The following is a 72,089-nucleotide window of genomic DNA, read 5'->3' as shown; positions in this document are numbered from 1 at the left end:
ACGGATGTTTCTCATTTTTTACCACCATTTCTTAATATCCTTGCCAAAACTGCATAACCTGATTAAATGTGAAGAAACATCAGATAAGCTCAAACTGACAGTTTACAAAATAACCGGCCAGGGCTTTTCAACAGTGTCAAGGTCATGAATAACAAAGAAATACTAAAGAACCATCAAATCTAGAGGCAACAAAGGAGACATGATAACTAAATGCAGTGTGGCATCCTAGATTAAATTCTGGGCCAGAGAAATAACATTAGTGAGACAATTGCTGAAATTTGAGTAGGGTCTATAAATTTGTAAGTAATGTTGTTTCAATGTTAACTTCCAAGTTTTGATAATTGTATATAATATGTTATCTTGTGGGAAAGGTAGATGAAAGTATATGGGAACTCTTTGTTCTCTTTTTGCAACTTTTTTGTAAGTATAATATTATTTTAAAATCAAAAGGTTTTAAAAAATAAAAACAGCACAGGGGTGCTTGGGTGGCTCAGTTGGTTGAGCATCCGACTTTGGCTCAGGTCATGATCTCACGGTTTGTGGGTTTGAGTCCTGCATTGGGCTCTGTGCTGACAGTGCAGAGCCTGGAGCCTACTTTGAGCTCTGTGTCTCCATCTCTCTCTCTGCCCCTCCCCGGCTCATGCTCTGTCTCTCAAAAATGAATAAACATTAACAAAAAATAATTTTTTTAAAGTAAAAGCAGCACACAGTTGAATTTTACATTGCTATCCAGTCTGACAATCTCTGTCTTTTAATCAATTGTTCAGACCACTTATATTTAATGTACTTATCGATATAGTAATGTTCATCTCTACCATCTTGCTATTTGCTTTCTATTCATCTCATTTGTTCTATGTTTTTCCAAAACCCTTCTTCTCCTAGCTTCTTTTCAACTGAGCATACTTTAGTATTCCCTTTGTCTCCACTACTGACTCATTGACTATACCTTTTTGTTTTATTTATTTTTAGCTGCTCTAGGATTTATGGTATTTTAAAGTATCACTATTAGTCTTCTTAAAGAACCTGTTTTTGGCTTTGTTGATTTTCTATTGTATTTTTAGATTTTAGTTCATCAAGTCCTGCTCTTAATTATTGTATTCTTTTTAGGTTATTTGGGTTTATTCTACTTTATTTTTCTAATTCATTGCAAAGGATGTGGTCACAGAGTTCTTCACACAAATGCTTCCTTTTCATTCTGGGCCAACAGCTACTCTATATTTCCCAGCCTTCCTGTCAGATAAGTGTGATCACATGACTGGGTTCTAGCCAGTGAAATGTGGACAGAAGTTATATACCCATCCATGCTCACTGTTCTTTCCCATTAACTTAGATATAGATAATCCAAAGTTCAGTGGGGCTCAGAGTATAATCTCTGAACCAACAAAAGCAGCATGTTAGAAATGCAAATTCTTAGACTACAGACTTAGGTGAGACCTACAGAATAAAATTCCAGGGGGTAATACCAAGCAATCAGTGTTTTAACAAGCTCTCTAGGGGCGCCTGGGTGGCGCAGTCGGTTAAGTGTCCGACTTCAGCCAGGTCACGATCTCGCGGTCCGTGAGTTTGAGCCCCGCGTCAGGCTCTGGGCTGATGGCTCAGAGCCTGGAGCCTGTTTCCGATTCTGTGTCTCCCTCTCTCTCTGCCCCTCCCCCGTTCATGCTCTGTCTCTCTCTGTCCCAAAAATAAATAAACGTTGAAAAAAAAAATTAAAAAAAAAAAAAAAAAGCTCTCTAGAATTTCAAGCTGAAATGAAAGGGCACTAATCAGTAATATGAAAACATATGAAAATATGCAATACCTACAAGACTAAGTATAGAGTCAAATTTGGCCTATTTGGCATATCCTAATACTGTAATATGATAGTGTTAACCACTTAATTCTAGTATCAAGGTTAAAGGACAAGAATATAACAATAAAAAACATAATAGACTCTTAAATATAGAGAACCAACAGAGGGTTGCTGGAGGGGTTGTGGGAGAGGGGATGGTGGAAATGGGTAAGGGGCATTAAGGAATCTACTCCTGAAATCATTGTTGCACTATATGCTAACTAACTTGGATATAAATTTAAAAAAATAAATTAAATAAAAATAAAATAAATTTAAAAATGAACAATAACAATAGCTACAATAATTTGTTAATGAATACACACTATGAAAAGAGGTAAATTGTGACCTCAAAAACATAAAAGATGGGTGAGTAAAAGGGTTAAGTTTTTGTATGCAGTCAAATTTAATCATTAACAGTGTAAAGTAGACTCCTATCTATAAGATGTTTTATATAAGCCTCATGGTAACCACAAAGCAAAAATATACAGTAGATTCACAAAAGGTAAAGCAGGAAATCAAAGCAAGCCAGGAATGAAATCATCAATCCACAGAGGAAAGCAGAAAAAGAAAGAAAGAAGAGAGGGCACAACAAACAGCCAGAAAACAGTTAATTAGATGACATTAATAGTCCTTACCTATCAGTAATTACCCTAAACGTAAAAATTAAATATCTGAAAAAGAAGTAAACAATCCCATAGTACCATCAAAAACAATAGAATACTTAGGAATAAGCTTAACCAAGGAGGTGAAAGATCTGTATGCTGAAAATTATGAAAGAAAATGAAGATTACACAAATGGAAAAATATCCTGTGTTCATGGATCACAAGAATTAATACTGTTAGAATGTCCATAGTACCCATCCATAGATTCAATGCACTCTCTCCCAAAATTCCAATGCTACCTTTATAGAAATAAAAAAAAAATCTTAGAATTCACACAGAACCACAAAAAAACCCCAAATAACCAAAGCAATCCTGAGAAAGAGGAACAAAGCTGAAGAAACCACACTTTCTCATTTCAAACACTTGTATTTCAAAGCTGTAGTAATTAAAACAGTATGATGTTGGCATAAAAACAGACACATAGACCAGTGGAATAGAATCAAGATCCCAGAAATAAACTCATGTATACATGGTCAACTAATAATCGACAAGGAGGCCAAGAATACCTAATGGGGGAAAGATTGTCTTAAACAAATTTTTTTTAAATGTTTTATTTATTTTTGAGACAGAGAGAGACAGAACATGAACGGGGAGGGTCAGAGAGAGAGGGAGACACAGAATCCGAAGCAGGCTCCAGGCTCTGAGCCGTCAGCACAGATCCCGACACAGGGCTCGAACTCACAGACCGTGAGATCATGACCTGAGCTGAAGTCGGATGCTTAACCAACTGAGCCACCCAGGCACCCCAAGATTGTCTTTTTAATAAATGGTGTTGAGAAGACTGGATATTCACATGCAAAAGAATGAAATTGGACTCCTATTTTCCACTACTCACAAAAATTAAGTCAAAATGGATTGAAAACTTAAATTTAAGACATGAAACTGTAACACTTCTAGAAGAAAAGATAGGGAAAAAGCTCCTTCACATTGATATTGGCAATAATTTTTTGGACGTGACACCAAGAGCAAAAATTAATAGGTGGAGCTACATCAAACTAAAAACCTTCTGCACAGCAAAAGAAACAATAAAGCAAAATGGAAAAGTAATCTGTGGAATAGGAGAAAATATTTGCAAGCCTATCTGGTAACGGGGTAATACCCAAAATACATAAGGAACTCATACAACCCAACAACAACAACAACAAAAAAACCAAATAATCGGATTAAAATGGGCAAATAAACTCAGTAGACATTTTTCTAAAGATGACATACAAATAGCCAACAGGCATATGAAAAGATGCTCAGCATCACTAATCATCAGGGAAATGTGAATCAAGACCACAATGAGATATCACCTCAAACCAGTTAGAATGGCTAGTATCAAAGAGATAAGAGATAACAAGTGTTGGTGAGGATATAGAGACAAGGGAATCTTTGCGCAGTGTTGTTGGGAAAGTAAATTGGTGCAGCCACTATCAAAAGAGCATGGTGGTTCCCCAAAAAATTACAAGTAGACCCAGCATCTGAGCCAGCAATCCCACTGTGGGGTATATATAAAAGGAAAGGAAATCACTGTCTTAATGAGACATCTGCACCCTGAAGTTCACTGCAGCATTATTCACAATAGCCAAGACTGGAAACAATGAATGAACAGATAAAGAAATTTTGTGTCTATATACACAATGGAATATTATTCAGCCATAGACAAGAAAGAAATCCTGCCTTTTGTGACAACATGCTAAGTGAAATAAGTCACACAGAGAAAGACAAATACTGCATGATATCATTTATATGTGGAGTCTAAAAAAATGTGAACTCAGGGGAGCCTGGATGGCTCAGTCGGTTAAACATCTGACTCTTGAATTCTGCTCAGGTCATGATCTCACAGTTTGTGAGTTCCCTGAGTCAGGCTCTGTGCTGAGGGTGAGGAGCCTGCTTGGGATTCATTCTCTCTCCTTTTCTCTCTCTCTGTCTCTCCCCAGCTCTCTCTCTCTCTTTCTCAAAATAAGTAAACTTAAAAAAAATCAAAAATCAAAAAGCTGAGCTTACAGAAATAGAGAACAGAGTGATAGTTACCAGGGGATGCAGGGAGGCAGAGGCAGAGGAGAAATGTTAGTCAAAGGATGCAAACTTCCAGTTATAAGATGACCAAGTTCTGGGGATCTAAAGGACAGCATGGTGACTATAGTTAACAATACTGTACATTTTAAATGCTCTAACCACATACACACAAAAATGGTAATTATGTGAGGGGATGGAGGTGTTAACTTCTTGTGGTCATCATTTCGCAATGCGTACGTGTATCCAGTCATCAGGTCGTATACTTCAAACTTAGACAATATTATATCTCAATAAAGCTGAGGCGGGGCAGGTGGAAGAAAATACTTTGGTAATGGTATGGGAAAAATACACCTAGTAGTTCTATTCTCTGATTTTTTTTCCCAAAATGATGGCATTTTCCCTACCTTTTCCTTACAGCTTATCTAAGATAGGTAACATGTATTTTTTTGTTTTAAACAATACCAGAAAAACACAACAAGCCTTCCATGTGATTTGGATACAGGCTGAGGTCTAACAACCACGGCCCTAGGCCACCTTGGAAGGCAAATGTTGAGAATGGTAGAGCCTCCATCAGCTGAGTCCCTGAAGAACTGTTAGAGAGGAACCAACCTGCTCCTCTAAGATCGTAAAGTGAGCAAGCTGTAAAATGTCTATCAGTTTCAGCCACTGTGCATCTGAGTCTCTCTAACTATGGTGCCCTAGCTAACCCTAACTAATACAAATGCGTACTTCATTAATTTTCAGCCTTTTTGTCTTTCTAATATATGGGCAGAAAAATTTAGATTTTTCTCTAAGGACTGTTTGATTTGCATTCATCAGTTTTGACATTTAGAACTTTGATTATTGTTCAGCTCAAAATATTTTGTCCGTGTGGTTGAGCAGACCTACAGTTTATTTGGAAGCATGTGTCTAAATTTCCAAATTTATGAAGTTCTTCAATTATTTATTTGTTGATTTCTAGTTTGATTGCATTGTGGTCAGAGAACATCCTCTGTATGATTTCAACACTTTGAAATCTGATGAGGTTGCTTGGGTCAATTTCTATAAATAGCGTGCATATTCTGCAGATGTTAAGTGCAGTGCTGTATGCGTTTCCATTGGGCCAAGGTTGTTAACCGTACCCTTGAAGTGTATATACTTACTTTTTTTTTTTTTTTATCAATTTTTGAGAGAAGTTTGTTAAAGATTCCCACAATTGTGGATTTGTCTGCTTCTTCCTGTGGTTCTTTCAATTTTGGATCTATATGAGGAAATTTTATCAGGCATATGAATATTTTAAATCATTGTATATTTGGTGAAACAAAACTTTTATTACCACACGATGATGATGTCACAACCTTCCTGAATTCTGGTAATGCTTTCTTGCATTAAAATCTGTTTTCTCTGGTAGTAATTTGGTTACATCTGTTTCCTTTGGGTAGTATTTTCAAGTCTTATCTTTATTCATTCTTTTACTTCCAACCTTAACATGTCCTTATGGTTTAACCATGTCTCTCACAAGTAACTTTTTGTTGTTTTTAAAAATCAGTCTGACAATCTTTAAACTGGAGTATTTGGTCCATTTTCACTAATATTAACCCCTGGGTTATTTGGATTTAAAGCCTATTATTTCTGGGGTGTCTGGCTGGCTCAGAATGCAACTCTTGATCCCGGGATTGGGAGTTCGAACCCCACATTAGGCATAGAGTTAACCTAAAAAAAAAAAAACCTATATAATTTCATGTGGTTTATCTCTCATTTCTGGCACTCCTTTTATTTATTTTATTTTTTAATTTATTTTTGAGAGAGAAAGAGAGAGAGAGAGAGAGAGAGAGAGAGAGAGAGAATGCACACAAGTGGGGGAGGGGCAGAGAGAGGGAGACACAGAACCTGAAGCAGGCTCCGGGCTCTGGGCTCCAAGCTATCAGCACAGAGCCCATCATTGGGCTTGAGCCCATGAACTGTGAGATCATGATCCGAGCTGAAGTTGGATGCTTAACCGACTGAGCCGTCCAGGAACCCCTCTGGCACTCTTTTTAAACTGATTTTTGAAAAGAATAATTTCATATGTTCCACTTTGGTATGGAAGTGGTACTATTTCCATTCTTTCATTGGTTATCCTCCATTTTACACCAGACACTTAACATTTATTTTTATTTTTTTAATGTTTATTTTTGAGAGAGAGAGAGAGAGAGAGAGAGAGAGAGAGAGAGAGAGAGAACATGAGCAGGGGAGAGGAAGAGAGAGGGAGACACAGAATCCAAAGCAGGCTCCAGGCTCTGAGCTGTCAGCACAGAGCCCAATGTGAGGCTCGAACCCACGAACCACGAGATCATGACCTGAGCTGAAGTCAGACACTTAACTGACTGAGTCACCCAGGCACCCCCATACTTAACATTTAAAATGAATTAAAATCTTCATCTTCCACCTGGGTCATGGGAAGCTCATAGAATACTTTAACTCCATTTATCCCCTTCCCTTCTTTCATAAAATCGTAATGTGCTATATTTTGGTCAAATTTTTAAAAATCCCATTATTATTATTGCCCACCTAACTTACTTTTTCATGTAGCATTTTTCCCTTGCCTCGTAGGCCTTCCATCCGTACTTCTGCCTGAAGTGCATCTTTTAGGATTTCCTTTGATGACCCACTGATGGCGCACTCCCAGTTTAAATTTTTCTGGAATTTCTTTATTCCATTCTCACGCCTTAAGGATTTCCTGGGTATAAAATTCTAGTTTGGCAGCACACTGGAAGAAATTGTTCCACTCTCTTCTACTATGCATGTGAAGTGAGTGGTGAGACTGGCTGTCACTGCTTTGACGGATCTGTCAGGGGTAAAATTCTGGCTGTTTTTATCCCCAAACCTCTGCTTTTGGTTATCTAGTTTCACGATACTGTGTGTAGATACGGGTTCCTTTTTATGTATTCTGTTTGGGAATACTTAGGATTTTCAATCCACGGAGGCGAGTTCTTCATCGGTTGTAGACAATCCTCAGCCTCCATCACTTGAGCTGACCCCTTTGATCCACTCTCTCCGCTTCCCTGGGACAGCAGTCCACCTGCCCGGGGCTTCCTGTGTGTCCCGCCTGCATCTCACCGTCTCCTCTGTATCTTCTGGTGACTCTTCGCAGCATTCTGCTCCATCTTTCAGTTAAACAACTTTTGTCAGCTTTGTCCAACTGTGCTTTCTACTTTAGTTTTCACTTCTAGGAGTTATATTTGGTTTTCAAATCTGCTCGACCATTTTTTAGCGTCCCATTCTCCTATTTTCAAGCACGCCTTATATTTTTAAAAATGTGCTCATTTGCATTTTACAATCCATATTTGGTAACTCTAGAATCTTTCTTTTTGGGAGTAGGCTGTTTTCGCTTTTAAGGGTTGTCACCAATGGTGTGGCTTCCTCGTGTGCTTTTGATTGACTGGGTACTGCTCACAGTCCTTGAAATTATTGATAGGCTTTCAACATGACCAGGGATGAGTGCTTTTTCCAGAAAAGAATGGTCTTTGCTTTTACCATGCACTTGGGATCCTGTGTGTCTGGAACCACCTTAGTTCATGACCTTAGGGTCTCCTCCCCACTCTAGCAATGCAAAGTTGGACTTTAATTCTGCTCGGGGGTATTTGGTCTCAGGGATCGGCTTTTTTTTTTTTTTTTTTTTTTTTTTTTTTTTTTTTACTTCTGTGTTCTGCTTCGCACCAAGGAAACTTTGTCTAGTCCCTTGTAGATGGAAGAATCCAAATATACTACCGGGGCCCCAACTTAAATGGGGAGGGTTCTATCAGACTCCTCAACTTAAGTGGGGCCTGGCCACGTATGCCTGTCTTACTTCTAGATCTTCAGTGGCTTGGAGTGCTCTTAACTTTCCAGGTTCTTCGCATGTCCTGGATTTGGGCCTGCTCATTCTTCATTATTATGTTCACTCTCAGATGTTAAGATTTTTGTAATATATTTTTCCAGCCTTTTAATTGCACTCATTAGGTGCACTGGCCCTAAAACCTAGCCCACTGCAGGTAGCAGAAATAAAAACCTTCACTTTGCTTTGATGTTCTTCTTATCACTACATTTAGAGGCATGTTTTAATCCAAATTAGGATGCATTGGGATTCATGGAGCCATGGATTCATTTATCAACTCTCGGAAGGTTCCAATTATTTTTAAAGTATTGCCTCCTCTCTATTCTCATTTACTGAATATAATGACGTTATTTTAGACATTCTCATTCCATGCATTATCTCCTAACAGATCTTTCATAGCCCTCTTTATGTTTCTGGTCTTCTAGATAACTTAGATCTTCAAGTTTAAATCACTTCAGTTACCTCTATTTTTTACTTACCCATTGAGTTCTTGATTTCAGGGCCTATAGTTTTCATTTTTACGGTTAACTATTAAAGTCTGTTTATTCCTTATTTCATATTGTATGCTTGTCTCTGTAATTACAGCTACTACCTACTCTGCACCTTGCCTCTAAGTCCTTGATGGTGTGAATCTGTTGCTTCTGTAATCACTCCCAGTGGCAAGTCTTATGTGTTTGGTAATAATTAAGCAATGCTCTGGGAATCTGTATGCCTAGCTTTCCAAGATTCTGCTTCTACTGGTACCCAGGGGAGTACCCCCCCTTCCCATCCTGGAAGCACCACAGCCTGCTGACTCCTTTGGGCCTGGACCCCAGATATAATTGCTCCTGGAGATCAAAGCCCCAGTACCAGTCTCCACCCTGATGAATCCAAATTTAGTTCTAATTGTTTGGCTTGGGGCTTGGGATGGGGAAGGCAAAGGGAAAAGTCCTTGAGGAACCCTTCTATTTTTTGTGAGCAATGCCTCAAAAAGCATGTTGAGATCTAAGTGTCATGGAGGTACGTAGCTCAGAGGTCCTGCTTACTTGATACCAAAATCAGACACTTTTAAAACCTCCATTTTACTTCTTAAAACATTAAGCACCCTTATTTTATGAACTGTATTTTGGTAATTCCGTTACCTCAAGTCTTCATGGGTTTCATTCTGTAGCATTCAGTCAAATTAACTTTTCCTTAAGCATTTTACTTTGATTAAATTCTTTAAAAGCATGTTTAAAGTGAACAAATCTTAAATTTACAGCTAACATATCTTCACAGTACGTACAAACCTGTTTAACTCTACCCAGATGAACAGGTAGGATTTTTCCATTTCTCCAGTAAGTTCCACCAGGCCCCTTGTTAAGTCAACAGTTCTCTACTGCCATGTCCGCCAATTTGACTTCTATCATGCGGACTACTCTTGCCTGCTAACCTTCATATAAATGGAATACATTTATGTATGTATTCCATATACATATGTATGTCTGTGCCAGACTTCTTTCATCTAACATGTTTTTGATACACATTCATGTTACTGGATGTAGCAGTAATTCCTACTTTGGTTTTTGTTTCACAATTATTCCACTGCACGAATTTACAATTGACTTTCCCTTGATGTCCACATTGAGAAATAAAACAGCTATGAACACTTGTACAGATTTTCATTTCTCTTGGAAACTCCCTTCTCCCTTTCCCAACAGTAATAATTCTGGATTATAGAGTAGCAATAAAGTTTCTTAAAAACTGCATCTTTCCAGGGCTGCCTGGGTGGCTCAGTTAAGTGTCTGACTTCGGCTCAGGTCATGATTTCACGGTTTGAGCCTCACCATCAGTACAGAGCCTACTTTGGATCCTCTGTCCCCCCGTCACTTCCCTGCTCTCAAAAAAATAAACATTGAGAAAAAAACACTTTCATCTTTCCAAAGTAGCTATACCATTTTACATTCTTAACAGCAATGTAGCAGTTCGTTTCTCCATTTTTGGTGTTGTTTCTACTTGTTCCTGTACTGGGTATATTGTAGTGTTATCTCCTTTGTGGTTCTAATTTGTTTTACTAACCATGTTAAACATCTTTACATAGGTTTATTTTTTAAAAAAATGTTTAGGTTATATGTGTTTATGAGTATATCCTGTCTATTGTAAATATTTTCTTGTAGTCTGGGGCTGCATTTTTACCATTGTTGTTGTTTTTGTTTTAAACTTTGAGGGTTTAATGGTTAGTGCTTTTTGTGGACTCTAACTGCCCCCCCCCCCCCCGCCAAGGTTGCAAAGATACTTCATTTTTTTTCAAGGTTTGCAATGTTAATTTTTGCCTTTAGACCCACAGCCACCTTTTATGCATGGTGAGGTAATGGCTCTTTTCATACTAATATCCAGTTGGTCTAGCACACTTATGGGGGGTGGCGGTGAGAAACAACAAATATACGCATATAAAACAGGAAAATTTGGATCAAATAACCTAAGCCACGAAAACACCGTACAGTAAGTTCATACAATGGAGATCAATCTTACTGGATAACCTTGAAAGGGAAGATTCAGAAACAGCGACTGAAAGTGGGCCTTTATCCTTGATGGAAGACTCCAGGAATTGAGCTTTGGAAGTGTGGGGGACTGAGACACAGAAAACAGGTGTCTAGCACTAAATTTCACTGAGCTGGATGTGATAAGCTCCTCTGAATGAGACTAGGTTTAGAATCCTAGATCTACCACTAGTTTCAAAATCTCAAGACAGTTACTTTTTGTTATCAGTTCCCAAGAGGGAATCAGAAAGTGGGTTATTTCTCCTGATGGGCTACTAGAACACCTTGATCTTTGTTTCAACAAGAAATGCCCCTCCCCAAATCAGCCTGTCAAATTGCTATTGTTCCAACGTTTGGTTTCAATACTGTTTTCTCCAGGCAACCTTTCCAGATCTTTCTAAAAGAATTAATTGCCATAACACTTCCAGCGAACACAGGACATACCCTAACACCCAATGAACCTAGTGTCTGACTTGTTGTTGTTACACAAATGCTTTGGGGAAAAAAAAAATCCAATGGTTCTCAGTAGCCTCAGGATGTAATCTATGTAGATCAGCTTGAAGAACAGTAAACTGTAAATAGTAGCTCTATTTCTTATTATCCCCCAGTAGGTTTCATTCTGAGCCAATCCCCGTAGGTCTTTCCTCTAAATGAAGGGTTTTTGTTTTGCTAATCACCTCTGTGTCGTCCCAAATGCTACTGAAGACTCTAGTGTAGTAAATAAACATAGAACTAAAACTCAGAACACCACCAAGTAAAAAAAAAAACCCATTGTGACTGATTTCCCCCTAATTATCACTTGGGTATTCACCCAATCTCTAGGCTGTTGGAAAACTTCATGAAATCACTGTATAAAGAGCACACTCTATGAACTTAAAATTACTGAATTGATTCCACATATTAAGATAGTCAGCTGGTTTGTGCAATGCAAGAAAATCAGGAAAATAAAGGAAACCATTTAACTACATCTTGCTTTCTTGCCTGAGTTTATCGGTTGTATGAAGGTCATACCTGAACCTCAAGAAATCACACACTCACAAATTCCTTCCTCTACCACAACTCCTGCTATTCACTAATAAATGAATAAATAAATGAATAAATAAAACCTGGGACACTATTAAAATATGCTGGTCATACCAACCTCAAGTATTATTTTCCCAATGTCTTCACCTCATCCACTATTTCAGTCTTCAGTGGAAAGCAATCAAAAGGTTTGAGTTTTATGTTTGAGGAAAGGAACACAACAAATTTGTCCGATTTCCTTCCTCACTTACAAAACTAGGTGATGTTTGATGGTTGCTATTAATTCGTGAAAACTTAAACAAATGGACAAAATGTAAAATGGGTAGTTACTATTAACATTTATATCTGTGTCACGTGCTGCAACTTGTCATACATGGATTCATTTGGTTATTATAACAAGTTTCCAGCTTTTTAATTTTTTCTTAGCTTTCTGAAAGGCTGAAACCAAAACTAACAAAAATTCATGATGTTAAAAAAAATCATTATAACCCAAGGAGTTATCAATCAAATAACTTCGTCGGTCTCCAACTTCTCAGATATATTTTGCAAACTGGATGTTTTGATACATAAAAAAGTATGGTACCTAAAGATCAATAAACCTGTGGAAAATATGGCAGAACAGAAATACCTTACTGAATTACAAGGGAATTCGATTATTTGACCTTTTGTTTCCTCTAGAGACATCACTATACGTCTAGCAGACAGGGGCCTAACACCTTGAAAATGGCAATGCACTTTTGTTCTTCACATAATCCTAAGAAAGTATAACATTCTCACCATAATATTAGAATACATTATAGGAAAAAAACCCCATATTTTCATAAGGATGTTTTAATTTTTTAATTTAACAATTCAAATAAAATTCAGCTAGTTAACATAAATAGAATAAATGCACATAATTTACAGCCATGTACACAAAATGCAAGAATAACAAACCTCACGTAAACGGTCAAAAGATACCAACTCCTTTGAAGCTGATTATTTAGCTATGACTAATAGATCATAATTGTTCACATATGAGGGGTACACATTCAAATGTTTTTTAACGTAAAAACTGAAACCAGAATTTTCAGTTTCTAAAAGGGATAGCCTAAAAAGCAGTGTTTAGATTAACAAGAAGTTTAAGGGGATGATGGAGAAGAGACTTGAATGGGCAGAATGCACACTGTATTAAACACCTTCATATAATTAAAACTCCTTCTAATTTAATTCATTTAGAAATACCTTTATTCTTAGGAATGTTAAAGTCATGATCAGTAGACAGAAAGGCTCATCTATTATATTTATTAAGCCAAAAGGGGTCCCTACAGTACTAAAGTCCTGGCAGAAGAGCATGTAAACAACAAAAGATAGGCATGAACAATGCTGAAGAGTAAGGGGATAGAATGATTTCTAGCACTTACATCCTTCAAGTTCAAATTGGTATTTTAGTGATTTCAAACAATCTAAAAATGCTGACATGTTTATACTCCAGTAAAAGAGTAAACACTCATCATTTTTAACAACCTGGTCCTAATACAATAATGCTACTCCGCAACGGGCATTAGGTTTTAGGAGACAAAAGCTTGGATGAATTAATCTAACAATATTCTATCCTAGTTTCAAAGTTATAAATAAATTACTTGTGGGCCCAATCTAGGAAGGCTGGTTCCACAAAGTTACATATGTAATGAAAATTAAGACAAAGCTTTGGTGATACAGTATTTGTTTTTTCCTCGATTTAAAAGCACTGTATTATACCCCAGTCACAGGGTTGGTAGTTCTCAGATTTGGACTTTGAGATTTAGCAACCTGTCTAGTGCTACAGGTACCAAAGTTCTATCTGCTGCTCTATGAGCATATCTTTCAGTATCTACTTCTTTAACGTAAGTTCAATTCAATTTTCTGAGAAGACTGCATAATAAAAGTACAGACCAGTCTGAAGAGTGTTGCCTATCTCTATGCTAGAAATAAAATTCATCTGATAGAAAATAGATGAAAACAGTTAAAAAAAAAAAAACCAATCCTTTAAGTATGCATTTTTTTAAACATTTGCATCAATTAAAAAATCTCCAAAGAAATGTTTCAGAGACAAAATTTATACACAACTTTTATATATAGTCTTTTTTTTTAAATTATCTCTATCACACATAAAGTAAACTATGGTAGATTGTGCTTTGGGAAAAAAAAAAAAAAAAAAGCTTCATTGCTCCTTTCCAGTTGTTGTACAAAGAAACAAAGTCTAAGACTCTAAGATCTGGGGCGCCTGGGTGGCTCAGTCGGTTGAGCGTCCGACTTTGGCTCAGGTCATGATCTCACGGTTCGTGGGTTCGAGCCCCGTGTTGGGCTCTGTGCTGACAGCTGGGAGCCTGGAGCCTGCCTCAGATTCTGTGTCTTCCTCTCTCTCTGCTCCTCCTCTGCTCACACTCTGTAAATCTCTCTCTCAAAAAAATAAAAACATTAAAAAAAAAAAAGAGTAAAAAAGACTCTAACATCTTGTCTTCCAGTACATAGAGAATACTCTATAGCAGAATATAATGCACTAAAGGTCAACATAAGTTTTACTTGCTAAATACAAACCAGAATAGAATACATGTTCATCCTTGAAGGACACTTATTATGAATTTGCTACAGCTAAATAAGAAGATGTTCCTTAGCTGCTGGTTTTCAGATCATTCTTAATCATCTGTGGTGTACTGAGATCATTAAGATTAGGGAGAATGTCTGTCCTACATTCAGCACAACTAATGTTTATGCATCTTCACAAGGCAAATGGCACTGTATTAGGCAGTATAAGTGGCACCTGAAAAGGCAAACACTCTAGATTGAGACTTTCTCTACAGATTTAAGTTAGAACCCCCTATTATTGGGTTGCCTTTTTTTTTTTTTTGGCATGTTTCTCACAATAAATGTCAAAGCTAAAAGTCACCATAAAAGGTATGAATAATCCCAAAGGTAATGAAACTGAAATTGCCTTTGGTCTCCAAAGAGATTGGAATATTTTTAAATTCCAATCAAAGCACCTCAAAAACATCCAGTTACTGTTGATTATAATGAGTTAAGAAGGTGAGGAATTTAAGAGGGCACTGTGTTTCATTGGTGACAACAGAGTAAGCTTGCAATGACGTGCTACAATTTTCTATGTTAGGGGCACTAGAGCATACATAGAATATGTAAAACATTTATGTTATTAAAGATCTCCAAAACACTGTATCTAAAACCCAGAAAAATGTTTTGTTGAACACTGTTTCTGCCTAATACATGACCAATGTTTAAAAAAAAATAATCCTAAAGTGGAATTCTCTGTTACTCTCACCCCACCACCACCCCCCCCAAAAAGGCCACAAAGTGCATTCACAAAGAGTCATTCTTAAGATAAAGCCATTGCACAAAATGTACAGTTCATCTATACTGAAACGAGTACCACACTGGAGTTTAATTGTAGATGTTTTATACACCAGTATAGCAACATCCATTAGCAAAGTCTCTTAACAGAATTATAGCAAACATCTTCATAAAGGCCATACATATAATACATTTAAGTATTAAGAGGTACAGGTGAACTCAACAGCAAAATGTAAAAGCTATATCCTGTTAGCACACTGAATCTGAATTAACTTGAATCTTTCTATGATTTACCATTCAAGAAATTAGGATAGCATACATTTCTTGTCAAAAGCAGTTTGTTCATTTACAAAATTGTAAGTCAATTAGGATCACCACCTGTTCGATCAGATGGCAAAGGGCCCCTCTTTGATGTTTATACTGCCCCAGATATTTATAATGCCACCTTAAAAAAAAAAAACCTATTATAGCAAAGCTGAAAATTACCATTTTCTCTACAAAATAAATGCAATTTATATTGATCATCTGGAAATAATTCAAAGGTTCAAATTCCTAATGGAGAAAGATTCAGAAGTGGTAAATTTTTTCCACTTTAAGAAAATAATACCTAGGTATGATAGATGATAATTTAAGTCCCTAACTAATAAACCACTGAAAAGACAACTGAAGTCATTCACGTATCATAAAGATAGAAAAGATCGGAGGACACGCTCAAGTTATTGAAATGGCCAAGAATCAACATTTTACTGGTTTTTTCTGTCCCAAACTATTACCACTGAGTTTGATATGTTAACAAACAATTTAAGTGTCCACATTTTGCTAAACATCATGTTCCTGTTAGCAGTGGAAACCAAAACATTTTAAAGCTAAAAATACGCAAGATATTTAGATACTATTTCATTAGCTGTCAAAACTAGTGATGAATAATGCCAAATAATTAACTTTAAAATACTCCAGATCCTCTCAAGGAAATGTGAAAACAATACTAAGGATCTCACTTATTGTTATTTTACAATTTTACAGAAATTACACAGAAGCCAGAGGTAAGACATTTATGACTGTCAATACTATCTTTGGATAGTTACAATATTTATATAATTATGGATGGCTTTATTAGAAGACTGAAAAAGTGCTCATGGAATAAACACTATATTGTGCCATAAATCAACAAAATGCAACTATGTCCCATGGACATGGTAGAGAAAATGGCAATTTGGAGGAAGTAGTGCTTCTAAAGGCTTTTTCTTGGGCAGCCTAGGTTTTTTTCACATTACTGAAAAGACCAAGTAATGCGGTTATTATGATTACTTTAATTCCTACAACCAAACTTTCCCTTAGGCATAGTTACATGTTCCCAAACTATTTTCTTCTGTCCACCATGCTGGCTTCGATACTGCATGGTCCACTGTCATCTTTTGGTCTTCCCTCTTCATAGTATACAGCAGCCTGAAGTTGCTATCCATTGAGAAGGTAGACCACTAATTCATAGGTGGCCATCATAATGGCTGTGTTTGGAATCTGTCTCACCAGATGAGTTGTTAGACCACGGTAAAGAGACCCATAACCTTCTTCTTGAACAACCAAAGACAGTGTCTGAAAAAAAGATCTATATTTTGTTCCCTCTTCACGTAGTCTTGTTCTTACGACTTCTGTTTAGGGGAGAAAAAGTCATTTTAAAACATTAGTGATATCTTTATACCCTCCTAATGCTGAGCATATCCCATTTACCAGTCTTTTAAGTGTACACTTCGGATAAGGAGTGATTTTTAATGCGTAACTGATTGAAACTGGTTATATTACAGTAACACCAAACTTTTTTTATTTAAAAAAAAAATTTTTTTTTTAATGTTTATTTATTTTTGAGAGAGACAGAGACAGAGCGTAAGAGGCAGAGAGGCAGAGAGAGAAGGAGACACAGAGCCTGAAGCAGGCTCCAGGCTCTGAGCTGTCAGCACAGAGCCTGACGCGGGGCTCAAACTCACAGACCGTGAGATCATGACCTGAGCCCAAGTTGGACGCCCAACCAACTGAGCCACCCAGGCGCCCCAGTAACACCAAACTTCTAAGTCAGCTGGCTAAAATCACTAGTAGTAAGTGGTAATTATAACAGGTTCCTTAATGGTAAAAGAATAAAACAAAAGTATCCGTTGTATACTAATATAGACAAAGGGGAGAATAGATTTTGTAATAAGGTAAAGAGACAGGAAAAGGAATGTAGGTGGTATCAAGGACGAATACACAAAGATATAGTGACAGAAAAGATTTTAAGTGGACCCTACAATGAAAAAATAGAACAACTAATCTATTCACCACAACTAATCTATTTAGTCCACAAATGCCAACATGAAATTTCATGTTCATGAGGCTGGATATGTTCAAAATACTAGCCAATCAGCTGAAAGGTTCCATCTGGGAAGCAACTAAGCAAAAACTGTGAAGTTTTACAGCTCTAAGAAATCTAAAAGATTACGTATAGTTAGTCCGTATTTCTTAGTTTTGAAAGATGAGGAATCAGGACTGCTGAGAGGTTTTAGTCAGTTGAGAGGCTGGGACAAGAATTCAGAGCTCTCTACTGAAGAGTCTGTTTTTCCAACACACTACTCCTGATGGGCCTGAGGGAAATGGCCTAGAGACATTTTCACTGCAAATGTTAATATCTGAAATCTCTTGTGTCCTCTCTTAAAAATTAATGCCATTTACATATTCCACTCCAAAATACTATTTATAAATTACCTCTTCTTGTAGTGACGTCATCTCACTGGAAGGAATAGCGTGCTTACAATTCTAAAATTCTGTCTCTCACCTTAGCAGGCCATGGTTCTAGGCATCCCATAGGAGCCAGAACCTAAACAATGCTGATACTGTCCTCTTTTGACATCTCTTAAAGAAAGAAGTTAGGAACTTCCCTCAGGAAACTGAGAGAACTTCACAGTGCAAATTGGTTAGACTTGGTTTTACTTGTAAATTACATCTTACGAGTAAAATTCTCATTTTACTCATAGCCCTGTTTCATTTATCTTAATACAGCTTTAATTACAGGGCTTTAGCTTCACAAGGGTGAAGCTAAATGCTCATCAGTGTAACAAGAGTGAAGCATTTAGATTAAAATGCCAAAGCGGGGGTGCCAGGCTGGGTCAGTCAGTGGAGCATGCAATTCTTGATCTTGGGGTTGTGAGTTCCAGCCCCATACTGGATACAGAGATTACTTAAAAAATAACACCTTAAAAGGGCACCTGTGTGGCTCAGTCGGTTAAGCGTCCTACTTCAGCTCAGGTCATGATCTCACAGCTCATGCGTTCTGACAGCTCAGAGCCTAGAGCCTGCTTTGGATTCTGTGTCTCCCTCTCTCTCTGCCCCTCCCTTGCTCAAGCTCAAGCTCAATCTCTCTCTCTCTCAAAAATAAATGAACAAAAATAATCCTGAAGCAAAACAAACCCCAAACAACAAAATCAAAGGCTACCTTTAAACAAAACAATAAAAATTATAAAAAAACCCCAAACCCTCAGCACATCGCAAGACGAATTCTTAAGTAATTTTGTTATCTATTAATGAAATACGCTAATACTATAAAACTTCAGAGAGAAATAAATCATATATACTTATTTGCCAACATGAAATAATGTAAAATAGGCTGGCCTTTGGGATTACAGACCCGATTTCAAATTTGGGCTCCTCCACTAAAAAAGGTATGTGATCTGAGTAAGCTGTGTGACCTTGGACAACTCAATCTTAACATTTCTTGTTTCCCATTTGAAAATAAAGACAAATTCTGGGTATGTATTAGCATGCTTAGACTTCAACAGAGACGGTTAAGTACTTCACAGAAATTTTCTTGTAGATTAGCACTAATGTATATAAAGTATCTAGCATACCATAACTGTATCCATAGTTTTTTTTAATTTAAAGAAACTTTCCCAAAAGTCACCTGGCTATAATCTGAAAGACTCTGGGCTGAAATGTGACTATCCAAAGCCCATGCTAAATCACCACCATGCTACTATAATATATACTGACCTATTAAAACTGTTACTTACAGATTTAATCCCATTATGATGAACTCCTAGGAAACCATATATTGTTTTACTGGAATTCAATAAAATTATAAATGTGCTAATAAGTGGGCCATTGGCTGACACGGGAAAATTTCTAAATTAATAGAATTTTACTCCTATAAACTCAAACACCTCTTACCATGTGGATATGCTATAGTTGTGGCACAAGTTTTTGAGGTGGCAGCAGCTAGCATCATTCCCACAAAATCTGATGCTTCTTTTACAGACTCTTCATCATTTTCCATTGTAGAAGCAATCTTATATTCCAGTAGTTTTTGCTTAATACTTTCATAAATAACAAAATGGATAACAGTCTCTGATATGCCAGCATATGAAGCAGACATGCCCCTATAAAATCCTTTAAGTCCATCTGTCTGATACACTTTACGAATACATTCAAAAGCGCCCATTCGTTTTTCCCCACGGTTCCTGAAAAGCAAAAAGGAAAAATCTTATTAATAAAGTAGTATAGGTTTTTAAATAAGGTAAATAAAGTATAGACGAAATCTGCCACTCCAGTACAGAATGATCCCCTGTAACTCATGAAGAAGTGAAACCAAAATTTTAAAACATTCATTTTAGATTTCCTATTCTTCTGCCTGAACTTTGTCATATTAGATGGGTAACATGTAAATACTTTCTTTTACAAATGCAAAATACAGTATATTAAATCTTTAGTTTCATGTGCTCATTGAAGTTTGTATTGTAGGGATAAGCAACAAAATCCTTTAGTCCAAATACGCTGTGACTGCAGCTCAAGATAAAACAAACCGTCACATCACATTGAATCCAGTTCAAATGAGAAGATTTCTTCGGACTTAATAACATAAAAGAGTGATTGAGACACCAGTGATGACAGTGTATCATAAAGCAAGTACAATTAATCTAGTATCTGTACGTGAGGGATTCTTCCAAACCCACTCAGTTCTTCCCTAAAAATGACTATGTGAATTAAAGTCAAATTTCCTATGATCCTTTTAAGGCAACAGCCAGTACCATGGTGAAAAGTGAATGAGGATCTCTATAGTTATCAAGTAGTTATTGAGTACTGTGTCCAATAAAACTTCCTTAGTGCTACTTAATGGCATAGCATTTACTCTTACACATACACAATTTTGAGTCTGTAAAAATATTACTTTATACTATGATTCTCCCAATAAAACCTTACCTATAAGAAATGGGTTTAAATGCTACCTACAGGGAAAAAAATAGAAAATTTACCTATTTATAAATTAATACAGCCTGTTTCAGACATAAAATAAAAACACAATTAAGATACCCACCTGATAACCTACAGATTCCTCCAGTTTTATGAACTAATTATTGTTTAGAGCTAATGACTGTCCTCAACTAATGACACTGTATGAATACTTTCTCAGTTGAGTGATCCATACAACCAATTGTAATCAGTTTCTGCCATCAGAGACTTCTTCACAAAAAGTTAAAATGCTACAAGTCCAAAGGGTAATATACAAACACATCGGCCCTGTTCTTGATCTCAGTTATAAATGAGCATCCTCAAACCAGCCTTTCACTATTACCCCAAACCCACCCCATTCCTCACCACTCCCAAGCCTAAGAACTTGTGCTGTTGTGCGTTAAAATTAGAAGTGAAAAAAATAATAAAGAGTTTTAAGCCATACTTTTCTCAGGACCCCCTACAGATCCACCTTATAACATCCTGCAGTATACCCCTGGTAGCTTATAGTAGTATAATATGGACCGGCATCTCACATTTCTTTAACCTTTGGGTTGTTTTAGCTGCCACTACTTTTCAGATCTCTTAGCTTTAAGAAATAAACTTTGAGGGGCGCCTGGGTGGCTCAGTCGGTTAAGCGTCCGACTTCGGCTCAGGTCATTATCTCACAGTTTGTGGGTTCGAGCCCCGCATCGGGCTCTGTGCTGACAGCTCAGAGCCTGGAGCCTGTTTCGGATTCTGTGTCTCCCTCTCTCTCTGCCCCTCCCCCACTCTCACTCTGTCTCTCTCTGTCTCAAAAATAAATAAACATTAAAAAAAAAAGAAATAAACTTTGAGTTTTGCTTCACCATTTAGGATTTCATTAAAAATTATTCAGATGAAACAAGAATTAGAGCTATTTCAAGTCTCCAAACAGCATACAGTTCAACATGATAAAATGTAAACAACAGATATTTAAGCAGGCATAATTATTAATGATTTCTCAGATCAGTTTTATTTATAGTCTATGAGATATAACACTACTTTCCCATGCCATAAAATGTAAAAAAGGTGGAAATTTGTTATAGTCTACTTCAGAAAGGCTCAAAGTTTCAAAAGTCTCATTATTATTATTATAATACACCAATAGGATCATCTCTCCATAAAAGTATTATTTTTCCTATCGTCCATACTAAAGGCCAACAGGAATTGACATGGCAAGGCTCTAAACTGCACTGCTTCTGGCCTTTGCTCAGTTCCCAGAACATACCAGAGGCCCTAACCTCAAGACCTATGAGGTTTGCATAGACCACTGCCTCTGCTTAAAAATGGGCTCAAAACAACATTCCCTAACTATTCCACCTAACGTTGGTCCCCAATGTCTCTTGGTATATCCCTAGAACACAGCAGTATCTGCTCAACATAGATCAAATGAATGAACTGTGCTACCATAAAGTGGTCAGTGGTAACAGATCAAGTCTATGAATATATGAGAGCTAAATCCCATGCCAGGCCTCTCTGTACTTAAGGCTACTAAATTTGAGCAATGCTCCTCAAAGATTCAGTCTAGACCAGTTGATCCTGTCGGTTAACTGTTGGGTGGTTGATTATAATCATTCATGTAGTGAAACTATCACTGCTTGGCCTAGATTAATATATATTCTTTTCCTTTTATTTAAAAACACAACACATAGGGGCACCTGGGTGGCTCAGTTAGTTGAGCTCCTGACTCTTGATTTCAGCTAGGTCATGATCTCAGGGTCGTGAGATCAAACCCTGCGTTAGGCGTGGAGCCTGCTTAAGATCCTCTCTCTCTCTCTGCCTCTCTCCTGCTCTCAGGTGCACTCTCAAGAAATAAAATAATAAGGAAATAAGCAAGCAAGCAAATACATAAATAGAAACACATAATCTACATTCTTCCTTAGCAAGTGTCATATTGCCAACTATTATATATATATCTTTTGCTTCTGATGGCAGACCCAAGTATCAAAAACCAAACAAAAAAACAAATTCAGCAGCCAAAAAAGGGAAAAACATAGTTAGATACATGGCACTGAAATCTCACATATAAATTTATAGGAAAAAATTAGTTGAAACCAACTTTAATTTTGTTTTAATGAATTAACATACCTTGCATCGAGCTGTAACCGAGTCTTTACAAGCCAAATGGGGTTGGTCGCTGTGATTGCAGTAAAACCTAAACAAACATGTTTAAAATGAACTCTGGTAAAAATGAAGAACTATTAAGTTAAAGGTTTTAAATAGTATATAAATCTATATTAAAGAAAATGCATAATAAATATTTAAACTATTAAGTGATGTATACTTTACACTTTTATTTTACAAACCCATATAATCATGAACGTTTGTAGTTTATTTCCAATCTACATTCTCAAATTCTGACCGTAACTAAAAAATTCTTTTAAGAGCAAATTCTGATTATATATAAATTCCTCTCCCACCATATTCAGAGTATTCTCTGGGGCATCCATCTACACTCTACGCTAAATTTAAAACCCCATGTTTACAGACAAACCTAATAGAAATTTGGTATATTCTAGGGCTTTTTAGCATGCAAGCTCTACAAGAGCTACTTGATATCCTTAAATCACAATTCCCTATCTTAAAAGTGGATTCTACCTAAAGGCCAGCATTTACTATATATGATCTTAATGGGGCTGTATAACAGGACTGTTGTTTGCCCTTATGAATGCTTTATATAAACATATGCTTACTAATACTGTTAAAATAATGGTATCACAGAAGTAAGGTTTCTGTGAGGGTTAATAGGAAAAGATCTATTTTTCATCCACTTAAACACATACAAAAACTCAAAAGTTCGAAAAGTAACAAACTGAAACTTCCCTCTCACTTATAGACACTTAAGAGAGAAACTCAGAGTAGAAGGTAGTTCTAACTTACTTTAAAACTTAAGTACTATATATTATCAGTGCAGAGGGTGGTCACCTAAGATGGCTCATTCTAGTTAGTAAATTAACATTTCTGGAACAGGGTCTCTAGACTATTGCATATCTTTTACTTGCTATCTTCCTACTGTTACTGAAAAATAGCCCATGAAATGTCATCTTGAAAACAGGAATTTATGAAGATTGCTTCATCTTTATAAAACAGGGCTTTGATCTATTGCTTGTGAACACTGAAGATCACTACAGAAACCTCACAGAACTACTTCTATCAAGCTAGATTTATTCAACTGGCCTTTAAATCCAGTGAAACTTACATGCAGAAATGTCTAAGGATCTTAACTGTTTTAATACTATCAACTAGCTTTTAGAAAGGTGGAATATAACCAGCACATTTAATGTGAGTAAAGTGAATTCAGAAAGAAAAATGCTGGGGTGCACTTAAAAATAATTTTGGTTTCTAAGTTAACATATACTGCAGAACCAATCATTATCTTTCCTTGGCTTTTGAAGTTACTATGGGTATACCTAAAATGCAAAATAATTTTACTAAATCGTACAAAGTAGTATTTAGTCTCATAGGTTCTTTTCCCTACCATAATGTCAGACAGTTAGCTAACTCAAACGTTATTCCCTTAATCCACTGTTTTAACACCGTAGAAATAGCCAGATGTCTCACAAAAAGATGCTTAAAATTGAATCTATTTATAAAACATGATAAATGGAATAGAAATTTGGTTTGATAACTTGCCCAATTTTCTAATAGTTCTATAGTCTCCATTTCTCTTTAGTGCTTTTAATACTGCATACATATGTATAAAACTAGTATGGAAACAATTTTCTATGTGCCAGTATTAAAATAATAAAAATTTAAAGTGTTGGACCAGCTGTCAGGAGTATTTTTAATAAATAAGAGTTTCTTTTCATATATAAATTCTTAGAAAAGGAAAAGAGAAGAAAAATATGACGCTGTTAGATCAGTTTAAATATTCTGGAAAGATTTTTCTTGCATGTTCCAGCTTAAAGGAGAATAAAGTTAAAAGAATTTTTTTTCTTTTCTTGACTCTCATTTTCCGAAGTGAAAAACTCAAACTAAATACATTCAAATTATATTTTAAAGTAAATGTGCACCTGACAGTATTCTGGCCATACCCCTAAATTGATGATTCTTTGTTTTTTAACTTAAATAGTTATTATTAGCTAAATATCTGTATAGCAATATTAGGGGGTTTATTAGTAAAAGCCCACAAAGCTGCACAAGGCAACAAAATATTCTGCATTATTCACAATATCCTTTATTAATTATCCTGTGGAAATTAAGAAAAAATATTTGCTTTTCATTAAATTTTGAAAGCCTAAAACTGGGAATCCTTATGCCAAACTTTTACCTGTCTAGGTAAAAATCTCATTCAATCTATTATACTTTATTTGTAAATATGAGCAAAGTTTTTTTAATATTAGTTGTATTTTAAAAAATAAACTTAGTACCCAAACTTGATACTCTCCCAAGTCACAAAATTCCTCAATTAAAAGCTGAAAAAAATACCATATGTAAACTTTAAAATGCTGCATTTATTACTAGAAATTAATTTTTAAATATCAGTGAATAAAATTTTAAATTATTCTGTACACACTAATGAACAAAGATAGGGCGCAAACAACAGGTATTTCTCACTTAACTAAAATTCATTTCCAGATACAAATTGATCTATACAACAGGACACATTAAAATTCAGGTAAGAGAGTGCTGCCATCTTATCCCTCTATAACTGCTACTATCAGTAACTTGTGCTTTAACTAGAGTTGTTCTGGCTCAAGTCCCCCAATAAAAAGCCAGATCTTAATAAAGACACTAGCCTAAATGCTGGCGAACCATTAGACAGAATCTAGGCATAATGCACAGCTTTTTAGCTATTGGCCTTACCATAGTTAAAATTCTCGTCCTGGAATTTGATGCTATTACATTCTCTTAACCACACTTTATTAAACTAACTAGATATGAGGCTAATTAAATCTATAAAAACATAGTCTATTAATTCAAGAAATGAAAGAAGTGGGAAGAAACAAAAATCTGTCACCAACTTAGAATTATACATGGTAGGGCAATTTGAAGTTCGCCAACAGGCAAAGCTAAACAGATCTTCCTACTTCTAAGACAAAGATACTGGGAATAATCCCTGATGTTTAGATATTTACTGTAGCTTTTTATTTTGGCATTTAAATTTTGTGAAATTTTGGTAATATGCTAGTTCATATTAATATTCTGAGTACCTGTTAAACATTAAGAGGTATCTGAAGGATCTACTTGTAAGATAATAAGAATTAATATTGCTCTAGTCAGTTAAAGCAAAGTGGCAATGTAATGGCCATACTGTTATAGTTAGTATGTATAGTAGTACAGTTAGAATGTTATTAGAAAAATGTTTAAAATTTTCAAAATGCAACTTTTAGAGTTCTGCTTCATCTAACACTCCATTTGATAATGTAAACCAGATTAAGAGAAATCCTGCTTATAGGAAACTTGCTGAAAATGTCTATTTCATTAAGTGAGTGATACCTGTAGTATTGCATTTTCTGTACTTTTTATTTCATCAAGTTCTGTAAGAACAAAGCCCACCTAACCTTCTAAGAAAAATACATTAAAATTATAAGAAAAAAAAAACCCAATTAAAACTAAAACAGCTTAGATCCCACATATTCTTAACCTGCATTTATTGGAAAGTAATGTAGATAGATTATTTTTGCAAGGAAGTAGAAAGCTAGTAAGTATCAACAGACAAGAGAATAGAGAGCACTGTATTAGACTTTTAAAATATGTTATGCTAAGCAAAGAGAACTATTATTTTTCCTGAAAGCTGTAGGATGGTATACCTTTACAACTATGTTTATCTTAAATACTGTCATCAAATTCTTTGGAGGTCAAGGCTATTATGGCCAAGCTGAAGACCCCAGGCTTTTATTACACGATGACTGAAAAATTACCCCATTCTTCCTTCTAGAAGGAATAGTATAAAGGGATCAGAATTAAAGTTTTATAAAATACTCAGAACGCACACACAAATTCAGGAAATAAAAGTTCTTCCCGCCTTCTATTAATTCCATAGCTATCATAAATTCCCAGGGTGTGTTTCTTAAAACTAGAGGCTGCAAGAGATGCTCAGATCAGTACTCACGAGGTTTAAGTTAGTCCATATTTCTACAGGAAGTGACCTGCGGATGGGGAGCATGAGATGACACGATCTCACTCTTTTCTCGGGAGAAATGTACAGTAAATGCCTAAAATAGACACAGGCTTTTCTGTATCATAACAACAAGCAGTGACCTCATCAGAAACATGTGTACAAAATGAATCCCATTGGAAGGATTTCAGAAATATTTACTGTGAGATCTAACTTTTTTGAAAATTTTAAGTTAAAAAACAAAAAGGAATATCAGAATGGGCCATAAATTTTTTAAAAAAAATGCACCGAGTACTGAAAATTCTGCCATCTGCAGCAGTTTCAGAGTCCAAATACTTACCTAAAAGATGAATTTTGCCTTAAAGAAAAAAAATGCTAACCTTGTCAATGGGGAATCTAAGAAAATATTTAGAAGGGATTATCATATCCCATTTTCTAATCATAGTTATCTACCATCAGAGGTGAAATCACAATTTTCTATACTTTAACCATCAGCTTACTTAGTAAATCCTTTTTGCTTAGTAAATCTTAAAAAAAAAACCCAGAATATTCAAGTAACATTTTCTAATAATTTATAATTTTTTAAAATAAAATAAAGCATACGTTGCTAGAATAATACCTTTCACCTTTGCACTATGGCCAATAATATTGCACATCCATTTTTATGGAATATTTTGGATTATTTTATATTTAATTTCTTGTGTTCTACAAAACAAAAAACAGGAAGAATGTTTACATACAAACACACAAAACATCTGTCTAAATATCCATTTGGCTGAATAAACTGCCATGGAAAAATATTAAAAAATATATTTTATATAGGCAAGACAAAATTTCTTTGTAATGAGTAAAACTTAATCTTTAATAATAAACTAAGTCAGATAGAAAGATGTATCTTGAAAAATAACAGTGAATGCTAAATAAAAGCAAATAAGACCCATAAGGTAGGCTATAAATGACAAATGATTACATTACTAGTATTTTAAAAATATAGTGATAATGTTTGAATATCTAATCCAATAAAAATCAGAATTCTTTTCATTTAAATCTGTAATGTTGCATAGAAAAGCATATACATTCCAGATAAAAACTTCTGAAAATTAGGAATCACTGTAAAGAAACAATACTATTTTTTGTATGCATACTTGTGTCTAGGGATATTCATAGAGATAAGCAAGTTCATTTAAACAAAAACATACAAATAACCTCAACGAAATAAATACTCTCAATCTGATAAAGGCTACATGTAGGGAAGGGAAAAAAAAAACACGTAAAACATAAAGACTCAACAATACTTAATTTGATTAAATAGCCTTCCAATTGGAAATAATTTTTTAATTTATACCTCCAGATTTAGGTTTATAAATTCCTATAGTCTTCTCTTGAAACACTAAAGCCAGAATAAGATCCACCTTAAATTAACTGTCATTTTGAGAAAAAAGTTTTACTATCTGAACACCTGAGTTCATGAGGATAAAATACAAAATCAACAGGCTACCTGGAATAAAAATTACATACAAGGTCTACTAGTGAATCCTTAATGTTTTGTTTGATGTGGCAAAATCTTGCAGGCAATATCATTACAGTCTATTTTAGTGCACTTTTTGATACTAACATGACAAGGTTAGCATTTTTTTTAATAGCCAGTTAAAAAACAATTTTTCACATGACTGCCTCTAAGCACTTTGTACCCCCAATTCATATTTAGAAGACTTCTAAAAGTAATGCTGAGGAAAAACCAAAGCAATCTGATCTAGATTATTTCAAGAATGAAGGGGGCAAAAGGCTCCCTTAATGAGTCTGCACAGGGACCATTCAGTTTCACCAACCATGTAGTTATGTATAAAAACTGCGAAGCTAAGTGTTAATGCTCATGAATAGTGCGAGGAAGCTCTGAAAGCACAATTCTCAGAAAAATGTAACTGTAAACAAATGGAAGAAGTATTTGCAAATTACACAATAAGTATATAGTGTAATAATCTCTGAACAATAGGACCATCAATTTACAAAAACTCAAGGAATTTAAGTTGGAAAATCATATCAACGTAAAGATATAAAACTATGAGTTGACATTTGTACACATTTGAGAAAAAAGTACAAAATGACAATTCCACTGAAATTCTTTGCAACATGATACAAAAATAGTAATAAATTCTGATGAGCTATCCTAATGAAAAAACATGTTCCATTGGGAATCAAGATATTCTGAAACCCTAAATTTGCACCACTGAATATATAACAACTATCCTCAAATAAAAATGACCACTCATCTACTTGACTTCAAGTCTTCCAAAACAAAACAAAAAAAAGAAAGATTAACATTTCTTTAATAATTTTCTGGGTTTAAAAAACAAAAACATAAACACTGGTAATCCAGAAATACATTCTTAAAGATCCTAATACAGTGGTTATATAATTTGAAATTAGCCACTAACTTTTACCTTATACCACTCAAATTTGTAGAGGGAAAATCATTTCTATTCATATTCAACATCTATAAAAAAAGTACATTAAAAAAAATTCTGGTTGTAACTAGATGATCTCTATGGTATTAAAGAACTAATTCTCAAAATCCAAATCTTTGTAGCGCAATCTACTTCCCTAGGATAAGGTAAGAGAGGTTCATACAAACTGTGTAACTTGCCCAAGATCTCTCCTCATGGGTAAATAAGAGTAGTTTACTACCTTGACCTCTAAGGTTTTTCCTTCCAGCTTTAAAACTTCAACAAGTCAGTCAACAATTACCGAGTATAAAAAGACTTGAGAATAATTGTAAAGTATATGGTAGATTATTACGGCTATTGACCTTTCAGAAATTAGTTATTTCCAACTTACACTTAGTTTGTTAAAGTATGTGGTTCAAATTGATCTAATTTATTTCTAAACAGAAAATGGTTAACAGTTTAAAGCACTCATTAAACACGTAATTGACACTCCATTTACTGCTCAACAGTTGATGAAAGTAGTCATAATCTGCTTAATAAAGTCATAGTATAATTTGGAAACATGAGGTATGGTTAAATACGCAATGAATCTCAGAAAACTGCAGAGAATGAACCAAACAAAGGTCGTGCCTTTGTCTAACACGCATTGCAACAAATGATTCCAAAACCAGACTAGTCAAATCAATCTCCTAGTTTATCTTTAAGGCAGTGCAGAGGCCCAGAACTAGCTGCTTTGATTCAGAATCATATATACCCAATAATAATGATAGAAGAGTCCCTGGAAAACATTTCTACAGCAGGCATGTACACATAGCCGTTGCCTAAATTTCAAGTGCTATCTAGTGTGATTTATATGGAGTGCTAAACATATATTTCAAAATACATAAATTAGTGACTCTTAGTTATCAATAATACATCACAAAAACTTCAGCATTTGAGCACAGGACAAAATGAATACTTTACCAAGAACTGCCGGCACATTTCAGACAGAAGCCAAAACATGCAGCAAAAAGGGAAAAGGCACTAACAGAAATTGAGGAGAGAAGAGTAAATTACAGCTCCATAACTTATTTATATGTAATTATGGTTGGATTCTTTAAACTGTTAAAAATGATCACTAAATATACAGTGGACTACACAAGACAATGTAAATATTATATTACCTGTATGCTATCACAAACCTAATTACAAAAATGCCAACTGGTATCAGATTTTACGTATACCTCCTGATGAAATTTACTATATACTAATAAATTTAAGAATTATGCTTGTAGATGCTAATCAATGAAGAGAACATTGTCTTAAAAGTACAAATGTACAATGTAAATTCATCGTAATTCAGTATTAAGTCTCTAGCTTTTGGAAACTTTTTTGCCTTTTAATATTAGATATTCATACCTGCCATTGCAGCAGAAATCATGTGTACCTGGGTAGAATCCGGATCAAATATATCATTCAACTTTTCCTTGCAGTTTGAATAAGCAGCAAAGTATATTGCTCTAAAATAAAGATTTAAATTTTATCAACAAGCATGTTGCTTAAATTCTTAAGATTTAAATGACAAGTAAATTAATCTTTATAATTTTAGAGAAATCTAAAAACAAAACAAAGTCTTAGCCAAGTCTCACATAACCTCAGGTTAATTTCTATATTATTTCTATAATTTCTGTATTTTTTCTGTGAAGATCCTGAAGTACTTCTTACAATGACTCATTAAGAAAAAGACAAACTTCTGGGGCGACTGGTGGCTCAGTTGGTTAAGTGTCCAACTCTTGGTTTCGGCTCAGGTCATGATCTCAGTCCATGGGTTCGAGCCCCACATCAGGCTCCATACCAGTGGTACAGAGCCTGCTTGGGATTCTCTCTGTCCCTCCCCCACTTGCATGCTCTCTCTCTCTCTCTCTCTCTCAAAATAAAATTAAAAAAGAAAGAAAGAAAGAAAGAAAAAGACAAACTTTGATGTAAAGTCAATCAAATGCAAAGCATCCTCTAACAAAAAGACACTCACTACCCCAGCCCCAATACTTTCACAGCAACTGAAATAAAAAGTATTTGTAGAAGATTTTGATATTGGGAAAACACGTAAGGCTGGAAGGCTTATGTAATGGTAAAGCTTAATTAAAGACACTTAAGTAAATATGGCATGAGCACTTAAAAAAATATTGTTAAATATGTAATATAATTAGTTTATATTAATATAAACTATTAAGATACAACATATCATATATATATATAACATTTTTTAAGTGAGGAGAGGGTTGTAGAACTGACCCAATTAATCAAAATATATTAAACAAATTTGAGATACTGTGGTATATTCTAATCTACATTATACACAGAGTAGTTCACAGTATCCTTAAATAGACACAATTCCAAAGAAATCAGCCCTATCATGTCATATTTTTTAATGTTTGTAAACATTTCATTAAATCTGTAAATATTTCCCATTAACTTATTGACTGTGACTTTATGCATCTCAACTACTTCCTCATTGTTTTGCTTTCCAGGCTCTGAATTACCTGCTTGCTGCATCAAATATCCTATTATTTCCCAACAATCCTGATTATCTGTCTAATAAGGAACATAATATGCAAACAAGTACAAGAGCCAGAGTCTCACTGTTGTGTCTTTTTTAATGTGCTGAAGAAAAATGGAAATTAATATAATTTAAAATGAAACATGCTGAGGTGCCTGGGTGGCTCCATCAGTTGAGCGTCTGACTCATGATTTTAGCTCAGGTCATGATCCCAGAGTCATGGGATCAAGCCAGTCTAAGATGCCCTCTCTCCCTGTCTCCCCTACTTGTGCTCTCTCTCTCAAAAACAAAACAAAAACATTCTACTTCAGGAGTAAGAAAAAAAATACATTTAATGATGATGAATTGTGAAGAGGTATATACAATGCATTCCTAGAAATGAATTAGAAAAAAGAAAAAAGACCTCTTAATGAGAAGACAGGCAAAGAATATATACAGGTAATTCATGGAAGTGATATACAAATGGCAAATAATTCTAAGAATGACGGTGTGACTATACCAAAAATTAAACAAATGTATATCAAAACAGTGAAAATCACGTTTGGTCTCTTTAGCAAGTATTAAAAGACATGAATAGTTGCCAACATGAATAGTATATGGATAATGAGCAACTAATTCACTACTTGAGAATAAAAATATGAGATAACTTTAGAAGGCAGTTGAACAATATTAATTTACAATAGGCCTATGTTCTTTTATATAGAAATTTTAACTTTTAAGTAAATATCATAAAGAAATACACTTGCTTAGATACTCAAAGATAAAAGTACAGCTATGTTGACAAAACCACTGTTTAACAGAAAAAAATGTGGAAATCTGATAAATCTAAAAGTTTTATCAGTAAGGGAATACTTATTAATGACAGAATAGCCATACTATGCAATTAAAAAAAAAAACCTACATGATTTCCAATGGAAAAAGCTTCAAGGCAAATTTCATGAACTACTTTTAATATGATTAAATTAATATAGATGAACACAGAGGAAGGGAAAGAAAAATAAGACAAAAACAGAGAGGGAGGCAAACCATAAGAGACTCTTAAATGCAGAACAAACTGAGGGTTGCTGGAGGGGAGGTGGGTGGGGGAGATGGGCTAGACTCGTGATGAGCATTAAGGAGGGCGCTTGGGGCACCTGGGTGGCTCAACTGGTTGAGCGTCCGACTCTGGCTTAGGTCATGATCTCACAGCTCGTGAGTTGGAGCCCCATGTCGGGCTCTGTGCTGACAGCTTGGAGCCTAGAGCCTGCTTTGGATTCTGTGTCTGCCTCTCTGCCCCTAACCCACTCACATTCTGTCTCTGTCTCTCTCAAAAATAAATAAACATTCAAAAAAAAATTAAAAAAAAAAAAAAGGAAAAAAAAAAGGAGGGCACTTGTTGGGATGAGTACTGGGTGTTGTACCTAAGTGACGAATCACTGGGTTCTACTCCTGAAACCAATACTATACTGTATGTTAACCAACTTGAATTTAAATAAGTAAATTTATAAAAGAAAAAAATTAATGTAAATGGTGAAAAGTATACATATTATACATTTTACATACACGATAAGCCAGAAAAATTAACAGAAGACTATACACCAAACTGTTTTAACGATAGTTATTGTAAAGAGTAAGCATCTGCAGGAAGGCATACAGCACAAGAGGTGATATGTTTAAGATGGAATGTCAAGCTTTATGCTATACATTTTTTTAAATTTCTACAGTAAGGGTAAAATTTTTAGTATAGTTTTTTAAGAGAGAAAAGAGCCCATAAAAACCTGAAACCCAATAAATAATAAGACATGGACCTAGTACATGGGATACAGAGAGCTAGATCTGCATTTTCATTATGAATGTGAACTCTACAGTATTCTATCATGGAAGAAGAAAGTCTAAGACAAAAGGACCGCAGAGAAAAATGACTAATGTATTAAGGCCTTTTTGGTTTCTTTAATAGGCAATGAAACCATTCTACCTGTTTAGCTTGTCCTAGAATCCAAAAAATAGGGTTAGTTCTAGAGTTCTAGGTATTCTTCTCACTGCTGGTTCCTTTAGTTTGGTTTTTGCCTTTTGAAACTTGGTACAAAAACTGCTTCCCAATGACCTCCACATGGTGCAAACTGCCCATCTTTTTGGATGGTTACAGATGTCTGTTCTTTACACCCTAGTGCTTTATCCTTACCACCTTGACTTCTCTTCAGCATCTTCTGTCATTAAGCTTGAAACAAGAAAGACTGCCACAATTTTGCTTAAGTTAAAAAAATTATTTTTACCTGGAAGGGGCCACCCCCACTAAATTGGGGCCTAATCCTCTGAACAAGGAACGAGGCCCCTCTTTTTCCAAGATCACCCTGAAAGAGAAAAATGTTATTTAGAAAGGAAATGTCTTTCAAAGTCTAGTACTTTATCTGTATAGCAAACTTAGACTTTTAAACCCATACGTTTCTACTATGATGTTGTGCTTTTCTGGTCAGTTTTTCTTACTTGTGAACATCTGTTTTTCCTGACACAGCACAGACTGATAAATGATAGTAAAAGGAACTCCAATCAGATTCTTTCCTAAAACTTTTAAAGACTACAGTATAATTTCTACATTTATTTTCATATGATCATGCTACTATGATCTTCGATATCCTCCATTTTACCATCTTTACCAGCAAATTCAATTCCCAATTAGAAATGCAGCTCCCCATCTAGTATTTGGGGTCCTTTCTTGGTATCAGACAATTCTCTCAGTACTGCAACATTATCTCATACAACCATTCCTGTGAAATGCTGTCAAAATTTGTCACCCTAACCTCCTTTAGGGTACTAAAATGGTTAGCCTGTTACCACTTCTCTCTCTATTCATTTAACATTTACTATATTGAATACTTACTGCATAAAAACTGAGCAGAGTAAGTAGATAGAAAGAAGGTAAGGCACCTGCCACTGAGAAATTTGATAACCAGTTGTGGAAAAAAGAATTATACTGAAACCATTCAACAGACTATATTAATAAGCAAATGCTATACAAGCTAGATTAATATGCCCAGCAGGGAAAGGAAGAGGAATCCTTTCTGAGGGTGAGGTATTAAGTTTTGAAAGTGAGAAGAAACAAAGAGAATAGCTATTTTAACTTATTTTAACTTAGAGTTAATAGGCTAGGGCAGTGGTTCTCAACCACCTATACACAGAAGAATAATTTCTTAAAAGGCAGTTGAGTATATGGGGCGCCTGGGTGGCGCAGTCGGTTAAGCGTCCGACTTCAGCCAGGTCACGATCTCGCGGTCCGTGAGTTCGAGCCCCGCGTCAGGCTCTGGGCTGATGGCTCGGAGCCTGGAGCCTGTTTCCGATTCTGTGTTTCCCTCTCTCTCTGCCCCTCCCCCGTTCATGCTCTGTCTCTCTCTGTCCCAAAAATAAATAAACGTTGAAAAAAAAAATTTAAAAAAAAAAAAAGGCAGTTGAGTATAATGGTTCAATAAAGGCCTGAATTATGGGGCCAGACTTCTTAATATGAAGCCCAGTTTTGGTAAATGACTAGTTATAAGAACATAAAGTAATGTCTTTTATCTTTATTTACAGCAGCAGTAAACAGAGAAAAACAGTACTCTTTTTTTGGGTTACTGTGAGGAATAAGTAAATTAATATATAAAGTGCTTAAAAGAGCACCTGGCTCCCAGTAAGCACTTGATAAATCTTAATATTGATTACTGATGGAGTGTTTTTTAAAATGCCAATTTCAGCATGGGTGTTATACATAAGTGATGAATCACTAAATTTTATTCCTGAAATCATTATTACACAATATGTTAACTAACTTGAAATTAAAAAAAAAAAAAATCTAAAAAAACCACCCACAAAATCCCCCAAAACACACAAATTGCTCTGATCTCACCCTCCAAGTATTCTGATTCAATAGGTATAGAACAATGCTCAGTAATTTGCATTTTACCATGCCTTCAGACGACTGACACAGGTGATACGGAACCCCTTTTGATAAAACTAGATTAGACAGAAGCAGAGTTAAAAATAACAAATTATAGAGCACATTTTAAAGATTAAATGCTTGTTAGCCCTTTCTGTATCATAAATCCCCTTGAGAAATTAAGGAAGGTAGTAAATGTTCTTTTAAAAAAATACACATTTGCTAACACTCACAATTTTGCAAACAATTTCATGTAATTTATTGAGCTCTTGAAGTTCATCCATGAGCTACCTAGGAAACTAAGGGAGCCCTAAAGTTGCTGGTTAAGAAGCAATGAAACACTTCACTCACTAGGATGGTTTTAATATAAAAAGACAGTAAAACAATGCAGAAATTGAAAATCTCACTCACTGGTGGTGGGAATGTAAAATGATACAGCCACTCTAGAAAACTGTGTGACAGTTCCTCAAAATGTGAAACATAAAGTCATCATATGACCCACCAATTCCACTCCTAGTATATCCCCTCAAAATAAAAATGTGTATGTCTATAATAGCTCTATTCATAATATCCCCAAAGTGGATACAACCTAATGTCTATCAACTAATGAGTAGATAAAGCAAATGTACAGTGACAGAAAGTAGGTTAGGAGTTGCCTAGGGATAGAGGATAGGGGGAGAGAAGAGAGGGAAAATGAGAAGTGACTGCTAACAAGATAAGGCTTTCTTTTGGTGATGAATGATGAAAACGTTCAAAATTTAGAAGGTGATGATACTTGCACAACTCTGTCAATATATTAACAATGAATTTTACACTTTACATGGGTGAATTTTATGGTATGTGAATTATTCCTCAAATAAAGATGTTAGGAAAAAAAAAGCAGCCATGAATCAGACTGACTGGGACAGAGCCTGAACAGGGAAACAATGGGAATGAGAGTAAAGAGATGTTAGTTAAGGCAGAGAATGCAGACTTGGAAGTCACCTCAACACTGAGGATAGGTGAAACATGTTAAATTAGCTCTTATAAGAGGGCCTGAAAAACAGAAATTAAAATGAAGCAGAGAGGGATTCCTAATGCTGAGGAAAATCAGAGAAAGCAAAACCACTGAAAAAGAAGACAAAAAATACAGTACTGTTACGAAGGTCAAAGGAAGAAGTTTAGGAGAGATAATCAATGGTAATAAAGGCAAAATCATGACATTTAAATAACCTATTATTAGCAGATAAAATATTCTATTTTTAATCAAGATATTACTAATCAGGATAATACTATTACTCATCAGATATTTGTAACTTTCATTAATTGGTAGCAATTTTATTCTACCTACCCACATAATTAGATAAGTTTAAAAAGAAAAGACTGATGAAATCTTTTGGTAACCACGGTAAACACACAGTATGAGTTTATTTACCACAAAATAAACACTACTGAACTAAGTTCAAACAGATCATGTCCCAAGTGACCTGATAAGGCAGATACGAGTTACATACCTAAGTCTGAACACGTAAAACCTAATTTCAGTAGTTTTGAAATTTCAAATCTAATTTGCAACATAATGAAGTATGGTAAAATGTAAAAACAAATCTTTTTCAAACCACCAAAAAATTTCAAGCGAACAGTGAACGGTCTGTTAAAATCAGTAGAATCCTGCTTTAAATCTCAGTTATGTTTAGGTTATAGAAAAATCACAGACTGCCATTAATTGGATGTACTTACTTGTGTCAGTATGTCAGTACTTGGAAAATTAAAAGCACATACACAAAGAGTTAGCATTTAACACTATCACATTTCAAAGATAAATAAATAATCCAAAATAGAATACCTATAATAGCTTTAGAAAATAAATCCAGGATAAATGTAGAAAAATATTCCAAATACACATGATTTGGAAATAATATTACATTTTATATTATCCAATTAACTATTCTTCTCCATTAGGGATGATCATTTCTGATGAATATAATTGAGTAGCTCTGTTATTAAGTTTGTAAAAAACCTTTTTAAATGTGGCAGAATATAAATGAACAAAACACAGGGGCATCACTAAGGTAAACAGACTAAAAAAACAGATTCACGAATACTGTGCTCTCACTTTAGGCAATGGAGAGGTCCAGGAGACACTACTCGGTTGACACTGGCTCCAGCCATGGTGTTCAACTGAACTTCAGAGATGTAAAGTGTCACAGAAGATGATTGCAGCCGTGTTTTTACAACTTCCAGTGGACATGTCAGAATAGCTCCTACTGTACCACCACATCTGGGAAAAAATGAAAAGAACAAATCTACTTAGTGCACACATTTAGACTGTAAAATGAGTGGGCAACTGGGGGCTTCATCAAGGCACTAAAATGTACGATTTTTTATTTTAGAAGATTAAACTATTTTAATGTTTCATTTATTTGACTGCATATAAACACCATTAGTAGCTAAAAAGAACTGAGTTAGGGGCACTTGGGTGGCTCAGTCAGGTAAGTGTCCCACTCCTGATTTTGGCTCAGGTCATGACCTTATGGTTCCTAAGTTCAAGCCTCTCATGGATAGAACCTCACATGGGGCTCTGCACAGACAGTGCGTAGCCTGCTTGGGATTCTTTCTCCATCCTCTGCCCTTGTCCTACTCATGCGCATGTGCGTGCTCTCTCTCAAAAATAAACTTAAAAAAAAAATAAAAAGAAAAAGAACTGAACTTAATATTTACCTAGCAAAAATAATTAAAGAAGACTCCCAATGGTGGATATTGTTACTAAAATTTACCGGTAAGTCACATCATAGTTTGAAATACTTTTCTAAGGGTTTCTTTGGTGCTCCTTGCCCAAATATTACTCGTGGCTCTGTTGAAACCTAGATCACTATTTGAGTATTCTCTCTCAAACTCCTATCCTATCTTTCAAAACTTCGGAGAAATTGTCTTCAGAGCAATAAAAATTAACCATTGATGGTTAATCATACATTTCCTATTTTAAATATTCAAATATTCAGAGGTGTCTTATCTACAAAAAAAATTACATGTGAATCTCAAAATCAGTAATTTTAGGCCCACATGTAGAAATCTGTACCAGGTAGGCAGGCTTACATAAGAATCTAATTTAAACATAAAAACTGGATAAATAATAAAGCTCTTAACAAATGACATCATTTAAACTTTTTAAAGGAATTTGAGATAGGATGAATAATTATTCTTTTTAAATGGAAGAGTGGGACATAATTAAAGCATCAATAAGTACTTAGTGAAACCCTGAGAATTGCTTTTAACCAGATGAAAATCACTCAGGAGAGCTCTTACCGCAGTCAAAGAGAAAAGCAGACCAAATCAGAGGTAACCTGGACCTCCAAAATGGGCATTGAAGGAAGAAAAAGAAAATCAGCCCACCACAGAAATACACTAAACAATTCTACCTCTAGAATTAAATATATATATATATTTATTTTCATATATACACATATATATATATTTTCATGGTGATTTTAATTCACATTTCCCTGATAAATGACTCTGAAAAGCCTTTGTATGTTTATTTACATCCATCTATCCATATATATACATATACACACACACTCACACATACATATATATAACACATAATAAAAAACAGAGGTAGGGCAATAATATCACTACAAATAAAATTTAAGAAAATATGGCATTTTATATTGATGTAATAGTACATGCCATCAAGGAAATAAAACCAGAACAAATTTTATGAGATAAAAGTGAAAAATACAACAACTTAAAAATTTGAGAACATCCATATGTAAAATAAAATTGGACTCTTACCTCATACTATATTTAAAAAATTAACTCAGAATGAATCATAGACCTAGATGTAAAACATCGAACTGTAAAGCTTCCAGAAGAAAACACTTGGAGAAAAATTCTTTTCACTTTGGGCTAGGCACAGGTTTCTTAGATAACAACAAAAAAGCATAAATCATAAAAGAAAAAAATTGATAGGGGCACCTGGGTGGCTCAGTTGGTTAAGTGGCTGACTTCGGCTCAGGTCATGATCTTATAGTTTGTGGGTTCAAGCCCTGCATATGGCTCTGTGCTGTGCTGACAGCTCAGAGCCTAGAGCATGCTTCGGATTCTGTATCTCCCCCTCTCTCTGCCCCTCCCCCATTCCTGCTCTGTGTCTCTCTCTCTCTCAAAATAAACGTTAAAAAAATTTTTTTTAGAAGAAAAAGATTGATAAACTGGACTACCAAAATTAAAAATTCCCACTCTTTTAAAGAAACTGTTAAGAAAATGAACAGACAAGGGATGACTGGGTGGCTAAGTCAGTTAATGAGCATCTGCCTCTTGATTTTGACTCAGGTCATGATCTCACGGTTCGTGAATTTGCGGGTTCGTGAGTTTAAGCCCTATGTCAGGCTCTGCTGGCAGGGCAGAGCCTGCTTGGGATTCTGTTTCCCTCTCTTTCTTTGTCCCTCCCCCACTTGCTCTTGCTCTCTCTCAAAAATAAATACATAAACATTGAAAAAATGAAGAGATAAGCAACAGTCTGTCTTTTGCAAATATTTTGCAAAAGTATTTGCAAAACACGTATCTGATAAAGTGCTTATATTCAGAAACACAACTCAATGATAAAAACAACTCAAAAGACTGGAAAAGACGCTTCACCAGATCGATGCAAATAAACATACAAAGGTTTTTCAAAATCATTTATCAGGGAAATGCAAATTAGAATCACAATGAGATACAACAGACATATAACAGATGTAGATCTATTTATTAATGGCTAAATCACTAAAGGCTGGCCCTGCACTGTCAGTGTGCAGCCCAACGTAGGGCTCAATCTCACGAACCATGGGATCATGACCTGAGCGGAAATCAAGAGTCAGATGCTTACCCAACTGACCAGCCAGAAGCCCCACGGTAGCTGTACTCTTAATAACCTGAAACTGGAAAAAACCAATATGCCTATCAACTGAAGGAGGATAAACAAGTTATGGCGTATCGGTATAATGAATTATTACTATCTTGCAATAAAAAGCACCAACATGGATCAATCTCAAAAGCATTATGCTAACTTTAAAAAGTCAGGGACAAAAGGCTTTTATTTTTTGACATTTCTTTTTTATAACTTTTTGGAAAAGGCAAAACTAGAAGAATAGAAATGAGATCAGTGATTACCAAGAGGTAGTGGAGGAGAGAAGAACCAACTGCAAAGGGCACAGAGGAATTCTTGGGATTAAAAAAGGTTCTATAGCTTGATTATAGTAGTTACAGTACCTTATACATTTGCTAAAACTCACTGAATCATGCAATTAACAAAGGGTGAGTTTTATTATATATACCTTGATAAATCTGATGAAAAAACTGAATATGTGAAAACTAGTAAAAAAAAAAAAAAAGTTAAGTATATGAACTACCTGCAATTGAATACAATTACACTATGTCAAAATCTTAATCATAATAAACTTAATGTCTCCTAAAAATTCCACTTATAGCTTTAAATAGGAAATTTAAAAAATTAAACCCCCAAAAAGAAAAGATCAAAACCATAATTATGGTGTAAGAAATTAACACATCAACTAGATAAATAGTAGGGCTGTAAGAGATTTGAAACAAAATTAACTAGCTCAAGGGAGACTCTATACTCAATAAAGAAGGAACAGATATTATTTTTAAACAGCTATGAAATAGGCTTAAAACCTCATTACAGTTGACTCATAAAATACCATGGGGGTTAGGGGCACCAACCCCCCCCCCCACCCCATGCAGTCAAAAATCCACACATAACTTTTGACTCCCTCAAAACTTAACTACTAATAGCCTACTGTTGACTGGAAGACTTATCACTAGCATAAACAGTTGATTAATACATATTTTGTGTATGTGTTATATACTGTATTTTTACAATAAAACTAAAGAAAATGTTATTAAGAAAATCATAAGAGGGGCGCCTGGGTGGCGCAGTCGGTTAAGCGTCCGACTTCAGCCAGGTCACGATCTCGCGGTCCGTTGAGTTCGAGCCCCGCGTCAGGCTCTGGGCTGATGGCTCAGAGCCTGGAGCCTGCTTCCGATTCTGTGTCTCCCTCTCTCTCTCTGCCCCTCCCCCGTTCATGCTCTGTCTCTCTCTGTCCCAAAAATAAATAAACGTTGAAAAAAAAAATTAAAGAAAATCATAAGAAAAATACATTTGCAGTACTGTACTGTAGTTATCCCAAAAAAATCTGCCTGTAAGTGGACCCTGTGCAAGTTCATATCAATGTTGATCAAAGGTCAACTTTAAAAAAATTTTTTTTAATGTTTATTTATTTTTCAGAGTGAGAGAGAGAGAGACAGACAAAGCATGACTGGGGGAGGGGCAGAGAGAGAGGGACACACAGAATCCGAAGAAGGCTCCAGGCTCTGAGCCGGCGCACAGAGCCCAACGAGGGGCTCAAACTCACAAACCGTGAGGTCATGACCCGAGCTGAAGTTGAATGCTCAACCAACTGAGCCACCCAGGCGCCCCAAAGGTCAACTTTACGTAAAAGACCAGAAGCAAAATCTTAAACAGAAGCCACAAGTTTGTTTCTGTTCATTGGTGACGGCTAAGTGGCAAGAAATGTGAATCATCACAGTACATGCTGTAGTATATGCTGCAGAATTGAAGACAACCTGTGCAGTAAAACACCATATTCACACTACAATAGTGGTTTACTTAGAGTACATCATAGCTGTTTTTAACGTGAAGTTACCTGGATTTTTTTAACTACTTAGTATATTTACTTTGTAAATTTATTGAACATAAAAATGAAATAGGCCCCAAATTTTAATAATCATGCATATTGGTTTTGGTTTTATATTCTGTAAAACATAAAATGTATTCTTGGGTTTCAGAATGAACATGAATTACTTCTATAATTAAAATAAATAAATATAGGGGTGCCTGGCTGGCTCAGTCGGTGGAGTGTGCGAATCTTGATCTCGAGGTTATGGGTTCAAGCCCCACATTGAGTGTAAAGATTACTTAAAAATAAAGTATTTTTTAAAAATTAAAATAAATAAAAACAAAAAGCCAAGGTAGCACATAGGCCATGATTCTTACCCTACTCCTGATTCCAAGAAAATAAACCTATTATACATACAAAAAACAGTTTACTGGGGGAAAACAGTCTTCTTGTAAAAATGATATATGATATAACCCATGTACAGTATTTCATGACATGGCACATAGAAAATACTAAAAAAATATTACCTACTGAAGTTATCAGCATCTATTACTGATAGTAATACCTAAAATTCTGTAACAGAAACTATTACAAATACTTTAAGGCCAGACCACAGACAAGATATATATATATTGTAATTCCTAAAAACATAATTCAACAAGTAATGAGGATCTAAATTGTACAGAGCTAGGGAGTGATGTAAGTAGGTGTTCACACAAGCACTCAGGTTGTCCTGAAGCAGTTTTACGTTACAAAATGCAACAGGTATGCAAGCACAGGGGTGACACTCCAGTATCTCTCATGCTGTTTTTATCTTAAAGTCATTTAAAATTATTATCCAAGCTGAAATCATTAAAATCGATGCAGAAAAAAACTCTTGGAGTCAATAAACACTTAAAATCTCTACTTACGAGGGGCGCCTGGGTGGCTCATTAGGTTTGGCGTTTGGCTTTAGCTCAGGTCATGATCTTGCCGTTCACGAGTTCAAGCCCCGCATTGGGCTCTGTGATCACTCGGAGCTTCTGATTCTGTGTCTCCCCCTCTCTCTCTCTCTGCCCCTCCCCCACTCACTCTCTCTCTCTCTCTCTCTCTCTCTCTCTTTCAAAAATAAATAAACATTAAAAAAAACTAAAAAAAATAAAATCTCTTCTTATGACAACAGGAATTAACTATAGACTATTTCTTCTCCACGTCAAAAACCTCAACTGTCTAAAGAAATATGCCACAAAGACAGAGAACTAGGGGAGAAATGAACAAGACCTAAGATTTCAAGCAATGAAACAAGTAAGAAGGGGTAACTGACTTAACAAAGAGGAAGAAAGGCTTAAAGAAGGAAATACCAAAGGAAAGCAGCAGTTTTGCCCTGCAGAATCTCAGAGGCCTAAAGATTAAGGGCATGAAGTATTCAAGATGGAAGTAAGGCAAAGAACTGAAAATAGAAGGGCTGGCTGATAGGCTATATAGTGAAGTTGGGATACCGTAGTGGGATCTACCCCTCCCACTCACCACCATGTTACCAGTAAAACTATGCTCCCAGGCAGAAGCTTAAATCTCTAAAGAACATGAATTTAGGAATCTCTGAGGTCAGGGTGCCTGGGTGGCTCAGTCAGTTAAGCATCCAACTCTTGGTTTTGGCTCAGGTCATGACTGCTAGGTTCACGGGCTGGAGCCCCAGGTTGAACTCACAATGACAGTGTGGATCCTGTTTGAGATTCTCTCTTTCCCTCTCTCATTGCCCCTTCCCTGCTCATAGTCTCTCTCTCTCTCTCTCAAAATAAATAAATAAACTTTAAAAAAAAGCTTAAAAGAATCTTTGGTCAGGTTTCACAGGTAGAATCAATAGATACTTAAAAACCTCACACCAAGTTGCACTACTACAATCTTTTAAAATATTGGGAACAAAGGGGTGCCTGGGTGGCTCAGTCAGTTAAGCGTCAGACTTCAGCTCAGGTCAAGACCTCACGATTTGAGTTCAAGGTCTGTGTTGGGCTCCGTGCTGACAGCTTGGACCCTGCTTGAGATGCTCTCTCTCTCTGCCCCTCCCCTGCTTGCTAAGTCTCTCAAAATAAGATCAATAAATAAACTTTAAAAAATAAAATAAAATGCTGGGAACAAAGATATTATCAACTTCCACAAAGAATAAAAGGTAACATAAAAAAAAAAAAAAGAATAGAATTCCCAACAACTGCAGATCACTTATTCTAGAATTCTGTACCAAACCTGTCAAGCAGAAAGAATAAATACACTTGCATACAAAGAAATATTTAAGAATTTTCCTACCTTGTACCCTTTCTTACACAGCTACTAAAGAATGTGTTCTGCAAGTTAAGGGTTTAATCTAAAAAAGAGGAGGGAATATACCTAAAAACAATACAAGACTCTACGTCAAATTATATCTCAATAAAATGGGGGCTGGGGAATTGAATTTAGGAACAGAATGAATAACACAGGAGAGGGAGAAAGGAATCCCAAGATATGTCAGGATTAGAAAATAACCAGTCCAGAAAGGATTTGGGTAACAAAGTTCAGAGGGATGAAGAACTTCAGGAAAAAAAGACTGACAGATGAATATACTTGATGATATAAAACTAAATATTCAAGTACTCATATTACTAAGCATTTTAATTTTTTTGTTAAAAAATTTTTTTACCATTTATTCATTTTTGAGAGAGAGTCAGAACGCAAGCAGGGATGAGGCAGAGAGGGAGGGAGACACAGAATACAACGCAGGCTCCAGGCTCTGAACTATCAGCACACAGCCCGATGCAAGGCTCAAACCCACAAACCATAAGATCATGACCTGAGCCGAAATAGGACATTTAACCCCACCCAGGTGCCCCACTAAGCATTTTTAAATGTGCAGCGATTATTAACTCCAAGGGAGGAAAAATGAAGTTATTCAAGAAAGAAAAGGTCAATAACTGAGCCCTACTATCACCAATATTTATAGTGTCACAATAAGGTAAGCACTGCCCATTGATTTAACCAAAAAACTGTGATGTAACTATCTACTGAGAATAGAAAGATAGGGGAATTAGAGAATGGTATAACTAAATCCTCATCTACCAGAACAGAAAGTATGAAGAAAATTCCACATAGCTAAGACATATACTAGGTTCCCACTAGGAAGGAAATGTGGAGGGAGGGGAGATGGGGAATGCTGATTAATAAAAATCTTAAAGGAGCTTAAAAAAACACGATATGCGTACATTTATTTTTAAAATAATTTTAATCAAAACTCTAGCAGTATTTGTTTTTTTGGAACAGCAGCGGTTTTTAACTGGAGCATATGGTTGAAGTTTCTGGGACCCACTCACTGGACCCCATGAAAAAATGATGTGTATGGTATGCAAGTGTCTTGGACTCAGTACCCTAAAATAAATCTGGAATCTTGGGGCAGCTGGGTGGCTCAGTTAGGTGGCCGACTTTGGCTCAGGTCACATCTCACAGCTGGTGGTTGAGTTCAAGCTCCACATCAGGCTCTGTGCTGACAGCTCAGAGCCTGGAGCTGCTTCAGATTCTGTGTCTCCCCTTTCTCTGTGCCCCTCCCCTGCTCATGCTCTCTCTCACGCTCTCAAAAATAAATAATAAAAACATTAAAAAAATTTTTTTAAATAAATCGGGAATCTTGACCACTTCTCATCATGTCCATCCTGGTCTAAGCCACTGGCTTCTGCTCTAACTCTAATTAGAGTTTAATACATGAACCATGCTCTTGCCTCAGGATCTCTGTTCTTGCTGTTTCATCTTCATATTTTTGCCTCAAATATGAGAATGGGTTACTACCTCACCTCATCTTTGCTCGGTTGTCACTTCTCAGTGATGTCCTGTCTGATTGCCATATAAAAAATCCCCCACATTGGGGGTGCCTGGATGGCTCAGCCGGTTGAGCATCCAACTTCAGCTCAGGTCATAATCTCACGGTTCAGTTCATGAGTTCGGGCCCTACACTGGGCTCTGTGGTCAGTGCAGAACCTGCTTGGGATTCTTTCTCCCTCTCTCTCTGCCCCTCCCCTGCTTGCACTCTCTCTCTCAAACCCCTACACTGACTCTTTATCCACCTTCCCTGCACTACTCTTTTCTACAGCCCATATTGTCACTTAACATATTTTATTTATCTTCTGATGTGTTCCCTGATGCTACAACGTAAGCATCAGGAAATCAGCAATTTATATCCAATACTAATAACCCCAACATCTCTATTAATGCCTGCGACATAGCAAGCACTCATGCTGAATGAGTGAATGAACATTATAGCATTTGATAACTCAGGATTTAAGAGGTAGGAGACAGTGCATTTGGCCCAACTTCCTTATTCTGCAGATGAGGAAACAAAAATCTTCCAAGGGAAAATTAGTTGCTCCACGTTCACAGTCAATTAAAGAACAACCCAAATCTCCTGATTCTTAGTTCAGCTCTTTTCCTTTCAAATCTCTAACTTAAATCCAGAAGGAGTATTTTACATCAAGATGCAATATATCCCCATGCACATTTTGCAGAATTTTTATCTTTTTTTTTAAAATGTTGGTTATAAACCAAATTGATTTCATAATCCACTAATGGGTTGCTATAAATTTGAAGCATGCTGTTCTATACTAAGTTAGATGCAATTTAACCAGGAAGGATATAAGGAGAAGAATCTGTTCTTCTGTATTGTTATTATTACACGTCTTAAGTGCTTGGGGGTAGAGGTATTTTTTATGCACTGGTCAATTTACTGCAAGATTAAAGCAGCATGCTAACTTAATAGCTGGAGGGCAGGAACAATGCATGCATATTCAGCTTCACAACTTAAATGTGAGTACAACTAAAATATATTAAATATATACTGTCTCATTTATTAATTTGTAAGATTTGGATAGCACATTTTATTACGCCAACCAAGTTATAAAACAATTAATGAAAAAGACTACAAATTATTTTTAAAATATTCTATATAAAAATAACATTTAAAATTGTTTTATTCTAGTCTCCCAAAAAGAAAGTTTCTTAGCAATGAATACTGATTTACGTATTTTTTACCATTTATAATGAGCAAACTCCTCATGAATATTAATTTGTACAGCCAATATAATGCTTTAAAATTTTAGCAAGATAGGGTCACCTGGGTGTCTCAGTAAGCGTCCGACTCTCGATTTTGACTCAGGTCCTGATCTCACAGTTCCTGAGTTCAAGCCCTGCAGCCCCACATGGGGCTCTGCACTGACAATGCAAAGCCTCTTTAGGATTCTCTCTTCTCTGTCCCTCTCTCCTGCTCATGTGTGTGCACTCTCTCTCAAAATAAACATTTAAAAACTAAATAAAGAAAAAAACTTGCAAAATAGAAATGTATAATGTAGTGAGGCTGCGATGACTCCAAGATCAAGAAGGCCATGCATAAGATCCTGCCGTTTGCAACATGGAGGAACATGGAAGACATTATACTAGGGAAATAAGCCAGCACAGAAAGAAAAAAACTGCATGATCTCATTTATATGTAAAATCTAAAAAAGTCAAACAACATAGAAGTCAAAAACCATAGAAGGGTAGTTAACAAAGGCAAGAGGTGTGAGAAATAGGAAGGTATTAGTCAAACAGTACAAAATTGCAGTTATGTAGGATGAGTAAGTCTAAAGTTCTAATGTACAACATAATGATTAAAATACTACTGTACTGAATATTGGAAATTTGCTAAGAGATTTCAGATGGTCTCACATACAAAAAATGGCAACTGCATCAGATGTGAGGTTATCATTTCACTACGTATACTTACATCAAATCATCATGTTGTGGTGTATACCTTAAATATACACAACTAAAAAAAAAAAAGACCATGTGAAGAAGCTCTTCTGTATGAGATATTAAAGGCTAACAATCATCAGTTGGAAAAGTGTATAAGGCATACAGAGGCTTTCTGACATCCAGCTATCTTCAAGTCTCTCTGGTTCTGCATTCCAAACTTCCTCTCACACTTCCCCTGACCATTCCCACTTCAAGTGCCTTAAAGCAGGCTTTCACTTTCTTTTTGCCTTCTAACTGGTCCTGAGTCCCTCTGATCCAGTGACATGACCAATGAGTTAAGATCAGTTGCAAGGTATCACCAATGTGATTTGCTACTACTAGTAATAAAGTACTAAACTGGATGCTTTACTGTTAAAAGACAAAGTTACAATTCAAAGCCACTTGCTCACTGGCTTTAAGTGCTTTGATTAGCAAGCAAAGAACAGTCAAGTTTGACAGCTGAACAGCATACAAGTTCATTATTCTATAACATCAAAAAAATCTAGGAAGGACAGTTTCCAAGATTTATTCCTTCTGAGACAATCTCTCTCAAAGAACAAAATAAAAAAGCAAAGTGCCTCTTGGTGCACATACGTAGCTGACATAATAACAGACAATAAATAGTTCTATTAAAGAATTTAAAAATATATATCATACTGCTTATATCTTCACATACCTATAGTGTTATTAAAAGTACAGCTCAGGGGCTCCTGGGTGGCTCAGTCAGTTAAGCATCCAACTTGGGCTCAGGTCATGATCTCACCGTTCGTGAGTTTGAGCCCTGCATCTGGCTCTGTGCTGACAGCTCAGAACCTGGAGCTGGCTTCAGACTGTGTCTTCCTCTCTCTGACCCTCCCCTGCTCATGTCTGTCTGTCTATCTGCCTCTCAAAAATAAATATACATTAAAAAAAATTAAGAAGTACAGCTTAAATAAATCTTATCTACATCCTTTTTGCAGGTTAACACGAGTTGCTTCCGTAACTTTCCTGACCTAACCAATGACCTTATAAATTCTGAAGATTAACTCTGGCAAATACAAAATGGGACCAAAGGGTGTCCTAAAGATAAACCAGGTCCAGCACCGGTCCAGACCCAAGGTCCAGCACTGGTCTGTCGCGAATGTTTCTGATTTAATAACATAGCTACTAGGCTATTTGAAATCGCTCTGAAATCCTAATAAACACATACTTGAACATAATTATAATTATAAGGGAAATGATGCAAAGGCCATATACTCAATTTTTGCCTAAGATTAAATGCCACTATGAAAGGTTATTTAGTTGTTAAAATATATTGAGTTTTTAGAACTTAATCTAAATGATCCCTGTGTGTAAAGCTCATAAAAAGATCTCTCTCCTTTTCTTCAGCTTATTACTATTAAAGTAAAAAAAAAAAAAACAAAAAACTTTCCTAATTCCTAATTAATGTAATTCTATCAGGATAAAAATAATGAAATCTAGTTTTCTATGAAGAATGTCCTGAAAACAATTGCCTAAGTAAGCAACTTTCATATATAAAAAAATTCAACATCTCCAATTGAGAACGTTACTGGCACAACCCAATGTGTACTTCCACAATGCTTAACATACAGACTTCCAGAATATTCTATAAAATTGACTTCATATAATAGAGAGATAGAAGGATCTGTTAGACATTATTTATCTCTCATTTTACATGAATGGAAAGCTGTTTGACCTTGGGTAAATCAATACACCTCAGTATTTTTCCACATTTTTAAGGGGATGAGCCAGATGATCTTTACCATCCTTCCTAGTTCTAATGTTTCTCTGAAAACGATACACCAAGAAAAAAAAAAAAGATAAACCAGATTTTATGACAACAAATTATGCAACCACATATAAATGTAAAGTCAAGAGATACAAAGGAAGGGAATTTACAAGGCTGATCACCTACGTTGTATCAGGCCCTACATCCCAGTACCTTTTAATGCTCCAAATAACCTGCAAATGCTAGGTTCTTTGTGGAGGAGAGGCTCCTAAATCTATTGTTTAGATGCTGCAAACACTCTCCATTTCTGCTTTTAGGAAAAAATCTAACAAGGAGGGCCTTTACATGTATTCATAACAAAAAAATGGCCAATGATCTTAATCCAAATTGGGAAGTCAGTGCAATCAAGCTAACACTTCAAGTTACCATGCCCCACTTTTAACAAAACTTAATACATGAATCTTGAACGTAGAGTAGTAGAAATGTTAGGACCTAGGAAGGGCCTTAGAGATCATATAGTACACCTCCCTCACGTTACAAATGAAGCAATTAAAATAATGGACATTATTAAAATAACATAATGGAAAAAAGGTTTTGTCCATTTTTCACTCAAAATAGCGCAGTCTCCTAACTTTCAGGTATTACCTGTGATAGAATTACGCAAGGAAGCCCAATTGTTTGCATAACAAGATACCTTTACAAGAACACCTACCTACATGATTAATGGTTTTTTAAAAAAAATGATTTCATTTGCTAAGATTTAGTTAACATATCAGAAAGATGGATCATTGGTAAAAGTCTCAGAAATGTGGAAAATACATCGCCTAAGCTTGGCCTCACAGATTACAAGAAAAACACTTTTTTATGCCACAACAGTGACTGGCCCATGGCTGGTGGTGCACAGTGAGTTTGTTGAGTGAATACGCCAACAGAAGAAAAGTACTGCCATCATTGGCAATAAAGTCTTAAAGTGGTCGATTTTAAAACAAACTGTACGCTTTAAGGGGATGAGACTATATAGTCATACAGACAGAAAAGAGCCTCAGCATAATTCACCAAAGCTGTTTTTGGAGTAACATGATCCCACAGATAAGTAACTCTTAAACTTAAAAAATTCTAGCATTCCCCAAATAACTTGGAAGGAATAAACCTAAAAAAGAGACTAAACTGGCTCAACAAAGTATCTGTAGCATGTAGGCTGGCAATCAGGGAACTGAGACTTTAGGCTGAGTCCTAATCTGGTACACACAGTAACTATGGCCAAAGCATCTGACCTCTCCCTACCCCCGACTTTCTCCTTTCAGCAGACGAAAAGCAGCGGGTGCGCAAGAGGGTTGGTTTTCACAAAAAGAATCCGACCCAAAAGGCACTGACGCTTTGCACCGCATCTTGCAACCTGGAGAAACCCGGGCAGAAAATTTTCCGAGAGCGAGACACCTACAGCTCCAGCGGGCGAGCGAACACCAAAGCCTCCCCGCGGGTGCCGGAAGCCCCCCAAAGACCCACCCCCGCGGAGTGGGCCGGGAAAACAGCTACCCGAGGTCCGAGGTGCTGCGTGAGCGACGTGAGGAGGCCTCGCAGCACGCGCGGCACGGGGGGAGGGAGGAGGCGGCCCCGGCGCCCATTTTGTCCTCGGCCTCGGCACCTCCGCCCAGTACCCCCAGGCCTAGGAACGTCCGTGAGGCCTGCAGCCACGTTCCTCTCCGCGGCCCCGCATCTCGGACACCGGATAGGCCGCAACGCGTGGCCCTGGCCCGCGTAGTCCCCCAGCCCCGCCCGCCGCTCCTCAGGCTCGCGCTCCAGCCTCGCCCCGGCTCCGCGGGCCTAAGGCCTCACGCCCCGCCCCGGCTTCAGCCCCCAACCCTCCCCGTCCGACCTCGACCTCCTTAGCACCCCCGGCTCAAGCCTCCTCACCCCTCCCCGCCCGGGTCTCACCCTCTCGGCCCCGCGGGTTGGAGCCCCCTCACCCGTGTCGCCCGCGTGTCAGGCCACGGCCTTCTGCCCAGCACCCTCAGCCCCAGCCCGCACGCCCAGTGTGGACCGTACCCCCCGGCAAACAGATGCACCAGCGTGTCCCTCTGGCTCATTCTCTCTTCCGCATGTCCTCCGGGCGCTGAGGCGGGACGCGGATCCAGGCACCCGCGAAGGCCGGCAGCTTCAGTCCCGGACTAAAGCTGCACAGTGCCCCAGGGGCGGCGCAGGGCCAGCTAGCGGAGACGCGGCTGCAGAAGGCAACCGGCACGGCCCTCCCCGCGGCGCTGCAGCCGCGCCGCCTCCCGCTCCAGCTGGGCGCTCTCGACCAGAGCCGGAGAGCGGCGCGGCAGCGGCGGGGTGAGGCTGCGCGCGGGGGCTCTGATATTCTGATGACCCCCGACATAAACAGAAGCTCCCATTGGTCCGCGCTTCGTGACGTCATGAGGCCGGCATGCCGGTTTCACGTGATCGCCAAGGTTTCTTTCTTTTCTTTTTTTTTTCAATGAAGGGCCTCGAGGCGGGGCGGAGAGCGTGTCCCTAGGGTAGTAGGTCACCGTGCTTTTGCACCTAATCCGGGGGCTAGGAGGCTCCACCAGGTGCCTCCTGGGCCCGCCAGCGGGCGGGCTGATGGGACCCCACGCTCCGGCCCGGAGCAGGTGAGAAACTGCCTGGATTCCCGGTTCGCCAGCGTGCCCGTCTCTGACTTTTTTCTTTTAAGACTATTTCTTTCTTAAATAGCAGTATTAGGTTTACAACACAATTGACAGGGAAGTACAGAGATTTTCCATTCACCCCTTGATTCACTTTTTGAATATGGGATTTATGGCATTTCCGCTTCCTGATATCTACCTCAGACAGTGCATGGGAAAGGCTTTTACGGTTGGTACAGTGTTTACAAATAATGCTTGTAACAGAAACTTGGGATCTGTGAGGAAGGGAAAAATAAATTCTGGAATATTCTTAGTGTGGAATATGCAGTTGTAACAAGGAGTAAGAGAGATCCACATGGAAAAAAAATTCCAAGGCGTAGTAGTTTAACAGGCAAATAGAATTTAAAAACCAAGGTTTATTTTAGAAAGAATAAAGAAAACTATCATTTACTTATATATATGTAAATATAAATATATAGGTAAATATATATACATATATCACAGACTTAGCGAAAGAAAATGTGTTCTTTCTTCAGAACACAGTAATTAAATATTTTAATTTTTGTTAATTACTATTTCTAAGGTGCACAAAGGTACAGAAAATAATATAACACAAAATCTGTACTCATCACCACATTGTACAAATGTTATTTTCCACCCCTTTGTTTGGAAACTTCCATTCTACATGCAAGGCCCTCACTACCCTTTCCCAGCCATGTAGGATTAACCAGGGCCCATCTTTCCTTCCTTGGCCACTTGCTTCATGAAGTCCCCCCTGATTGCCTCAGCTTTCTATGCTCTTTATGTGTTCCTAAATTACTACAAAATGTGCAGACTGCATGTCACTGGTAAATGTCACACTTAATACTCATCTGTAAAATGGGCATAAGAGTGTCCTACCTTACAAGGGAGTTGTGAGGACTAAATACATTAAAATATGTAAAACATCTACAGTAGTGCTATATAAGCACTATCTGTAAAACTTAGTATTATTTTATTGTCTTTTATTCTTAATAATGGAAATGTCAGGGAGAGCCTGGCTGGCTGAGTTGGTAGAGCATGTAACTTTTTTTTTTTTTAGAAGATATTCAAGACACTAAACTTTATTTTATTTTTTTGTAAAGTTTATTTATTTATTTTTACTAATCTTTGCACCCAACATGGGGCTCCAGCTCACAACCCGGAGATCAAGAATCACATGCTCTTCTGACTGAGCCACCAGGCTCTGTGTGTATGTAACTCTTGATCTCTGGGTGGTAAATTCAAGCCCCACATTGGGCATAGAGATGACTTGAAAAAAATAAAAAAGCTTAAAAAAAAAGGCAGCTGATATTTCTTGCGCACTTACTAATATGCCATGCTCTGATCTAAGCCCTTTACAGCATTCTCTTATTAAATTCTCCCAACTCCCCTGTGGTAAGCAATATATCACCCCAATTTTTCATGAAGAGCCGGAAGTGTAGAATAATTAAGTAGTTTACCCAAGATTATCCAGTTAATTCAGAAGGAACTTGGATTTGAATCCAGCTAGATCTGTCCGATTCCAGATCTTCACTTGGTAATCACTGCCCATTAGAGGGGGGGGCATTTTGGAAAAAAAAACCTAGAAAAGTAGAAATAAAAATTGCCACCCAGCCATACTTATCCAAAACTGTTTCAGTAACATTTGGGGACCATTTCTTTCTTTATAGCAGTTTTTTTTTTTAAGTTTATTTATTTATTTAGAGAGAGAGCACACTCACTGCCAGAGCGCTGTAGGGCTGTGTTTTCAGCACAGACCCTGTTGTGAGGCTTGAGCTTACGAACCTCAAACCTCGAGATGGTGACCTGAGCCAAAATCAAGAGTAGGATGCTTAACTGACGGAGCCACTGAGGCGCCCCTACAGCAGTTTTATTGGGGTATAATTTACAATGCCATAAACTTCACCTATGTAAAGTATATAATTTATATACTTTATAAATATAAATATACTTTATAAATATAAAGTGGTTTTTAGTATATTTTCATAGTCGTACAACCATCACCGCTATCTAATTCTAGAACATTTTCCTCACCCAAAAGGAAACCCTACACTTGTTAGCAGTCACTTTCATTCTCCTCTCCCTTATCCTGCAGCAACCACTAATCTACCTTCTATCTTTCTGGATTTACCTAATCTGGACTTTTCATATAGATAGAATCATACAATATGTGGCCTTTTGTGTCTGGTTTCTTTCACTGAGCATAATGTTTTCAAGGTTCATTCGTGTTGTAGCACGTATCAGTATTTAATTCCTTTTTACAACTGAACAATATTCCTTTGTATGGATATACCGCATTTTGTTTATCCATTCTCAACTGATCAGCTCTTTGGACTATTTCCCCTTTTTGGCTGTCACAAATAATGCTGCCATGAACATTGGTGTACAAGGTTTAGCACGGACATACATTTTTAATTCTCTCGGTAATACATTTGGGAGTGGAATTGCTGGATCTTAGGACAGCCCTATGTTTAAACCCTTGAATACCTTCCACTATTTTCCAAAGTGACTGCACCATTTTAGATGTATTTCTTTTAAGACAATAGCTCTAGCTGCCTGTTTTTGACATAGTGAATGTCAATTACATTTAATGAATCTTCTATAACTAGTGAGGAGGGAGCCAGAACTCTTATGTGTAACAGTTATTTCTTTTATGGGCAATAACAGTTCATATGTGATCCTTTGCTTTTGAACTTCCTTCAGATGCCATCGTGGAAGGAGACTCTGACCCCTGCGCATTAAGGCTGATACGACGTTGGCACCGCCCACTTGCGTGTGGTTGCAGAGGTCCTCATTCTTGTGGGGATCCGGGGTTGAGTTGCCTGTCATGCTTGAAGTTTCACAGCACTGCCATCTGCCTGCTCCTGTTGACTAGAGCACGCCTTCAAGTGATTCCTTCAAGACCAGCACAGAGAGGTTTCTTGAGCTTCCAGTTGCTTTTCCAGGAGAATGTTAAGGCAGGGTGAGTGGGGCTAAGATCACGTTTCATCTCCCCCAACCTCCCTATTCCTTCCCAGGGGACTTCTGGGAGTTGTAGTTTTTAACTGAATCTAGAAAGAGAAACTGATGGGGAAAGGGTGGCCTCGACAGGATACTTATCTCAAAACGAACAAATAAATTTACTGTAGAGAGCACTGCTACTCTATTTCCTGATTGGTACTGACCTCGAATTTTAATTACTAATGGGCTAAAGAAAAGTTCTCAGTAGCAATTTGTGGGAGAGTGGAGGAGCATGAATGAAACACAGATGCCAGCCTCCCCTGCCCCCCACACACTTAGATTTTATTGGTCTTGTAGGTACAGCCAATTTGTATGAGTTTCGAGCCTTGGATTGGCAACGTTAGCTTTATTTTATTTTTTTAAGTTTTGTTTATTTAAGTAATCTCTACACCCCACCTGGGTCTCAAACTCAGGACCCCAAGATCAAGAGTCATATGTTCCTCCAACTGAGCCAGCCAAGGGCCTGGGCAACATTAGTTTTAGATGTTTGGATAGTATTTTTTTTTTTTTTTAAGTAAACTCTACCCCCAAGGTGGGGCTTGAACTCACACCCCACAAGGCACATGCTCTACTGACTGAGCCAGCCAGGTGCCCCAGGATTTTTTTTTAATGTTTATTTATTTATTTTTGAGAGAGAGAGACAGAGAGAGGAAGAGAGAATCCCAAGCAGGCTCCACACTGTCAGTCCAGAGCCCAACGGGGCTCAGTCTCATGAACTATGATATCATGACCTGAGTGGAAATCAAGAGTTGGACACTTAACCGACTGAGCCACCCAGGCACTTCCAGGATTTTTTTCTTTTAATCTCTGTACCTTCTTAACTATTTTAGTGGGAAGTTGGGAGAGATATTTTTACATTCTCTTAGCCAGATGGCATTTAATTTATTTTCCTTTTTTGCTTTTAATAAAAAGTAATAAATTCAAACAATACAGAGGTGCATGAAATAGAAATGAAAATCCTCTCCTCAACCTCCATTCCTAAATCCCATTCCTCAGAAGAAATCATTGGTAGAAGCAGAGCGAGTGCCCTTCTAGGTACTCTATGCCATGATGGCAATCATCTCAGAAGAGCCGAACTCTGCAGCACTCGTCCTGTGCTGGGAATTGTTGCAAGCTCTTCACGTGTACTTAACTAATTCTCTCTAGAACCTAATGAGGGACAGGTCTGTAGATGAGGAAACTGAGATACAGAAAGGTTAGAGGATTTGTCAAGGTGACTCAACAGCAAGTAGCTGAGCTGGGATGAAAATCTAGGTAGTCTGACTTCAGAGGCTGTAAGCTCATCCTCTGTTCTACACCATCTCAATTGTGTTTTTGGTTGATTGAGAATGTTAGCTATAGTTACTCCAAAAGGGCAAGGAGTGGGGAACTTTTAGAGGAACTTACGAAGAGGTGGTGCCCACAGGACAAATGTGCTCTTACATCTGAGCCCCAGATAGAGAATCATGAGAGCAGTTGCCCCCCTCATGCAGGTTTGATCTCCCACCGAGCACCACTTCCATTACTCACTGTGCGTAACACTTACATTCAGAGATAAAAGGTCCTTCTCATGAAAGCAGAGCTTGTGTTGGAGACAGATAAGGAGGTTAGAGAAATGGGTTTTACCCACAATAGATCAAGAGTTTGCTTGTAGGAAACACTATCCCTCAGGGTGCAGTTCAGGAATGTGTCCCAGGAGGCTTGGAAAGAACAAACAAACCAAAATCCAATTTTTCCTACCCTCCAAGACAAGGGTATTAGAAAGGCAAGGAGAACTTGCAAAGAATTGCACAGATTTTGTTGAGATAAGGGTACACACTTTTTAAATTTTGTCTGGATAATGCCTGGGACTTCAACAATCTGTGGTAATATGGAAGAAGTACCCCACTTCCCATTTAAGAATCCATCTAAGGGCCTTACCAGGGGTCCCTGCTTCGAAATCCAACTTTCCTGTTGGCATTTGGATCTTGCTTTTTTTGGGGAGGGAAGGGATCTTGCTTTTAACATTAATTCTTTGTTTTGATTACAATGTAATAAAGGCAAACAGCTCAATTCAAAACATAGGTAAAGGACTTGAATAGACATTTCTCCAAAGAAGATATACAAATGGCCAATAAGCACTTGAAAAGATGCTCAGCATCACCAATCATTTGGGAAATACAAATCAAAATCACAGTGAGATACTACCTCACACCCATTAGGATGGCTACCGTAAAAACAAAAAAACACAAATGGAAAATACCTGGTGTTAGCCAAGATGGAGAAACTGGAATCCTTGTGTGCTGCTGGCGGGAGTGTAATATGGTGCAGCTGCTGTGAAAAACCCTATGGCAGTTCCTCAAAAACTTAAACATACAATTACTATATGTTCTGGCAATGTCACCTCTAGGTGCATACCGGAAAGAATTGAAAGCAGAGAACAAATAGGGAAGTTGACACCAGTGTTTATAGCAACATTATTCACAACAGCCAGATGATAGAAGCAACCCAAGTGTCCATTATCAGATGAATGGTGTTTAACAAAAATTCAACTGACTACACTCTAAGGGCCTGATTGGCTTTATTAAATGATTCATGAATTGTGCGGCATCCCATCGTGCCAATACAGGGGCCTTCACGGGAAATGTACAAAATGGAAGGTTTTCATAGAAGGAGGGTGGGGGTGAGAAAGTTATTAGCATAAGAAGAGGATTGTTTCAGACAAGGTGGCTTTCCCTTAGGGGGAAAGGCAAAGGGTCTTATGCTGATGACCTCATCTTTCTTTGGGGAAATGGAGAGGGCCCAAGTGGCAGACTGGTTGGCCCTGACTGAAAACTTCCTGACTGTCTGGTTAAGACTCCATTTCTAGGGGAGGTTGAAACTGTAATTAGATAGTGTGTCAAGCCTTGGTTTGGGAACTGGGTCTAAGTGGCACCATTTTGGGTCTGTGGCTTTCTTTTTAACAATGGAAAAACGAAATATGATATACACATACAATGGAATATTTATTCAGTCTTTATTTAAAAGGAGGGAAATTTTCTTTTCCTTTTTAAGATTTATTGTTAAGTAGTCTCTACACCCAACATGGGGCTCAAACTCACAACCCCAAGATCAAGAGTCACACACTCCACCAACGGAGCCAGCCAGGCATCCCTAAAAGAAGGGAAATTCTGACACATGCTACACCATGGATAAATCTTGATGGCATTATGGTAAATGAAAAAAAATCATAAAGGGACAATTATGGTATGGTTCCACTTATATGAAAGATCTAGAATAGTCAAATTCCTAGGGAAAGAAAGTGAAAGACTGGTTACCAGAAGCTAAGGGAAGAGGGGATTGGAGAGTTAGTGTTTAGTGGGTATGAAGTTTCAGTTTGGAAAGTTCTGAAAATGGATGGTGGTGATGGGTGCATAATAATGCGAATGTACTTAATGCCACTGAATTGTACACTAAAAAATGGTTAAAATGGTAAATTTCATGTTACAAATATTTTTCAAAATCAAGTAATGTAAGCAATGCACATGGCTGTTATAAAGTAAATACAGTGTTAGAAAAGTTATGACAAACACCAGGTTCCTGACCCATTTAATTTTGTCTCGTTTTTGCTCCTACAGCTAACCACTTTCAACTCTTTTTCTTCAGTTCCATATTTCTCAATGATAGCAGTTCATGTTGTTTTTCTTGGTTGATTAATTTTGAACCCTCTTGTTATAACAGATGCAGAGTTAGCTCCTCTCCACTTCTGCCTCCCCTTCTCCAACCCCGCCCTGTTGTCCCTGTTGCAGCTTCCCAGTCCAATCATCATTCAGTTAACTCTGCAATTATCTTATTATGACTATGTCAATTTTGTCCCCTGCAAAGCCAAATAGCGTACATGTTTTTCTTGTACAACTTTTTAGTCTTCTTGGAGTTAACAATTGTATGTTTCTCCCACTAGTTTAATTTTCTAAACCTATCCTTAATGTTTTTCACATACTACATCACATCTATTGATGGCCTAGAAATCTTATTTTCTAAATGTTTAAATAGCAGTCTTTCAACCCCATTTTTTTGCTCCCTCTGAAGACCTCCCTCCCTCCTAGATTCTTCCATCTTCCTGCCTCAACAGGAACTAGTAGCTCTCTTGGCTGCCAATTGTCATTCTGGGATTTATACAGCCCCCTACCTGTTTGCTAGAGCTCATGTGTGTGTGTTTTTTTTTTCTTTTCTTTATCTGCCACTTCACTTTGCTGAAGTACATCCTTCAGCAGCTGCCAAAGAAAAAGGTATATAGGAAGTATTATTATGATAATACATGCTTTTATCTTCCCATTTGATAATTTGGCTAAGTATGGGATTCTGGGTTGAACATCATTTCCCTCTGGCTTTTTTTTCCTTTTCAAGATTTTATTTTTAAGTAATCTCTACACCCAATGTGGGGCTTGAATCCACAGCCCCAAGATCAAGAGTTACATGCTCTATGCACCCAGACAGCCAGGTGCCCCCCTCTGACTTCTGAAGCCATTGCCCCATCGTTTTCTAGCTTCCAGGACTAATATTGAGAAGTTTGACTCCATTTATACGTCTGGTCTTTTATGTATAACATGGTTTTTGCTCTTTTAACCTTTAGGGTCTTTCCTTTCTCATGAAATTCCATGACAAAGTGCCAGGATGGTGGTGGGATTCCTACATTCATTGTGTTGGGTACCCAGTGGGCCCTTTCAGTCTGGAAATGAAAATCTAAGATGTACGCTTAGAGAGCTCTTTAATGGTTTCACATATGCTAGTTTGGTCTTTCGGTCCTCAGAGCCAAAATAGTACTTGATATTATCTCTCCCTTATAGTACCTGGGAAGAAGTTAGCACTAAGTCAGTACCTAGGGTCAGGGGCCCGAAGTTAAAAGGATAAATTTCTGGTTTGGCAGTAATGCTCTGAGAAGAGGCTCTTGACAAATGTTTGGTGAAGAGTGATAACAGCTTTATTTCACAAGTGACCAATTCCCTTGAGCCTGGTGTGGGAAGAACAGGTTCAGCAGCTTTTCACTTCTCCAGCCTCTACTCCAGGCCATACACTCTTAGGTTGTTTAATAGTTGAGTGAACAGAAGGGAAATGGAGAACAGGACTGGGGAGTCCCACTGTACTTGGGTTTAGGATCAATGATCAGTGCTGATAGGGAAGCCCCACACACCATAGTCAGAATTACCTTGGAAAAGCCCTTAAATCTCCCGGAAATACAGGATACTAAGAACTTTTTAGACTTAAAATGTTTCTCTCTGTCCTCAGTTAATCCTTTAATGTCTTGTTCCAGAATGTCGGTGAGAATGTCACCATCCAGTTTCTTGGCCACAGCTAAACAATGTGTTTTTCATCTTGTCATTGATTGGAAAATACTTGAAGTTGTTTTCACAGCTTTTCCATAATTTTGGCTCTGTAAGACTTCCTTCCAAACAAGAGGGAGTACCAAGAATCAGAAATATCATTAAAAACCAGGCGAAATATATAAGCCAGTGATTTTTAAGATACTTGACATCAGGCAATGGGAGACAATGATTCCTGAGAGATGGGAAACAAAGCAGGCCATGTCATTGCCTCAACTTATTGCCTGGAGAGAATTTGTAGCTATACCACAGGAAGAGCAAAACCAGGCACAGCTGGCAGACTCCCTGGAACGAGGACACAGAGCTGAGAATTCAGGGAGACCAAGGCAGCCAGAGTGTGGAGCACAGAGTACCAAACACTCCAGAGGGTCCTCCTTAAATTTCCAGCTGAGTATTAATCCCATGAGGAGACTGCCTGAGGGAGGCAATACATCTCATAGAATTAGAGGGAACATCACGTTGTCATTCTTGCAGGGCCAGGAATAGTGCCTATTCCCATCAGCACGGTGGAACACCTCATGGATCATGGGGTGATGGGTGGAGTACTCGGAAGAGTCTTGACTCACAAGTGGGGAAGAATAGTGGGGAGGAAGTAGCCCTAGACTAAACACTGATCTGGTCCTGCATAATACATCTTAAAAGTGAGGAATGGAAGGACTAAACTATGGGCAATTAAATGCATCCCAGAACAAACGTCAAAAATATCTATAGGAGTTCGGAAACAACCAACACCCAACAAGATAAAAGTTACAGTGTTGGCATCAATCGAAGATTACCAGGCATGCAAAGAAGCAGGAAAATATGCCCCCAAATATGCTATTATAGGTTTCTTACATATATGTGGAAGAGTATAGCATCATTTGAAGGTAAACTGTGATAAGTTAAAAATGTCCACTGTAAGCCCTAAAGCACCCACTAATATAACATACACAAATATCTTACTAGCAAAAAGATGAAAAAAAAAGATAAGCCACGCTAACACTAGTAAAAGAAAGCAGAAGAGCTGTATTATTCGACAAAGTAGGTCTCTGCACAAAGAATATTATCAGGGATAAAGAAGGTCATTTCGTGATGATTAAGAGTCAATTCATCAAGAGGATATAACTGTCCTAAATTCTTATTTAGCTAAAATAAAGCTGCAAAATACATGTGGCAAAAAACTGTTAGAACTGCAAAGGAGGAATAGGCAAATACAAAATTACAATCAGAGAGATTTCAGTACCCCTCTTTAAATATTTGATAGAACAAGTAGACAGGGTATACTCAGCAAGGGTATGCAGATTTGAACTATCAACAAACTTGCCCTAATTGCATAGAATACTTGTACAGAACACTTCTCTCAATAACAGCTGAATGTACATTCTTTATAAGTGCACAGGGAACATTTACCAGAAAGACCAGATTCTAGGCTAACAGAATATATCTGGAAGAATTTAAGGGGACTCAAGGTATGTGAATTATGTTCTCCAACCACAATGGAATTGAGTTGAAATTATGAAAATGATTTTAGCTGAACTATGTGATTGTTTCAAGCTTGGGTGCATCCACTGCTCCTATAATTTGATTCCTATAAATTAAGTGCATGCATGATTCTACTCTTACATTGGCAAAGACAGGATATACAAACACAGTGTAGTGGTGAGCTGCTAGATGTGTGTGGTAGTAGGTAGGTCATCGAAGAAGTGATAAACTGGTGGAATTGGGAGTGTGGATTAGAAATGGTACACCATCCTTTCTGGTCCAAGTAATGAAATGTTTATTACAGTTATGCAACTAACTTAGAGTCAAGTAATTTTTATCAGTTAGGGACCCAACACACGGGTGGATGTTTCACATATATTACCTCATTCTGTTCTCACAACACATCCATTTGGTTGGGTTTATTTTTTTCCCTCCTTATCAGGGAGAGGGAGGGATGGAGGGGGAGAGAGAGAGAGAGAGAGGAAGAGGAGTGGGGAGAGGAAGCCTCAGCTCCTTTAGCCTGGCACATCTACCTCTCCCTCCCGCTCTCCCACCTCTTCCTGCAGGCACAGGCCCTTCTAGGCCAGCTAAACTGCTGGCATTGCCCACACTTGAACAGCTGTACTGGCCTCTGAAGATCATGCCCTGTCCATTCCTCAAGCCCATGTACTCCCTGAGCGGCAGGATTCCTGGCACACCATAGAGACCACCTTCTCCAGGTTGGGAACCATTTCATATTTGTCTTTGTAGCCTCTTTGGCACTTGACATCATGGACATTCACTAAATATTTTCCATGTGCCTGCTCTGTGCCAGGTACTGTCCCAGCAGTGCAACAAGACACTGAATGGACCAGCTCTGACTGGACTTCTATTCTAGACAATATGCTGTTAACAAATAAAATAATTTTGTACTATGAAATTTTTCAGTGAAGAAAAACAAACGATGGGAAAACGTAGTTTAGACTGAGTGGCTATGGACATACTCTCTGGGGACATGGCATTTGTTGAGAACTGAGGGTGATAAGAAGGAACCAGTCATGTAAAGATGGGGGTTTGTATTAGTTTCCTAGGACTACCATAACAAAAATAGTACAGCCCGGGTTGCTTAACCAACAGAAATTTATTTTATCACAGTTCTGGAAGCCTGAAGTCGAAGATTAAGGTGTTGGCAGGTGTAGTTTCTTCTGAGGCCTCTCTCCTTGGCTTGCAGATGGCTGACTTCTCATATGATTGTCCCTTAGTCTGTGTGTGTCTGTGTCCTAATCTCTTATAAGGATACCAGTCATATTGGGTTAGGGTCCACCTGTATGACTGAATTTTGCCTTTTTTTTTTTTTTTTTGAATTTTACTTTAATGTCCTCTTTAAAGACCTTATCTTTCAAATACAATCTCATTCTGAGGTACTGGGAGTTAGGACTTTAACGTGTGAATTTTGGGAGGACACAACCAACCCATAGCAGAGGTGAAGTGCCCTTTCAGGAACAGCACGTGCAAAGGCCCTGAGTGAGTTTAAGGGGAAAGGGGGGCAGTGGGGCAGGAGCAGAATGAGCACGGAAAGACTGTTTGGACATGAATTTGGCTAGGTGGCCAGGGGCCAGCTCAGTAGGTGCTTGTAAGTCACAGCAAGGATTTTAGCCTAACTGAGGTGAAAGCCCCCTGGAGGGTTTTAAGCACAGTAGTGCAAGGACTCAGTCTTCAGTTTCAAAATATCACTCTTCTAATGTGGAAACTGGATGCAAGGAAGGCAAAAAAAGAAATAGGAAACGTATTAGAAGGCTACTGAGATGGTGGCTTGGACAGAGGGCTGTCAGAGGAGTAATAAGTAGGCTGGGGGGAGGGGAGGAGTAAGTGAATGGGGAGGAGGAAGAAAGTACATGATAACTTTTATAAAAATGTGATTTGCAACCGAGAGTCATCATAGTGAGTAGAAGGTGCTGTTAAGCACCTTCCATGAGTATAAAACAAGGTGTTTGGATAATGAGTCTTGGATAATTTGATTGGAATACTAACTTCCATTTATTGAACCTCTACTGTGTGGCAGATAATTGCTTTATATGCAGTATCATTTCATCCTCAAGATAATCCCGTGAGATGGAATTGCTACCGTCCTTGTAGAGATGGAGAAATGCAGGCTTTAGCTGGTAACACACTTTCCGCTCTCCCAGTCCCCTCCTGATACCCTGCAGTACCCTGCTCTTTCCCCTGGGCCTTCCCAAGGCCATACCCGCTGCTCACTGTTGGGCTCAGGGAGAGGTGTTGGCTCCTTCATCTCCTCTGAACAGCTGAGCCCACCAGATCTGCCAGTGGAGTGAGCCCCATGGTGGAGTCCTGAGGCTACAGGCCTTTAGTAAGATAGGGTTGCTAAAAGGGAACAATTAATTGCATGTCTTATTAATTTGTTCTCAATGAAATACTAATCATGAACTCTTGCTAACACAATGTCTAGGGAGCGGTGAGTAACTTTGACTTGTGGCAGTCTTGAAAGTACTGAACCCCAGCCCCCCTCTGATTCTGGTTTGCAGCGGAGTTCTATCTCATGATCCTCTGCTCTGTCCCACCAGAGATAATCACTCTACCCAGAGTATTCTCTGCTCAGCTCCATTCTTCAGCCCTCCTGAGGAAAGCTGCAAGCTTATTTTTATGAAAAGGAAAAAAAAAAAAAACAGTCAAAGGGGAAGAAAAGGAGAGAGAAGCCTAGGAAGGGAAGGACTGTAGCCAGCAATATTGGGAAAGCAGAGGCAGTCCTGGAGGAAGTGGGTTATGGGACGTAGAGACGTCTAGCTGAAGACCTCCTCATCTTGTGGGGGCCACTGAGCACGGTAAAGTGTGCCTAACCAGAGCTACCTGGCTGTGGGTGAGGAGAGGCCGTTCTCCACCCCCAAGTGGTTTTTTGCTGGCCAGGAGGAATGCCAGCAACGGACACCAAACAGAAATGGTCTTTATTTTTACTTGGCCACAGCACACACTGCCACCTTCTCTTCAGGGAGTCCCAGGGCCAGGAATAGTTTTAAGAAATAGTCAACAAGGAGGAAGGAGTGGCTGGTGTCTTGGGCAGGTATCCAGTGATTTTCAGAAGGTGGTACAGCCTTTGCCCCAAGGCATTCTCACCAAATAGGATCAAAAAGGCCCTTTCTCCTGATGGAGGAGGAAACTTCTTACTGTGTTACCTAGCCTGCTGGAAGAGGAGGTTACTGTATTGCTACATATAGAGAATGATCAGTTTGAGAGAGTAGACAAGTTCAAGGAGCTCCCAAGCTAATGGTGTCTGTTCTCAGGGAGCCCCACTGAGTGGTTATACAACCGCTGTTTGCAATAAACTCTAGGATATGGTGAACACATGCGTATACCTTATCATATTTGGAGACGCGTTAGGAAGTGTATAAACACCTCTTATTTTAAGTAATCACCAGGTACAGACTTTTAAAAGCATTCTGTTTTTTAGATCCAAATACATATAAGAATTTAGTGTAAAAGTGGCATTTGAAAACAATTTCACGTTGGGCTTACCAGATTATCCCATCTGCTAAAAACAAACAAAACTTGGACTCCCAATGTCATTCCTTAGATCAAAATTAATTCCAGTTGGATCAAAGATTTAAATACAAAAAGATAAGCCAAATCAAGATAATGAAAAGACAAGCCACAGACTGGAAGAAAATATTTGCAAAACGTATACCTTGTAAAGAACTCTTATTCAAAATATACAAAGAACTCTTAAAACTCAGCAGTAAGAAATGAACAATCTGATGAAAACATGGACAAAAGATCTGAACAGACACTTCACCAAAGAAGATATCAAAATGGCAAGTAAGCATATGAAAAATGTTCAATGTCATGTCATCAGAAAAATACATATTAAAACGAGATACCTTTAAACACCTATTAGAATGGCTCAAATCCAAAACGCTGACAACTGTAAATCCTAATGAGGATGTGGTTCAACAGGAACTCTCATTCATTCCTGTTGGGACTACAGAATGGTACAGTTATTTGAAATACGTTTTGGCAGTTTCTTATAAAACTAAACATACTCTTATCCCATGATTCAGCAATCATGCTTGGTATTTACCCAGAAGACCTGAACACATGTCCTCACAAAAGCCCGCACACAGATATTTATAGCAGCTTCAGTTAATTGCCAAAACCTGGAAGCAACCAAGATGCCCTTCAGTGGGTGATGGATAAATAAACTGTGGTACATCCATGCGTGGAATATTACTCAGCACTAAAGAGAAATGGCCTATCAACCCATGAAAAGACATGGAGGAATCCTAAATGCATATTACTAAGTGAAAGAAAACAATCCAAAAAGGCTACATACTTTGTGATTCCATTTATATAACATTCTGGAAAAGCCAAAGCTGTGGAGACATTAAAAAGATCAGTGGTTGCCATGGGTTGAAGGAGGGAGGGATGAATAGGCAGAGCACAGAGGATTTCTAGGGCAGTGAAACTATAATGGTGGATACAGGTCATTATACATTTGTCAAAACCCATAGAATGCACAACCGTGAGTGAAACCTAACATAAACTATGCACTTTGGGTGACAAAGATGATGTAGATTCATCAATGATAACAAATGTACCACTCAGATGGAGGATGTTGACAATGGGGAGGTTGTACATGTGTGGAGTCAGGGGTATATGGGAATTCTCTACTTTCTGCTCAGTTTTGCTGTGAACCTGAAACTACTCTAAAAAATAAAGTTTATTTAAAAATTGAAATTATTAGGGGCACGTGAGTGGCTCAGTCGGTGAAGCGTCTGACTTCAGCTTGGGTCATGATCTCACAGTTTGTGGGTTGGAGCCCTGTGTTGGGCTCTGGGCTGACAGCTCAAACCCTGGAGCCTGCTTCAGGTTCTGTCTCCCTCTGTCTGCACCTCTGCTGTTTTCACTCTGTCTCTTGCATTGTCTCAAAAATAAATAAACTTTAAAAACATTTTAAAAAATGAAATTATCAGAAAAAAATAACACTAAGCCAAGTAACTTTATTCATAATATCTCCAAACTGGAAAATACCCAGCAGGTGAAAGGATAAATGAATTGTGGTTTATCCATACAATGAGATACTACTTAACAATAGAGAAGAAAGAAAATGCATGCAATAACATGGATAAATCTCACAGACACGAAACTCAGTGAAAGAAGCCAGAATCAAAGGACATGTTGTACAATTCTAATATGACATTGTAGCACAGGCAACACTAATCTAAAGGGAGAGAAAGCAGATGGATGATTGCCCGGGGTGGGGGTTGGAGGTGCTGATTAACTGTAAAGGGGACAAAGACTCAGTGGAGGAAACTTAATGGATGGAAATGAATCAGGTGATGGAAATACTCTTACTCATATGGCTGGTTACTTGGCTGTATATATTTGTCAAAATTCATTGAACTGTATGGCTGAGCTGGGTGCATTTTGTTGTATGTAATTATATCTCAATAAAATTGACTGTAAAAATGAAACCATAAACATTTTAGAAGAAATCATGGGACACTCCAAAAAAGATGTAATTTGGGTATGAGGAGGCTCTTCTAAACATGGCACAAAACCTGGATGGCATAAGAGAAAGGGCTGATAAATTTGATTCTAAAAATGCCGATTTTCTATAGTGCAAAGAAATATCATGTACAAAGGAAGAAAACAAATGACAAACTAGGGTAAATATTTACAACCTGGTTTCTCTTGTTCTTAAAGTACTCTGAGTGTGTTAATACAGACCTAGGTGGTCTCAAACCTGAGCCTGATGTAGGATATAAGGGCATATGTGTTCTGAGGACTGGGGCTAGGAACTGGATTTGGGCTAGGTTCATCACAGAGGGCGTGGCTTGCTGGAGGAAGTGATTTATATTAACAGAGCATATCCCATCTGTGCTATGTGCAGTGCCCCACCTGGGCGTCAGACTACCAGTGGGCTACTACTGTTGCCACTGCTATTAGTGATCATGACCTCACATGCTTGGGTGTATGGTGTTTGTGCCAATCCAGGTTAACTAGGGTGGCGCTGGGATTGAGGAAGATTTCCATCCCCAGGATATCCTCCTTCCCTACTCCTGTGTCTTGATCATGATGTAGGAAGAAACCCCTTCTTGTAAGTTTGAACTGTTTTCTCCAATTAAATTTTAAAAAGGAAACAACTGCAAAACTCCTGTGCACTGCTCTCCTCCCCCACTGTCTTACTTCTAGAAACCTAGTTTCTTTTTTTTTTTTAAGTTTAGTTATTTTGAGAGAGAGAGAGACAGAGCGACAGAGAGACAGGGAGAGAATCCTAAGCAGGCTCTGTGCTCTTAATGCAGAGCCCAATGTGGGGCTCACCAACCGTGAGATCATGACCTGAGCTGAAATCTAGAGTCAGATATTTAATTGACTGAGCCACCCAGGCGCCCCTAGAAACCTAGTTTCTGATTAACCAAAGCCTAGTCCCAGATTAGACTGGCTGACCCTGCTGATCTCACACCTGGGCCCTGGCTCCTTTCCCTCCTGGCTGCTTTGTCTGGCTCCTAAATAAAGAACGTCTGGCTTCTAGGCCAAGGTCAATGGGGCTGGCTTGATGTCCAGTTCTGGTTGGATGCTGTGTCCTGTCCTGAGCTGGCTTCCCAGTCTCAGGCCTTGGGCCCCAAGTCACTCTCCTCAGCTCACTCTGATATTTCCACTCTGAGGCAGGCAGCCTAGTTGCCTTGATCTCTGCACTGCCCCCTGGCTTCTCTGGGAGGAAGTCCCTTTCCTGTGTGTCCCAAAGATTCTCTCCTTGCTCTTCAGACCAGTCACCATTTGCTTTGCAGTTGAGTGTTTCTCTTCTCCAGGAGCTTTCTATAGATCTGAGCTTCCAGAAGCCCCTTGAAACCTTCCTGGGTACCTATTTGGTGCCAAGTACTTAGCTAGATGCTGGGATCAGCTCTGCCTTCAAGTTGCTCACAGTTTAGTGGAGTGGATAGACACATTGAATGGGCATAAAAACTCATGGCTGTGATAAAGGTAAGCACGGGGTGGGGAGGAAGAATGGGGTCCTAGAAGACAGAACAGTTTGGCAAGCTGAGATCAGGGGAGATTCCTGTAGGAGGTGATGTTGGAACCCAGTTCTTAAGGGCAGACAGGACAACATGTAGGGAAAGATGCCCTGGGCAGAGAAAATAGCCTGTGTGGAAGCAAAGAACAAGGGGGTGAGCTTTGGGACCTGGAGGCAAGAGAATCAAACAGCTCATTTCCTCTGTTGGGCTGTATTGATCAGGAGCATCTTGTTTGCCTGATTGTTAAAGCCTGTCCTCTTCTGTATCAGCTGTCTAAGATCTAATATAGAATTTAGCAGCCTACCATAGGAAATATTTATTATCTCATGCAGTTTCTGAGGTCAGGAATTGGAAGCAGCTTAGCTTCTGGTGGTTCTGACTCAGGATCTTTCATGCAGTTGCAGTGAAGCCATCTCCTAGGCCAGTGTCATCTTAAGGTTTGACTCAGGTTGGAGAATATGCTTCTTGGCTCACTTGCATGGTTGTTGTCAAGCTTTTCACCATGTAGCCTTTCCATACGGATGTTTGTACATGGTAGCCTACTTCAGGGAAAGAGAGGGAGAGAAAAGAATGAGGAGGAGAAGGAGGAGGAAGAGGAGGAGGAGGAAGAGGAGGAGGAGGAGGAGGAGGAGGAGAAAGAAGAAGAGAGCTCATAGAAGCCAGTATTGTATAATCTAATCTCAGAAGTGAGATCCCATCACTTCCATCAATGCTATTGTGACACAGACCAACATTGGTGCACTATGGGAGGGGACTACACAAGAGTGTAAATCAAGGAGATGGGGGGGGCGCCTGGGTGGCTCAGTCGGTTGAGCGTCCGACTTCGGCTCAGGTCATGATCTCGCAGTTTGTGAGTTCGAGCCCTGTGTCGGGCTCTGTGCTGGCAGCTCAGAGCCTGGAGCCTGTTTCAGATTCTGTATCTCCCTCTCTCTCTGCCCCTCCCCTGCTCATGCTCTGTCTCTCTCTGTCTCAAAAATAAATAAACGTTAAAATAAAAAAATTAAAAAAAAATCAAGGAGATGGGATCATTGGGGCTATTTGGGAGGCTTGGTACCACATAACCTATGCTTAAACTGGATTGACATCTGTGATCCGAGATGTAATACCATGCAGACTTGGTCTCCCAGGCATCCAATGGTTTCATTTGGGCCCCTCATCTTTACCCAGAATTCCACAGCATTGGGTCAGTCACCTTTCTTAGAAAGCTAGACATTTCCTTGCCTCTTCCTACCTGGGGAGTAGGGGTTTTCCTTTTGGCCTCCTACCTCTTGTTTTTAGTTTGTAGAAGTTCCCTCCTTCTGACCCCACTCCTTAGGGAATTTGGGACACCCTCTGAGCCAGATGAATGACCGGGTCTTCTCTGACTCAGTTAACAAAACATGTCTACCTTTTGAGAGTCTAGGAGCAGCTGGAGTATGGCTCTTTTTGAAGCTTATTACTCAAGATTTACAATTCCAAAATATTAAAAGAATTGTCATCAGGAGAAGAGGAAGAGTGCTGTGTCCCGCATCTTGGGGAGTTGGTACATGTGGTGTGGTGGAAAGAAAATGGGCTTAAGTTGCAGAGAAACCTGATTCCATCATTGGCCAAGGTCTTTAACCTCTCTGAGCCCCAGTTTTCTCATCTGTGAAATGGGTCATTCTGACGATTAAATGAGATAATTCATACAAAGAAAGTATTTGCTGGAAATAGGTTGTGAAAATTGGTACTTTATTTATTTACTTAATTTTTCCCCCTCTAAGGGCACTGGTTTTAATATTAATATTATCACTACCATCTTGTTTCAAGGTCCAACTTGATCTTTACCTCTATTTCAAATCTATCACAATAATCAAAACCAACATTGCCGTCTCTGTTCTCTAAACTCAGATAGCACTTTGAGTCAGAACTTAATTTAATACTTAATTACCTATCATCTTATATTCCTTTCTACTTATTTTGTGTCAGTCTTGCCTTCACAGTTAGATCTTAGTCTTTTCCTAAGTGCCTCTAGTAAATCCCAACCCAGTAGTCAATAATTGCTTAAAAGCTGTTCAAGATATCAAGTATCCTTGGGGGGTTGGCTGCAAAGTGAATCCCCTGCTATGAGCTCAAAAACTTTCAGGAGGGGAAAAAAGGGAAGGAGGAGGGAGCAAAGTAGCTAAGTGCAGATGCTATCAGAATCTTTGCATATAAAATTTTGTGTTATTTCACTTGCTATGATTTTGTTGAGCTTCCAAATGAACTGCTAAAACCCTCAGTACTGCTAGCAACCAGCAGGGAAGCCATCAGATCAGATTGGATTCATTTCCTTAAAACAGTGTGAATTAATCTTACTTCTGCAGAGGAAAACAGGCTCTCACCCTTTAAAACCGCTTAAAATATACCCAACTAATATTAATCTGAAAATATAAGGTAAATAGTTCTTCCTGAGAGACAGCAGTGCTACTATTTAAAAAACCCTAAACCCATGTTTCTTTGCCACAGATGACAACATGTTTATCAATGTGGAGACTGTTTTGTAATAAGGGAAGAATGGTTCCATTAAGGCATCAGCTTTATGGAATCTAGTGACTGGCTTCAAGTGCTATTTTAGGGCCTTTATGACATGTATAAACGTCGGTGTTGACAGCTCCAGCTTCCTGTTACCGAATGTGAATAAAATTAGTCCTCATTTAAAAAAGTAAGTTATATAGAGAAACTTATAACTGCAGGGTTGGTTAATTCATGCCCTCATTCCCTTTATAGAACCTGCTGCAGCAAATGGGAGGGATTTCCAGCACAGTATGTATTATTGGAAGTTTCTGCGGAAGAATAACATTGCAGCAGTGCCTTGGTAATGACCTAAGCAGTGGGTTCTTTCATGGGTGTCTGGTGAAGCCAAGGAAGGGACTATTCCCCCCAAAAAGTCATACTCATAAAGAAAAATATGAAGGTTCCATTGATTTCTTCCAGGAGCCAATGAATCCTAGGCTAAGAAACTCTAGGGTCAAGTTGACAAGGAGTTTGGGATTTTAGAAGAGGCTAGAAAATCAGTTATGGCCTGAAAGGCAGATCTGTGCCTACTTGGCTCCCTAGAATCCAGCATGGAGTCCTCAGGGAATGTTTGAATGAACCGTAGTTAGAACTGATGTCTCTTTAAGATCATGATGGTGTCAGAAAAGTCA

The 72,089-nt window shown here is 37.9% G+C and overlaps 1 protein-coding gene across 1 annotated transcript; it reads right to left on the bottom strand.

Annotated features, from left to right (window-relative positions):
* Positions 1-14,729: 14,729 nt before the first annotated feature.
* On the bottom strand, positions 14,730-51,734 carry SLC25A36 (solute carrier family 25 member 36). Its single transcript, XM_030329479.2, has 7 exons — positions 51,562-51,734; positions 37,466-37,630; positions 33,737-33,814; positions 30,347-30,447; positions 22,532-22,598; positions 19,364-19,653; positions 14,730-16,821 (listed from the first exon to the last, which is right to left on the bottom strand). The coding sequence occupies exons 1-7, from the start codon at positions 51,600-51,602 to the stop codon at positions 16,628-16,630; spliced, it is 936 nt and encodes a 311-aa protein (XP_030185339.1). The 5' UTR covers positions 51,603-51,734; the 3' UTR covers positions 14,730-16,627.
* Positions 51,735-72,089: the final 20,355 nt, after the last annotated feature.

The sequence above is a fragment of the Lynx canadensis genome, chromosome C2, assembly GCF_007474595.2.
Source record: "Lynx canadensis isolate LIC74 chromosome C2, mLynCan4.pri.v2, whole genome shotgun sequence".
NCBI classification, from domain to species: domain Eukaryota; kingdom Metazoa; phylum Chordata; class Mammalia; order Carnivora; family Felidae; genus Lynx; species Lynx canadensis.
This window is presented reverse-complemented; position numbering and strand designations above follow the sequence as displayed.

Excerpts from the sequence above, each read along its gene's own strand:
- SLC25A36 (XM_030329479.2), bottom strand. The coding sequence starts at position 51,602 with ATGAGCCAGAGGGACACGCTGGTGCATCTGTTTGCCGGGGG. Across the intron at positions 30,448-33,736 it reads GTGGGGGTGGCCCCTTCCAG|AGCAATATACTTTGCTGCTT; the intron begins GTAAAAATAATT and ends TCTTTATTTTAG. Across the intron at positions 19,654-22,531 it reads CGGTTACAGCTCGATGCAAG|GAACCGTGGGGAAAAACGAA; the intron begins GTATGTTAATTC and ends TTTGCTTTTCAG.